We start from the raw sequence: 62368 nt of genomic DNA on the forward strand, positions 1-62368 counted from the left end.
TCCTCCTGCTGGTGACAAGGGGTTATTGTACTACCGCAGCTGGTGACAAGGGGTTATTCCTCTCCTCCTGCTGGTGGCAATGGTTTATTACACGACACCTGCTGGTGACTTGGGGTTATTACACTCCTTCTGCTAGTGACAAGGTATTACTGCACTCCTCCTGCTGGTGGCAAGGGGAAATTACACTCCTGCTGCTGGTGACACAGGATTATTGCACTCCTCCTGCTGGTGACTCAGAGTTGTTACACTCCTCATGCTGGTGACTTGTGGTTATTGCACTCCCCCTTCTGGTGACTTGGGGTTATTGTGATCGCCTTGCTGGCGATTCCGGATTATTACTCGCCTCCTGCTGGTGAATCAGTGTCATTACACGCCTGCTGCTGGTGACAAAGGGTTATTACTCTACTCCTGCTGGTGACAAAGGCTTATTACACTTGGGTTTATTGCACTCCTCCGGCTGATGACAATGGGTTATTACACTCCTGCTGCTGATGATAAGGGGGTTATTGCACTCCTCCTGCTGGTGACTTGGGGTTATTACACTCCTCCTGCTGGTGACTCGGGATTATTGCACTCCACCTGAAGGTCACTTGAGTTTATTACACTCCCCATGCTGGTGACTCATGGTTGTTACACATCTCCTGCTGGTGACTCGGGATTTTTGCACTCCACCTGCTGGTGACTCGGGTTTATTACACTCCTCCTGCTGGTGACTTGGGAAGATTGCATACTTCATGCTGGTGGCTCACGGTTATTGCACTCCTCCCGCTGGTGACAAGTGGTTATTACACTCCCCCGGTCATGACAATGTGTTATTACACTCCTCCTGCTGGTGAAAAGATGATATTGCATTACCCTGGCTGGTGACAAGGGGTTATTACTCTCCTCTTGCTGGTGGCAAGGGGTTACTACACTCCTCCTGCTGGTAACTCGCATTTATTACAATGTTCCTGCATGTGACAAAGGGATATTACACTCCTCCTGCTGGGGACAAGGGGCTATACCGCTCCCCCTGCTGGTGAAAGAGGTTATTACACTCCTCCTGCTAGTGATACAGGGTTGTTACACTCCTCCTGCTGGTGACAAGGTGTTATTGCAATTGGGTTTATGGCACTCCTCCAGCTGGTGACAAGGTGTTATTACACACCTCGTGCTGTTGACAAGGGGGTTATTACACTCCTGCTGGTGACAAGGTGTTATTACACTCCTCCTGCTGGTGACAATGGGTTATTACACGCCTTCTGCTGGTGACAAGGGGGTTATTACACTCCTCCTGCCGGTGACTTGGGTTTATGACAATCCTTCTGCTGGTGACTCAGTGTTATTGCACACCTCCTGCTGGTGGCTCGCGGTTATTGCTCTCTTCCTGCTGTTGATAAGCGGTTACTAGCCTCCCCCTGCACATGACAAGGCGTTATTACCCTCCTCCTGCTGGTGACAAGGAGTTATTGCACTACCGTGGCTGGTTATAATGGGTTATTACTCTCCTCCTGCTGGTGGTAAGGGGTTACTACACTCCTCTTGCTGGTGACAAGGGGTTATTGCACTACTCCTGTTGGTGACTCGCATTTATTACAATGTTCCTGCACTTGACAAGGGGTTATTACACTCCTCATGCTGTCGACAAGGGGTTATTCCGCTACCCCTGCTTGTGAAAAGGGGTTATTACACTCCTCCTGCTGGTGACAATGAGTTATTACACTCCTCCTGCTGGTGACAATGGGTTATTACACGCCTCCTGCTGGTGACTCAGTGTCATTACACTCCTACTGCTGTTGACAATGGGTTATTACACTCCTCCTGCTGGTAACAAGGTGTTGTTGCACTCCTCCTGCTGGCTACAAGGGGTAATTACACTCCTGCTGCTGGTGTCCAGGGATTATTACAATCTTCATGCTGGTCACTTGTGGTTATTGCACTCCCCCTGCTGGTGAATTGGGGTTATTGCAAACCCGCTGCTGGTGACTCAGAACCATGAGTCATTACCCTCCTCCTGGTGATGACAAGGGGTCATTAATCCTGGGTTACTGCACTCCCTCTGCTGGTGACAAGGGGTTATTGCAATCCCCCTGGTGACTCGGGGTTATTACATGCCTCCTGCTGGCGACTCAGTGTCATTACACTCCAACTGCTGTTGACAAGGGGTTATTGCTCTACTCCTGCCGGTGGCACGGTGTTACTACACTCCTGCTGCTACTGACACAGGGTTGTTACACTCCTCCACCTGGTGACAAGGGGTTATTACACTCGTCATGCTGTTGACAAGGGGGTTATTACACTCCTGCTGGTGGCAAGGTGTTATTACACTCCTCCTGCTGATGACAATGGGTTATTACACGCCTCCTGATGATGACTCAGGGTTATTACACTCCTCCTGCTGGTGACAAGGTGTTATTGCACTCCTCCTGCTGGTGACAATGGGTAATTACACTCTTGCTGCTGGTAACCAGAGTTTATTGCTCTCCTCCTGCTGGTGACTCAGGGTTATTACACTCCTCATGCTGGTGACTTGTGGTTATTGCACTCCCCCTGCTGGTGAATTGGTTTTATTGTGATCCCCCTGCTGGTGACTCATGGTTATTACCCTCCTCCTGGTGATAACAAGGGGTTATTAGACTAGGGTTATTGCACTCCCCCTGCTGGTGACTTGGGTTTATTGCAATCCCCCTGGTGACTCGGGGTTATCACACGCCTCCTGCTGGTGACTCGGTGTCATTACACTCCTACTGCTGGTGACAAGGGGTTTATTGCTCTACTCCTGCTAGTGACTCACGGTTATTACATTCCTCCTGCTGGTGACAAGTGGTTATGACACTCCTCCTGCAGGTGACAAGGTGTTATTGCGCTTGGGTTTATAGCACTCCTCCAGCTAGTGACAAGGGGTTATTACGCTCCTCGTGCTGTTGACAAGGGGGTTATTACACTCCTGCTGGTGACAAGGTGTTATTACACTCCTCCTGCTGGTGACAATGGGTTATTACACGCCTCCTGCTGGTGACTTGGGGTTATTACACTCCTCCTGCTGGTGACAAGGTGTTATTGCTCTCCTCCTGCTGGTGACAAGGGTTAATTACACTTCTGCTGCTGGTGACAAGGGATTATTGCACTCCTCCTGCTGGTGAGTTGGGATTATTACACTCCTCCTGCTGGCAACTCGGGGTTATTACCCGCCTCCTGCTGGTGACTCGCGGTTATTGCACTCCTCCTGAGGGTGACAAGGGGTCATTACACTCCCCCTGCTCATGACAAGGTCTTATTACCCACATCCTGCTGGTGACAAGGGATTATTGCACTACCGCTCCTGGTGACAAGTGGTTATTACTCTCCTCCTGCTGGTGACAAGGGGTTATTGCACTCCTCCTGCTGGTGACAAGGTGTTATTCTGCTCCCCCTGCTGGTGACAAGGGGTTATTCCACCCCTTCTGCTACTTACACAGGGTTGTTACACTCCTCCTGCTGGTGACAAGGTGTTATTGCACTTGGGTTTATAGCATTCCTCCAGCTGATGACAAGGGGTTATTACACTCCTCGTGCTGTTGACAAGGGGGTTATTACGCTCCTACTGGTGACAAGATGTTATTACACACCTCCTGCTGGTGACAATGGTTTATTACACGCCACCTCCTGGTGACTTGGGTTTATTACACTCCTCCTGCTGGTGACAAGGGGTTATTGCACTACTCTTGCTGGTGAATTGCATTTATTACAATGTTCCTGCACTTGACAAGGGGTTATTCCGCTCCCCCTGCTTGTGACGCCTTCTGCTACTTACACAGGGTTGTTACACTCCTCGTGCTGTTGACAAGGGGTTTATTTTACTGCTGCTGGTGACAAGGTGTTATTACACTCCTCCTGCTGGTGACAATGGCTTATTACACACCTCCTGCTGGTGACTTGGGGTTATTACACTCCTCCTGCTGGTAACAAGGTGTTGTTGCACTCTTCCTGCTGGTTACAAGGGGTAATTACACTCCTACTGCTGGTGACCAGGGATTATTACACTCCTCATGCCTTGTGGTTATTGCACTCCCCCTGCTGGTGAATTGGTGTTATTTCAAACCCGCTGCTGGTGACTCATGACCATGAGTCATTACCCTCCTCCTGGTAATGAAAAGGGGTTATTAAACTTGGGTTACTGCACTCCCCCTGCTGGTGACAAGGGGTTATTGCAATCCCCCTGGTGACTCGGGATTATTACACGCCTCCTGCTGGCGACTCTGTGCCATTGCACTCCTACTGCTGGTGACAAGGGGTTATTGTTCTACTCCTGCTGGTGGCACAGTGTTATTACACTCCTCCTGTAGGGGACAAGGGGTTATTCCACTCCTCCTGCTGGTGATTTGCATCTATTACAATGTTCCTGCACGTCACAAGGGGTTTTTACACTCCTCCTGCTGGCAACAAGGGGCTATTCCGCTCCCCCTGTTGGTGACAACGGGTTATTACACTCCTCCTGCTAGTGACACAGGGTTGTTACACTCCTCCTGCGGGTGACAAGGTGTTATTGCACTTGGTTTTATAGCACTCCTCCACCTGGTGACAAAGGGTTATTACACTCCTCGTGCTGTTGACAAGGGGGTTATTACACACCTGCTGGTGGCAAGGTGTTATTACACTCCTCCTGCTGGTGACAATTGGTTATTAGACGCCTCCTGCTGGTGACTTGGGGTTATTACACTCCTCCTGCTGGTGACAAGATGTTATTGCACTCCTTCTGCTGGTGACAAGTGGTAATTACACTCCTGCTGCTGGTGACTCAGGATTATTGCACTCCACCTGAAGGTGACTTGGGTTTATTATACTCTCCATGCTGGTGACTCATGGTTGTTGCACATCTGCTCGTGAATCGGGATAATTGCACGCCTCCTGCTGGTGACTCGGGAATATTGCACACCTCCTACTGGAGGCTCGTGGTTATTGCACTCCTCCTGCTGGTGACAAGTGGTTATTACACTCCCCCTGCTCATGACAAGGTGTTATTACCATCCTCCTGCTGGTGACAAGGTGTTATTGCACTACCCCGGCTGGTGACAAGGGGTTATTACTCTCCTCCTGCTGGTGGCAAGGGGCTATTCCGCTCCCCCTGCTGGTGACAAGGTTTGTTACACTCCTCCTGCTAGTGACACAGTGTTGTTACACTCCTCCTGCTGGTGACAAGGTATTATTGCACTTGGGTTTATGGCACTCCTCCAGCTGGTGACAAGGCGTTGTTATACCCCTCGTGCTGTTGACAAGGGGGTTATTACACTCCTGCTGGTGACAAGGTGTTATTACACTCCTCCTGCTGGTGACAATGGGTTATTACACGCCTTCTGCTGGTGACTTGGGATTATTACACTCCTCCTGCTGGTGACAAGGGATTGTTACACTCCGCCTGCTGGTGCCAAGGGTTTCATGTAATCCTCCTGCTGGTGACAAGGGTTTATTGCACTCCTCCTGCTAATGAATCAGGATTATTATGCTCCTCCTGCTGGTGACAGGGTTATTGCACCACCCCTGCAGGTGACAAGGGGTTATTATGCTCCTCCTGCTGGTGACTTGGGGTTATTGCACACCTCCTGCTGGTGGCTTGCGGTTATTGCACTCTTCCTGCTGTTGACAAGGGGTTATTACACTCCCCCTGCTCATGACAATGTGTTATTACCCTCCTCCTGCTGGTGACAAGGGGTAATTGCACTACCACAGCTGGTGACAAGGGGCTATTACTCTCCTCCTCTGGTGGCAAGGGATTACTACACTCCTCCTGCTGGTGACAAGGGGTATTGCACTCCTCCTGCTGGTGACTCGCATTTATTATAATGTTCCTGCAGATGACAAGGGGTTATTACACTCCTCCTGCTGGCGACAAGGGCTTATTCAACTCCCCTGCTGGTGACAATGGGTTATTACACTCCTTCTGCTGGTCACTTGTGGTTATTATGCTCCTCCTGCAGGTGACAAGTGGTTATCACCCTCCACCTGCTGGTGACTCGGGGTTACTGCACTCCCCCTCCTGGCGACTTGGGTTTATTACACTCCTTCTGCTATTGACTTGGGGTTATTGCACTCCTCCGGCTGGTGACAAGGCGTTATTACACTCCTCCTGCTGGTGGCAAGGGGTTTTTACACTCCACTTGCTGGTGACAAGGGATTATTGCACTCCACTTGCTGGTGACAAGGGATTATTGCACTCTTCCTGCTGATGACAAGGGATTATTACATAACTCCCGCTAGTGACTCGAGGTTATTACACTCCTGCTGGTGACAAGGGGTTATTACACCACTCCTGCTGGTGACTTGGGGTTATTACGCTCCTCCTGCTGGTGACAAGGGGGTTATTGCACTCCTCCTGCTGGTGAAAAGGGGTTGTTACACTGCTCCTGCTGGTGACTCAGGATTATTGCACTCCGCCTGCTCGTGGCTCGGGGTTATTGCACTCCCTTTGCTGGTGCCTTGGTGTTAGTGCACTCCCCCTGTTGGTAACTTGAGGTTATTACACTCCTGCTGGTGAGTTGCGGTCACAACGCTCCTCCTGCTGGTGACAAGGGGCTATTGCGCTCCTCCTGCTGGTGACAAGGGGTTATTGCACTCCTCCTGCTGGTGGCAAGGGGTTATTGCACTTGGGTTTATTGCACTCCTCCAGCTGGTGACAAGGGGTTTATTACACTCCTCCGGCTGGTGACAATGGGTTATTACACTCCTCCTGCTGGTGACAAGGGGTTAACACACTCCACCTGCAGGTGACTCGGCAATACTACACTCCCCCTGCTAGCGTCTTGGGGTTATTACACTCCTTCTGCTATTGACTTGGGGTTATTACACTCCTCTGGCCGGTGACTTGGGGTTACTGCACTCCTCCGGCTGGTGGTGACAAGGCATTATTGCACTCCTCCTGCTTGTGGCAAGGGGTTATCACACTCCTCCTGCTGGTGACAAGGGATTATTGCACTCCTCTTGCTGGTGACAATGAGTTATTACACTCCTCCCGCAGCTGGCATGGGGCTATTACACTCCTCCTGCTGGTGACGAGGGATTATTACATTCCTCCCGCTAGTGACTCGAGGTTATTCCACTCCTGCTGGTGATAAGGGGTTATTACACCGCTCCTGCTGGTGACTCAGGGTTATTACACTCCTGCTGCTGGTGACTCAGTGTTATTACGCTCCTCCTGTTGGTGACCCGGGGCTATTACACTCATTCTGCTAGTGACAAGGGGTTATTACACACCTCTTGCTGGTGACTCAGGGTTATTACACTCCTCCTGCTGGGGACTCGGGGTTATTACAGTCCTCCTGCTGGTGACTCAGAGTTATTACATTCCTCCTGCTGGTGACTCGGGGTTATTACACTCCTCCTGCTGGTGACTCGAGGTGATTACAGTCCTCCTGCTGGTGACAAGAGGTTATTACACTCCTCCTGCTGGTGACTCATGGTTATTACACTCCTCCTGCTAGTGACTCACGATTATTACACTCCTCCTGCTGGTGATAAGGCATTATTACATTCCTTATGCTGGTGACAAGGGGTTATTACACTCCTCATGCTGGTGATTCGGGGTTATAACAGTCCTCCTGCTGGTGACTCAGAGTTATTGCACTCCTCCTGCTGGTGATAAGGTGTTATTACACTCCTTATGCTGGTGACAAGGGGTTATTACACTCCTCATGCTGGTGACAAGGGGTTATTATAGTCCTCCTGCTGGTGACTCAGAGTTATTACATTCCTCCTGCTGGTGACTCGGGAATATTACACTCCTCCTGCTGGTGACAAGTGGTTATTACGTTCCTCCGCCTGGTGACTCGGGGTTATTACACTCCTCCTGCTGGTGACAAGTGGCTATTACACTCCTCCTGTTGGTGACTCGGGGTTATTACACTCCTCCTGCAGGTGACTCGGGGTTATTACACTCCTCCTGCTGGTATCAAGGGGTTATTACGCTCTTCCTGCTGGTGACTGGCGGTTATTACACTCTTCTTGCCGGTGACTGGCGGTTATTACACTCCTCCTGCAGGTGACTCGGGGTTATTACACTCCTCCTGCTGGTATCAAGGGGTTATTACACTCCTCCTGCTGGTGACTCGCGGTTATTACACTCGGTCAATGGGTTAGGGACCGGAAGTACTCTAGTGGTTTTGCAGTTCCGGTTCGGGTGTATTGGGAGTGCGGTGATATTGAGCATGCGTTGGACTCTGTTCAAAACAAGTGTAAGTTTTACATAAATCTGTCAATCAGTAAATGTTAGTGTGTGTTCTGGATTTAATGTCAGTCTGAATGCCGAAGGGGCAATAATGAAAATGGGCCAAGGCCGAGGGGAGGAAAAGGATTTTGTGGAGGGTGATTTGTCCCTAACAAATCCACAGGAGTCCTGAGTGGAAATTTGATGCAGTGAGAGCCCAGTCTGCAGCTATCCACACAATGCAGGAAATGGGAGTGGGGTTGGGATTGGGAGTGGGAGCAGGAATGGGATTTGGGAGTGGGAGCAGGAATGGGATTTGGGATTGGGAGCAGGAGTGGGATTGGGAATGGGAGCAGGATTGGGAATGGGAGCAGGAGCCTGCGAGTTGTTTGGTCAGGTGTTTGGAGTTGGTCAGTGACACCAAGCAGAAGGTGATGGCAGCTTTCTGGATTGGAAGGTGTTACTCCCCAAGAGTCAGCTTTCTGTTTCACTTTTCAAGTTAACAAACTCAACTCCAGTGCAGGGCACAGAATTATAAGTGTACAGGTGATATGGAACTTGACAAAGCCTTAGATACCAATTGGGATAGTTGTAATCTTCAGGATGTGACAGGAGGTTGAAAAGGAAGTATGGAATAGAGTTCATTCAGGAGACATATAATGCACTTTAGAAAGACTAATTTGGAAAGTTAGAATGCTGTAAATGTCACAATTTTGAAAATTGTTGAGCAGAGAGACATTGGTGTCTGTTACATTGCTATATTATTCATGGAGAGCTGGAAACTAATTGTTACGTGAATATATATCCCAGGGTGCCATATTCACCATTGCACTGCAGTCGCGTGCCACATACAACCCATCAGTAGACCAGCAACACATATATTTGTTATCTAGTTCATGGTTTATGTCAATACTTTAGAGGTAATGTTTAGTTCTGGGGACATTATTGTTATGAAGGTAAGACAACTAAAATGCTCAGCTTCAGAGATTGCCAAAACAACTCAAGAACTGGCAGTTCAGAAGTTTACCCATGTTTGTTTAATAGAGTCAGAATAGAAGAGATGGAGCTACAAAACAGCAGGTGGGCTTACTTAGCTGGAGAACTGGTGATATGATGTCTACACTGTTTGGAAAGAAGTGCAGTCCAGAAAGATGTTTTGTTTTTGGAGTGAGAACTAAATTAGTTCAAAGCATTCAGTGAACCCTGAAAGGTGATGTCATCATGGAGATGGGTGGAGCTTAAGGTTCTCTGGTTTTAATTTGAGTGTTCAGCAGAGGAAGAGGCTGGATATCGAAAGGGGGCAACTATTAGCAGATTCCAGGTAGAGAGGGCTGTCGGTTGCTGTTTGGACCTTAAGCAGTTTGCAGCTCACAGAGAAACCCTGGGAGATGTTAGCAGGCTGCAGGCAGTGAGGCCTCAGAGAAGTCCTGGGAGCTGAGAAGATGGCAGAAGGTCACTGGTTCTGCGCCAGTAGTTAGGGCTCAGAAGAAGCCCGGGGAGCCATCTCTAGCTTGGGGCAACCAGGAGATTGGAGGGACAGTTCCAGTTTAGTGAAGTTAGTGATCTGGGAAGGAGTTGGAAGTGTGCCAGTAATTAGAGGTGAATGTGCAGCTTTGTGAATCCTGTGGAAGGCAGTCTCAGGTGAAGAAATTGAACCATTGGGCTGTGAGCAGTTGTTGAGGCAATCCAAATTGGAGTGATTTTTGGGGAATTCAGAGGCTAAATCTTCAAAAATGAAGAGTTGAAATCCCTCCATGAGGGAGACAGAATTTTAATAAGATATTATGACTCACAGTAGTCACTGACATCTGGGTGGGTAGCCAAAAAATCCATGGGATCTGTTTTGATTGCACCTGCCATTTAATGTGCACTATAGTATGTTCAATTACGGTTTACATGGTAATTCATGTTTACCTCATGTTAATTCTGAATGTTCGAGTATAAGATAGATATTGTAGATTGTTTTGCTTTTCTGACTTTGTATAGTAAAGTTTATTTTGTTTGTTTGAAATCGTGGAATCTTGTGGCTTTATTCTCTTAGTGGGTAACTGGGATTTCAAACTTGGTCTACTTTGTCTACTTTATATAAAAAGTTACTGGATCCTAACTGGATCGTAACACACTTGATGAAGCTCCAGCATTTTGAGTCTAAAGCATGATTATTTCTAATATATTGGAACCAGAAGGTACAACATGGTGGCAGTGAGATGTCTGTGATAAAAATCCAAATATTTTAAACAAATATAATGCTGAATTAAATGGAAAAATCAACCTGAATTCATGCCAGATTGAGAGAGAGAGAAAAGCTGTATGAGTTGTGTGAAAGTGAAATGGCCATCACGGTAATAAACACACAGCTCCAGCCCATGATGAATGGGGAGGCTGATGATGTCATAGACACATTTGAGAAGTTTAAACAAAAGTGTGGACTGACATTCAGTAACTTTCTAAAAGGCACTTGTGAAGAGGAAAGGGTCAGCTACATCTTCTTGTGGGCAGGAGAGAAAGGGTTAAATTTGTTTAATAACTGCAAGCTGAGTGAAGACGACAGCAGAAGCCCAGACACAATCTTTTGAAAAATTCATCATACATCGCCAGTCCAAGTCAAATCATTGGATCTACTGATATGAATTTTAAGGTCTGAGGCCGCAACCAAGTGAGCCTGTTGACAATTTCACAATAAAACCGAAAAATGCAGCCAGAAAATGTAAATTTAAGGACACAGATGAAAGGCTGCTATACCAGCTCATTTGGGGCTCTGCACACACTGAAGTACAAGAAAATTTAATTGTGAGCTTGTCATTTCCAATATCGCAGGATATAGACATTGCTAGAGCACATGAAGCCACAAGTAGACAGATGAAGATGCTGACTACTGTTACGGTGTGCCATTATGATGTTACAAATTTTTAGAAAATCTGTTCTGAAGGTCACATTTTTAAAAAGAAAACCTTGGACTGAATTTAAATACTGTTTCAAAATGGCTCCAAGCTACCAGACAGAATTGTTGATTTCAGACTGCGTTTTCTCTTCCGAGAGAAAGAAAGACAATCCTTAATTTAATTATGGTTCAATGTTGTCGCTTCCAGGAGGTAACAAAGTTTTTATTGATGCCTCACTTTACGTATGTAAATGTTGCATTGGCCAGGACATAAGCTAAGAACCACAGGTGGGAGAAGGGCTGTTTGAATTGTCAATGCCTTATTTGGCAGTGACTGAGCATTGTTGTACACGTCACGTGGTAACAGTGGCCATCTTTGCCTTACCTGCAAAAAGCAGTGAAAAGGACAGGAAGCTGAGAGGTCCATAGAGAAGCACCTTAAAAAGGTTTCAACCCAGGGAGAGACAGAGAATGGCATTAAAAGCAGCTATTGGTCAACTGTAAAATAACTAGGCAGTTAGAAGTGTCACACCTGTAGAACAGGAGTAAGGATCCGTCTCCCCTACCTGTAAACCTGATTCCACCTACTAAATTCACCTTAAGGCAACCTCTGGCAATTCAACAGTGGAAGCCATCACAGCTGCAGAGGCAACTCTACAACTTTAAGACCTTCACTGCAGACAATGCAACACCTAAACTTCAAAACATATCAGGCCTGCAACAAATATGGACTAAACTTCATTTATATTTATAAGGATTGTTTTATCTTCATTTTTAACTAGTCCTTGTGTGTGTTTGTTTCCAGAGCAATAGAGTGAAATAAATTAACCTTTTCCTTTTTTTAAGTAAAAAGGCTTTGCTGCTGGGTTATTTTAAATTGAATTTCTCATTCCACGGATAAGGAAAGACATACACATGCATACAAACTTATTGTTCACTGGTGACTTTGGGAGAACACATTTAAAGTATCCATGAAACAACTTTAAAGGGCTAACATTCAGTTAAGAGAAAGGCTGGAAGGTTGATGCAGCGAAACAGCAACAAAAGAATTATGGTTTCACTCTGAAATAAAAGCCAGGAAGCAATATAGTGCTAGTAAATGCTGTATCTCAGTCGTCATCACAGGAGAAACATGAGATTAAAGATCTAGGTGTAAAGATCCATCACCTAGTAAACATAACACACTAAAACTGAATCAAATGAGAGTTGAGACCAGAAAAGATGAAGAGTTTCAGATGCTCTCTCCGCAAGTGGTCCAGGGATGGCCTGATGAGATACAGCAAGCACAGCTACAATACGACAGTACTGGTCTATCAGAGATGACATCTCACTGGAAGATGGTGTTCTGCTAGCTGGATCCCAAAATGATGCAGGAAGAACTTCTCCAGAAGATACATGAAGGCCACGTGGGAATGGAGAAGTGTAAACTCAGAGCCAAGTCAGCTGTGTATTGAATAGGCATCTACGGAGACATTGAAAATATAATATCTACATGCAATATATGTTAGAAGTACAGAATGACACAGCAGAAAGAGGAGATGATAGTTACTGAAGTAGCAATTGGACCATTGCATACTGTGCGAGCAGATTCATTCACAGACAATCAAGAATGCTATCTCATAGTCTTGGATTAATAGATAAAGTTCCCTTTTATCCAATTTATTTGAAAGGTGAACGATTTGAGAGCTATAACAGTTCTCTCAGCAGTATGAGTTCTGTTTGCTGAGCAAGGGATTCCTGAAAGAATAATATGTGACAATGGAGCCCAAATCAGCTCCAGAGAGTTTAAGGAATTTGCGGAACTGTATGGGTTCAGCATCATCACCTCATCAGCACATTATCCAAGGGACAGGGGACAAGAGCTTTTAGAAAAAACAGTCCAGATGGTCAAGAGAACACTCGTGAAATGCCAAGAGACAAAGGAAGAGCCAAACCTTGCCTTATTGTCATTCTGGTTGACACCTCTTGAGGTTGACATGAAATCACCTGCAGAGCTCTTAAATAGAAGAAGGTAGAAGATAACTCTGCTAGGTGAGATCCTCCCCACAAGTGACCAGGAGGAAGTAAGACAAGAACTCACTGATGCACAGGTAGAAGGAAGTCACCAATTCAACAAGCATGCTAAATCCCTGCATGAACTGTTGAAAGGACCAACTATACTTGCACAGGATCCAGTCCGGAAAACCTGGAATCCAGCAAAGGTTGTTGGCGAAGCCGTGATTCGAAGATCATACATCATTGAGATGGAAACTTGTAAGGAAATGAGGAGGAACGGAGTCTATATTTGACCTATACATGAACTGGAAAAGAAGAAAAGATCATCAACAATGCCAGCAACATCACTGGCCAGTGAGACAACATCAACAGCATCACCAATAAGTGTTGAAACATCAACATTGTCACCAGCAGGTGACACAACATTAGCAACATCGAGCACGACTCCTACAACATCAAGAGCAACATGCACAACATTGCCTGTGCAGGGTGCCAGCTCGTATCTGACAGCGATAAATGTCAAATCTACAGGATGGAGGCACAACATCCTACCACCTAAGCGATACCATGAATAATAATTTGAGAAAAGAAAACAAGCTACAAATGACCCTTAAGATGTTTAGTTTATTTATAAATGTCGATTGTTAATCTTCTTTAGAAAATAAAGTTAATGGTTGTAGCAGTTATATTTATACAGAGGCACTATTTTTTTTTAAAAAGAGAGATATATTGTTGTATTAGTCGTAAAGAGCTAGGAACTAATTGTTATTGTGAATATATATCCCAGGATGCCATATTCACTGCCGCAGTGCAGTCACGTGCCGAGTAACAATTTATTAGCCTATCAGTCCAGCAGCCACATGAAGGCAGCAAGAAATACATTCAATGAAGCACCAGCATTTTGAGTCTAAAGTGTGATTATTTCTAACATATGGGAGCTAGAAAACATAACAGCATCCATATACACAATCCTTAAAGGGTGGTAGGGCAAGTTGCTAGGGTGGTGTAAAAAACATGTTTTATTGGGTTTTTAAATGGAGAAATAGAATATAAAAGCAAAAGGACCATACTAGATGTAATGAGGAGATGCAGTAAAAGTCAGAACTGTGATCCACGAACAGAGAAGTGACAAATAGAAGTTTTCAAGTTGAAGAGCAGCTTGATAGAGAAAATCTATTCCCTCTGCCAAGAGCTCATGAATCAGGGGTCCTAGCCCTAAAATCATTGGCAAATGATCAAGAGGATAGGTGAGGACAAATATTTTCACTGAGTCCCCAGAATTGGGAATCTTCAATCTGAAAAAGCTCTTTCCATAAATCATCTGAAATGAGTTGGACAGGTTTTGAGGATGAGTAATTTAAAGGGTTATGGACAATAAGTGTGGGACCTAGCACAGGCATGATGAGCTGCATGGCCTCTTTGTGTGCTGTAAGTTTCTATAAGAAATAGTCTTTCTAGCAGCTGTCTGACTTAGTTACCATGCCAGTTCTGTTTACTGCTGAATCTAGGAGTTAATATAGGGCTGGCTGTTTTACTGTTACGTCAAAAATCTGATCAGATTAACTCGCAAATTGTGAGAACAAGAAGATCTGTTCATTACATTGATTAGACGGATTAGTGTTAAATATGCTCAGATTTAATAAATTTTTAAATGCGCCCCTCTAAAGTACAAGAGCTGACTCTGTAGTACAGTTATCAGACCAGGACTGGGTTGCTTCCTTCTATCATGTGAGTATGGGAGTGAGTGTGAATATGTGAGTATGAATGCTTCTGTTTAACTCACTGCTCATTTCACTGACTGAGCTGTGCTTTTTGTGTTTTCTTCTCAGGGGAATGGATGTGTCCTATATGATTGTTGTTGGCAGTTTCTTCGTTTTCCAGGTCCTATTTCATGTCGTCACTCCCCGTCTCTCCACTCTGCTCAGCTGGGGATACAAGAATTTATCTCAGGAACAAAAAACAGAATGGGACTCAAGGTACTTCATCACTTGACTCTGACCAGTAGTGCAGATATATTATTTGAGCTTCTGAGGTTGAATCTATTGCCTGGCTGATTGTGTTGGCTTTTGTATGTGCCAATCTCTGCCCATTGAAGAGACCTTTGCTACAGTCTGAGGCAGAGATTGCTGTCAGAGGCATCCAGCCTGCTTCCGATGGTGTACTGGCTGTGAAAATATAAATGTACATGGGTTGCATTCACCTTGTGCATTTGGCTGTGACGGTTGTTCACAGCACATTTACACCATATTGACTCTTATGTACAAACAGGGCCGAGTGGGTTCTATCTAACTAAAGTATAAATTGGACGTCAAAATAAACTGAGCCTTTCACTTCAGGACAGCAGTGTGTCATACAGTAAGGGCCTGGAGAGTACCCTCATCAGTGTCTTTTTACTCTAGACTTGACTCTTCCTTCCAGCCCCATGACCACTACCACCTAGAAGGGCAAGGGCAGCATATAGATGGGAACATCGCCACCTGGAAGTTCCCCTCCAAGTCACACACTATCCTGACTTGGAAATATATCACCGTCCCTTCACTGTCGCTGGGTCAAAATCCTGTAACTCCCTCCCTAACAGCACTGTGGGTGTACCTACACCACATGAACTGCAGCGGTTCAAGAAGGCAGCTCACCACCACCTGCTCAAGGGCAATTAGGGATGGGCAATAAATGCTGGGCTAGCCAGCGAAGCCCACATCTCATAAATGAATAAATTTTTAAAAGTCCCAACTCTACTGGCTGCCCTTCCATTTTCCACTGTCCACAAACTTGAGCTCATCCAAAACTCTGCTGTTTCCAAACCCTACTGAGTCCTATTCACCCATCATCCTCATGCTGACTTACATTGGGCTCTCACTCATTCTTGTTTACGAATCCTTCTTCATCCCTCCCTGTCTCTGTAACTTGGTACAACCTTTCAGGGCCCAGGAGAGGGCGAGGTGCAGACAGTGCTAATCACCAGGGCCTGTGCATCTTAGGAGGGCCCAGGGTAATTGGCCGGGTAACTTGTCAATGGGGTTGCTCAGTGTCCAAAGCAGCCAATCAGGCATGTAGACCTGATTGACAGGCTATTTGGCCAGTAATTGCTGTTGTCCTGAACAGCAGCAATCATTGGCTCAGTTGGATGCATCAGATTCCCCAGTCCTTCCTGTTTTTTCCTACCTTCTTGTGTTGTCGGACTCGTGTGCTGCTTTCTTACCCGGCTGGAGGCTGCTGGAGTGCAAGATAAGTGCTTCAACGTTTATTTTACCTCCACTTCTGAAGGCCCTTCCTCTCCCGACATCATCTCTGAGTTTTGAAGTCCTCCCCTAGTCTATTCCTTCAACATGGTCAGCGATGGTGTCTATGGTCCAGGGCCCTTCTCCTCCCGATTTCTTCTCAATGTCACAATCATCGAGGGAAGGGACAGGGGGAGGACTTCGGAACTTAGGGATGAGGTCAGGAGGGGAAGGGCCCTTTGCCACGGTTATCGGAACAGTAGGGAGGGGTTTTACTTTTGAGTTCTGAAACTAACTCCTTCAACATGAATTTTATCTTAATTCTTTCTTCAGGTTAGTTTTTCATTGGCCTGATTTAATGATAACACAAAACAACCATAGTGACTAGTGGGATCCTGATGTTCACATTTGTATCCCGGAATATGCACAAACCTCCCTTTCTGTTAGTGAGGCGGGCCGACTGAGATATATTTGGATCGGTGTTGCTCTGCTTAAATTTTTAAATGAAGTAATTTTTGCAAAGCATGCAAAATAAAATGCAAATTGCATCTGTCTGCTGAACTTAAAAATGAAGAAGTAAACGAGTGAGATGTTCAAACTGCAATAAAGCGGGATATTAATTTCCCTGAGCTATCACACATTTCAAGTCAAACATTTCAATTCTCAGCCCCTTTAGTAGGTTCTCATAGAGCTGTAGACCAAGTCTGGGGCAGGGGCAAATCTCCAGCTCCCATAGGCACACTGACTGTTGGCAAATTGTTTCTCGTGTGTCGGTGCAGACTCGATGGGCAGAAGGGCCTCTTCTGCACTGTGTGATTCTGTGAAATTGGGAAATCTCTACCAGTGGGCCGTGATATCTGTTGGTGAGTCAGGTACAACTCCCACTTTCTGCTCCTCCAGCCACAGTCTCACACTTCCTCTGTCTCTCTCCCATTTTCCCAGTTGGGTCTTGATTCTCCGCTCGAGTCTGTCCTTCAGCTGCCTTCATTCTCACTGTAGCAAAGAGTCACATGTTCCTTAGCTCTGGTTAAACACCCTTTTCAGTTAGATGTCTCTGCTGGTAAAAGGTGGAGTAGGGCAATGGAAAAGCACTAAAACAAAACCCAAATCCCATCGGAAAAACACGGGCTTCGACAGGGTGGAAGCTGGTGGCACCTGGTCACATGTTACTGTCAGAAGAGTTTACAGGAATCCAGATAACTGAATGTACCCAGTGGAACATCTGAATCCACCTGGACTTGTGACAAAATACCCAAGCCTAACGCCCCCGATATTTTAATTTGTGTGAAAAGTGTGAAGATGTGGAAGCAGTGAGGAACTCGAGTTTGGGCAGGAAGACAGTTCCTTGAATCAACAATTCATGAGGTTGCTTTCTGACTGGTCTGTGTAAGAGAATAAAAGGAAGTGCCCAGTGACAATGATATGTCAATAGTGATTTCAATCCTAACACTAAACCCAACCGTAACAATGTTGTCAACAATGTTTTTCTAAGACTGACCTTAATCTTGCACCAGTCTAATCCCAGCCCCAAGTATCACACTAAAACCACGACTTCCAATGGGCTTTATAAATAGGTACATAGAGTACATAAGGTTATCTAAAGCTATATGAAATAGTTTGACCCCAATGTAACTATTGTTTCAAAAATCTGGGCACCTAAAGGATGTGAGGGGGAGGGTTAAAGGGTTGTGGGGGGCAGGGGAGAATGCGAAGATGAGCAGCCCAGAAACAGGAGAAGCACCAGGGCCCATGATTTCTCTCCCTGGCCCTGATTCAAGATCTCTGTGCTCCAATTCTAGCCTTTTGCACATCCAGATTTTAATCGATCCACCACTGGCAGTCATGATTTCAGCTGTCTAGACCCTAAGTTCTAGAATTTCCACCCTAAACCCTTCCTCCTCTCAACCCCTCACTCCTCCTTTAAGATGCTCCTCAAAACCTAGCTCTTTGGTTAAGCTTCTGGTCACCTGTCCTAATATCTCCTGATGTGGTTTGTTGCCAAATTTTGTTTGATAACACCCCTGTGAAGCACCTTGGGAAGTTTTACTAAGTTAAAGGTGCTATATAAATACAGGTTGTTGTTGTTAGATATGTAGCAGAACAGGGTTAGAAACACAGAAGCCTTCCTGTAACTCTCCACATAACTGAATTCCCTTGTTCCTGGCATCATTCTAGTGAGCCTCTTCTATACCCTCACCAAGGCCTCAACATCCTTCCCAAAGTGTGGTGCTCAGAATTGAACACAATACTCCAGCTGAGACTGAACCAGTGTTTTATAAAGGTTTTCCATAACTTCCATGCTTTTTCAGCGACTCTTCCCGAAATTAATTTCAGGGAGCACCTGTGCAGTTGGAAGACTGGGGAGAAAGCGAGCACGTTGGTGTAAGTAGGATTTAAGCATGGATTCCTGCAATGCAGTCACTTCCGGTGCAAAGTATTGACACGTGTGGAATTTAAAGTAAGATTATTTAAAGTGCTGCCAGCAGCCCAGCAAGATAAGGATCTGTTTCCTCAAGCAATAAAAACAAGGTCCAGGCAGAATAAACACTGGCAAATGCACGAGTGCAGTTCCAAAGTCCATTTGAGGACTTTCATAACACTGACATTGTATACAGTAATCTGACAAGCTCAAAATTAAAATTAATTAAAATAAAAAGGCAAGAGCTTTATTTAATTTTTAACCTCGTAACAACAGGAAACAAACGAAAAGTTTTTTTTTCAATGGCAACTTTGCAAAAACTGCATTGTAATATACCATGCGTTATGTAACATTCATCACGTTCGTTTCGTTCAAGATGCAATGGAAAAATATGCAATTGTCCAGCCTTCAATCATATCCCATTATAATTATTTGAATACTCAAATTTGGCAGATGGAGTAAAATGTGGGTAATGTGAACTTGTCCACTTTGGCAGGAAGAATAGAAAAGCAGAATATTATTTAAATAGAGAGAGATTTCAGAACTCGGTGGTACAGAGGGACCTGGGTTTCCTGGTACATGACTCACAAAAGGTTAGTATACAGGTACAGCAAGTGATTAGGAAAAAAAATGGAGTGGTTCTGTTTATTGCAAGGAGAATGGAATACAAAAGTAAGAAAGAATTGTTACGGGGTGCTGGTGAGAGGACATCAGGAGATTTTTTTTTTATCCATTCACAAGATGTGAGCATCACTTGTTAGGCCAGCATTTATTGCCCACCCCTAATTTCCCTTGAGAAGGTGGTGGTGAGCTGTCTTCTTGAACCGCTGCAGTCCATGTGGCGTAGGTACACCCACAGTGCTGTTAGGAACAGAGTTTCAGGATTTTGACCCAGCAACAGTGAAGGAAAGGCGATATATTTCCAAGTCAGGATGGTGAGTGACTTGGAGGGGAACTTACAGATTGTGGTGTTCCCATGCATCTCCTGCCCTTGTCCTTCTACATGGTATTGGTTGTGGGTTTGGAAGGTGAAGAAGAAGCCTTGGTGAATTCCTGCAGCATCTTGTCGATGGTACACACTGCTGCTACTGTGCGTCGGTGATGGAGGGAGTGAATGTTTGTGGATGTGGTGCCCATCAAGCGGGCTGCTTTGTCCTGGATGGTGCCGAGCTTCTTGAGTGTTGTGGGAGCTGCACTCATCTAGGCAAGTGGGGAGTATTTCAGCACACTTTTGACTTGTGCCTTGTAGATGTTGGGGTGGACAGGCTTTGGGGAGTCAGGAGGCGAGTTACTCGTTGCAGGATTCCTAGCCTCTGACCTGCTGTTGTAGCTACAGTATTTATATGGCTAGTCCAATTCAGTTTCTGGACAATGGTAAACCCCCCAGGATGTTGATAGTGGGGGATTCAGTGGTGGTAATGCCATTGAATGTCAAGGAATGATGGTTGGATTCTCTCTTGCTGGAGATGGTCATTGCCTGACACTTGTGTGATACAAATGTTACTTGTATCTATGCCCCTCATAATTTTGATTACCTCTATTAGGTCCCCCCCTCAGCCTTCTCTGATCTAAGGAAAACAACCCTAGCTTATCCAGTCTTTCTTCATAGCTGAAACGCTCCAGCCCAGGCAACATTCTGGTGAAGCCCCTCTGCACCCTCTCCAGTGCAATGAGATCCTTCCTATAGTGTGGCGACCAGAACTGCACACAGTACTCCAGTTGTGGCCTAACTAGCATTTTATACAGCTCCAACATAACCTCCCTGCTTATATTCTATGCCTCAGCTAATAAAGGCAAGTATCCCATATGCCATCTTAACCAACTCATCTACCTGTGCTGCTGCCTTCAGGGATCTATGTACACCAAGATCCCTCTGATCCTCTGTACTTCCTAGGGTCCTACCGTTCATTGTGTACTCCCTTGCCGTGTTAGTCCTCCCAAAATCCATCACCTCACACTTCTCGGGATTAAATTCCATTTGCCAGCCCATCTATATTGTCCTGTAATTTAAGGCTGCCCCCCCTCACGATTTACGACACCACCAATTTTCGTGTCATCTGCGAACTTACTGATCATACCTCCTATATTCACATCTAAATCGTTAATGTACACTACAAACAGCAAGGGTCCCAGCACCAATCCCTGCAGTACACCACTCGTCACAGGCTTCCAATCACTAAACTAACCTTTGACCATCACCCTCTGTCTCCTGCCACTAAGCCAATTTTGGATCCAATTTGCCAAATTGCCCTGGATTCCATGGGCTCTTACATTCTTGATCATTCTCCCATGCGGGACCTTGTCAAAAGCCTTACTGAAGTCCATGTAGACTACATCAACTGCATTACCTCATCTACACAACTGGTCACCTCCTTGAAAAATTCAGTCAAATTTGCTAGACATGATGTCCTCCTGACAAAACCATGCTGACTATCCCTGATTAATCCCTGCCTTTCCAAGTGGAGCTTAATCCTGTCCCTCAGAATTTTTCCAATAGTTTCCCTACCACTGATGTTAGACTCACTGGCCTGTAATTACTTGGTTGATCCCTACTACCCTTCCTGAATAATGGTACCACATTCGCTGTCTTCCAGTCCTCTGGCACCTCCCCTGTGGCCAGAGAGGATTTGAAAATTAGTGCCAGAGCCCCTGCAATCTCCTCCCATTTAGCATGGTGTTAGTGCCACATGACACGATGGAGGGCATCCTCAATGTGAAGCCAGGGCTTCGTCTCCATACAGACTGTGCGGTGGTCACTCCTACCAATACTGTCATGGACTGATGCATCTGCAGCAGGCAGGTTGGTGAGGATGAGGTCAAATATGTTTTTCCCTCTTGTTGGTTCCCTCACCACCTGCCTCAGACCTAGTCTCAGCCAGCTCAGTCAGTAGTGGTGCCACCAAGCCACCCAGAGTACATTCTGTCCCCTCAGTGCTTCCCCCAAGTGGTGTTCAACATGGAGGAGCACTGATTCATCAGCTGAGGGAGGGGTGTGGTACATTAGAATCAGCAGGAGGTTTCCTTGCCCATGTTTGACCTGATGCCATGAGACTTCATGGGGTCCGGAGTCGATGTTGAAGGCTCCCAGGGCAACTCCCTCCCGACTGTCTACCACTGTACCACCACTTTAGCTGGGTCTGTCTTGCCAGTGGGACAGGACATACACAGGGATGGTGATGGTGGTGTCTGGGACATTATCTGTGATTCTGGAGGATGACTACGTCAGGCTGTTGTTTGACTAGTCTGTGAGACAGCTCCCCAGATTTAGGCACAAGCCCCCAGATGTTAGTAAGGAGGACTTGGCAGGGCTGATAGGGCTGAGATTGTTGTTGTCGTTTCCGGTGCCTAGGTCGATGCTGGGTGGTCCGTCCGGTTTTATAGCGGTTTCATACAACTGTGTGGCTTGCTAGGCTATTTAAATTGTCAGCCACATTTCTGTGGACCTGGAGTCACTTGTAGGCCATACCAGGTAAGAATGGCATTAGTGAAGTGTCTGATCATCGTTTTGGTAGCATTTCCATTCATATGAACATACGAATTAGGAACAGGAGTAGGCCATTTGACCCCTCGAGCCTGCCCTGCCATTTGATAAGATCATGGCTGACCTGATTGTGGTCTCAACTATATCCCCTGTCTACTCCCTACACCCTTTGACTCCCTTGTCTATCAAGAATCTATCTAACTCAATGAGAGGAGGAGCAGGAGTTGGCCATTTGGCCCTTTGAACCTGCTCCTAATTCATATGTTCATATGAATGGAAATGCTATCAAAATGATGACCAGGTATTTTACTTCAGAAGAAAATTAGACAGAATTCACTTTCACTTCTAGCTGACCCTCATAATGGCCATTATGCACTAGGACACCAGCTGCAATGACTGTTACCCTGGTTTTGCTAGTCTTGTATATTTCCATATCTTTTTGGTTAATGGCTACACTGTGATCATGTTGTCTTCCTACCAGATTGTTTGCTCCAACTCCTTCTCATAACTTATCTTAATTGCATTTTATTACAATCCCCACAGAGACCTTTGGCTTTTAAAAAGAGATATGAATTTCCCAAAAACTATCATAAAAATCCCACAGCAAGATTTCAAGTTTTAAGACTTTTACCATAACAATCTAATATTGCTTCAAAACATACAATGTTATCTCAGTTGTATCTATCACATGTATTCGATCAAATGACAGAACAATTCTAATGCCCTTTGCTCTGAAGATCATATCAGGTCAATTTAAATCTAAAATCTCTCCAGTATTGAAAAAATACGAATTATGGAAAAATTAATTGTGGTTCTTGTCAAACCCTTAATAATAGAGGTGTTAACATAGAGGTGTTGCCACCTTAGTCAGAGTAAATCATTTCTCTCTTACAAAGGCAGGATTAAGGGTTATGAAGCAGTGGTACCTTCAGTGCACACAGTTATTCTGCTTGGGCGTCACTGTTTAATTGTGGTCCCCTGGGATCAGTCAAAACAAGCTTTACTTTGACATAATATGCAGATTTGATTTACACGAGATCACTCTCTTTACTTACATCTTACTGTGTCTCCTTAGATGTGTCTCCACGATTCATGCTCTTGTGGTTGGGGGATTAGCTTTATACATCCTTTGGTTCGATGACCCTGTCAACAGAGACCATGTCTGGTAAGAATATGGAAGTCCTTCTTACAATACTGATCCTTTCACTGAAAGTAACTAGGGCCAAAGGAGTGAGAAGGGAACTCCGCTATTCAAAAAATCCTCCACTGCTGCAGCAAGCACCAACCTTTGGGAGCTGGTATAGAGTCAAGGGAAAGTAAACCCTTAACTTGGGGTTTAGGCCATAGGCTCCTGTCAACTTTAATTAATTAAATCCAACTCTGAACAAAGTAGCTCACTGAACCATTCAGCAATTTCACAAATCTCTCTACAAATGGAACAGAGTGAACCTATCTAATTTTGTCATACCGCCCCTCAACTTCACTTACCCACCTCCTCACCTGTCCTTTAGTCCCACATACCCTTGTAGATTCATGCAAATTATATAGGTTTGATGTCATGTTTTTTTTGATATATTGGCAGAAAGTACAGATTATTCATCTTGTATACCTACAAGTAAGAAAACCATCGGGACCCAGAACGATAACTATTTTGTTGAGTTCCCAGTGCAGAATATCAGAGAATTACTAACAGTGAGCTTATTTGTATACCTAGATGAACTGTATACCTAGATGAACAATGCCAGATACTACTAAAGCAGTAACTGCCAATATTCTCACAGAAAAATTTATTTTATTTATGGTAGATTCACATTTTTATAAATAGCATACCTTAACAGCTGGATGAACATGTCTTCAAACTGGCTATAATTCTTTCACAGACGCTACTTCTTAAATTGAATTATCCTAACAACTCCTGCATTCCCCTGAAAGTGCCTAACGACATAATCAAAACCATGTATTCGCCTCTATCACACAGAATACTTTTACAGAATACAACATTATTGATACTCCAGTGCAGTATTGAGGGAGCATTGCGCTATCAGAAGTGCTGTCTTTCAGATGAAACATTAAACCAAGGCCCTATCTGCCTGTGTGGATAGAAGTAACAGGGCAATTAGGGATGGGCAATAAATGCTGGCCTAGCCAGGATACCCACATCCCATGAATTAATATAAAAAAAAATCAATGGCACTATTTCGAAGAAACAGAGCGGAGTTTTCCCCAATGTCCTAGGCAATATTTATCCCTCAGTCAATATCATGTTATGAACAGAATTTGTGTGGTCCCTTCCAGTCTGTAATCAGGATGTTTGTACATATGTACATCCGTGCGTACATAGGAATTAGGAGCAGGAATAAGCCACTCAGCCCCTCGAGCCTGCTGTGCCATTAAATAAGATCGTGGCTGATCTGATTGTAACCTCAACCCCACATTCCTGCCTACCCCCAATAATCTTTCACCCCCTTGTTAATCAAGAATCTATCTAGCTCTGCTTTAAAATATCCAATGACTCTGTGTGTATTTCTTAACCCTCAGGGTGATTTTTTGCTACTCAAAATAAATTCCAGCAGCAGTCTTTTTAGTGATTTTAAAAATAAAGAAGGTTATTTATTAACACACACTTGCCCTGGATTGTTTGAAATGCAATGTCCCAAATCACTCGTCTCACTCAACGTCACACACACAAAGGTTAAATACAGATGAAGTTAGTCATAATTATAAAAATGGTATTTATAACTCAGTCTCTTAAGTCGGTGCAGGCCTGATGTCATCTTGGTTGAGGTTAACAGAGCATTTAGATTTTCTAAAATTTTGTTGTTTGCCAGTCTAACAGTCAGGGATTTGACCTGGGAGCCCCCTAATCCCTCCTCCTCATCTGACTCTTCCTGCTGCCCTGTGCTATCTCTACTCCGTGGCAGACAGATTGAATAGGCTCTGACTGCAATACTTCTTTAATATATTAAGGTGGCATAATCAGTGTTCCTTTCTCCGGTCAGGAGTATGGATCAGACAATTTGCCTCACTGATCCTTTCAACCACCCGATGCGGACCACTAAATTTGGCCCTGAAAAAGTTATTTGGGGCAGCAGTACTAAGACCTGTTCTCCCAGCCAGAGAGTTCGAATTTTAGCATGCCCATCAGCCCTCCCTTTCCATGGGAGGCTTTTAAATGTTCCCTGGCCACAGCACGAGCATTGAAGAGTTGTTCCCGGAATCTGGACAGACACTCCAGCAATGAGCTGTACTCTTTAGGTTCCAGAAACCTTTCTTTTATTTGTTTCAGATGGTCCCGTACTTCATGTCCATAAATTAATTCAAACGGACTGAAGCCTGTGGACTCATTAGGGGAGTCCCTTGTGGCAAACAGCAGGCAGCCTAAACCTTTATCCCAGTCATGAGGGTATTCTGAGCAGTAGGTCCGAATCAGTTTTTAGGGTTTGGAGATAACTCTCTAATGCTCCTTGAGTTTGGTGGAAGGCTGACAATTTCAGCCATGTTATTCCCAGGCTGAAAAACTGCCTAGAGCAGAGAGACATGAAATTTGTCCTCTGATCGGATTGGATCCCTCTTGCCGCGCCAAACTGAGTAAAGAACTGAAAACAAAAAACTACTGCGGATGCTGGAAATCCAAAACAAAAACAGAATTACCTGGAAAAACTCAGCAGGTCTGGCAGCATCGGTGGAGAAGAAAAGAGTTGACGTTTCGAGTCCAATGACCTTCAACAGAACTCAGAGTTCTGTTGAAGGGTCATTGGACTCGAAACGTCAACTCTTTTCTTCTCCACCGATGCTGCCAGACCTGCTGAGTTTTTCCAGGTAATTCTGTTTTTGTTTCGAGTAAAGAATTGGCTCAGTCTCTGAGTCACAGCTTTGGCTTTGACCTTTCTGAGGGGAATGGCCTTAGGGAATCAGGTGGTCAGGACCATTATGGTAAGGAGGTACTGATAGCCTATCCAGGTTTTGGGGAGCAGCCCTACACAATCTTATCAGGATTTGGGTAAAAGGTTCACCAAATGCTTGTATGGGTTTGGGAGGGGCTGGTTTTATGGTGGTCTCAGGTTTCCCTGCAACCTGACAAGGTTATGCAGTACACTGCCAGGTCGGACCGGAGCTGAGGCCAGAGAAACTGCTAATGCGGGCTAAGGTTTTGCAGGTACCTGCGGGGAGGCAATGGCATAGTGGTATTGTCGCTAGACTAGTAATCCAGAGACCCAGTGTAAATGTTCTGGGGACCCAGCAGAGGTGGAATTTGAATTTGATAAAAATCTGGAATTAAAAGTCTGATGATGACCCTGAAACCATTGTCGATTGTTGTAAAAATCCATCTGGTTCACTAATGTCCTTTAGGGAAAAAAATCTGTCGTCCTTACCTGGTCTGGCCTACATGTGACTCCAGACCCATAGCAATGTGGTTGACTCTTAAATGCCCTCTAAAATGGCTTAGCAAGCCGTTCAGTTGTAACAAACCGCTACAAAGACTCAAGAAAGGAATGAAACCGAACGAACCAACCGGCATCGACCTAGGCACCGGAAACGACAACAGCAAGCGCAGCACTGTCAACCCTTCAAAATCCTCCTTACTAACATCTGGGGGCTAGTGCCAAAATTGGGAGAGCTGTCTCACAGACTAGTCAAGCAACAGCCTGACACATTCATACTCATTGAATCATACCTTACAGATAATGTCCCAGACACCACCAGCACCATCTCTGGGTATGTCCTGTCCCACCGGCAGGATAGGCCCAGCAGAGGTGGCAACACAGTGGTATACAGTCGGGAGGCAGTTGCTCTGGGCGTCCTCAACATCGACTCCAGACCTCATGAAGTCTCATGGCATCAGGCCAAACATGGGCAAGGAAACCTCCTGCTGATTACCACATACTACCCTCCCTTGGCTGATGAATCAATGCTCCTCCATGTTGAACACCACTTGGAGGAAGCACTGAGGGTGGCAAGGGCGCAGAATGTACTCTGGGTGCAAGACTTCAATGTCCATCACCAAGAGTGGCTCAGTAGTACCACTACTGACCAAGCTGACCGAGTCCTAAATGACATAGCTGCTAGACTGCGTCTGCGGCAGGTAACCAACAAGAGGGAAAAACATACTTGACCTCATCCTCACCAACCTGCTTGCCGCGGATGCATCTGTCCATCACACTATCGGTAGGATTGACCATCGCACAATTGTTGTGGAGATGAAGTCCCGCCTTCACATTGAGGATACCCTCCATCGTGTTGTGTGGCACTATCACAGTGCTAAATGGGATAGATTTCGAACAGATCTAGCAACTCAAGACTGGGCATCCACAAGGTGCTGTGGGCCATCAGCAGCAGCAGAATTGTACTCGAACACAATCTGTAACCTCATGGCCCAGCATATCCCCCATTCTACCATTACCATCAAGCCAGGGAATCAACCCTGGTTCAATGAAGAGTGCAGGAGGGCATGACGGGAGCAGCACCAGGCATACCTAAAAATGAGGTGTCAACCTGGTGAAGCTATAACACAGGACTACTTGCATGCCAAACAGCAAAAGCAGCAAGTGACAGACAAAGCTAAGCAATCCAACAACCAATGGATCAGATCTAAGCTCTGCAGTACTGCCACATCCAGTCATGAATGGTGGTGGACAATTGAACAACTCACTGGAGGAGGAGGCTCCACAAATATCCCCAACCTCAATGATGGAGGAGCCCAGCACATTAGTGCAAAAGATAAGGCTGAACCATTTGCTACTATCTTCAGCCAGAAGTGCCGAGTGGATGATCCATCTCGGCTTCCTCAGGAGGTCCCCAGCATCACAGATGCCGTCTTCAGCCAATTCAATTCATTCCACGTGATATCAAGAAACGGCTGAAGGCACTGAATACTGCAAAGGCTATAGGCCCTGCTACCATGTTTCATGGAGGCACTGGATAAGACCATAAGGCGTAGGAGCAGAAGTAGGCCATTTGGCCCATCGAGTCTGCTCCATCATTCAGTGAGATCATGGCTGATCTGATAATCCTCAGCTCCCTTACTGATTAAAAATCTATCTTAGCCTTGAATATACTTAATGAACCAGCTTCTGCAGCCCTCTGCGGTAAAGAATTCCACGGATTAACTACCCTCCAAGAGAAGAAATTCCTCCTTATCTATGTTTTAAATAGGCAACCCCTTACTCTGAGATTATGCCCTCTGGTCCAAGACTCTCCCACAATGGGAAACAACCCCTCAGCATCTACCCTACAAGCCCCCCAAGAATCTTATATGTTTCAATAAGGTCACCTCTCATTCTTCTGAACTTCAATGAGTACAGGCCCAACCTACTCAACCTCACCTCATAAGAAAATCCCTCCATACCCAGAATCAACCTAGTGAACCTTCTCTGGACTGCTTCCAATGCCAGTATATCTTTCCTTAGATAAAGGACCAAAATTGTTCACAGTATTCTAGGTGTGGTCTAACTAGTGCCTTGTATAGTTTTATACTCCATTCCCTTCGAAATAAAGGGCAACATTCCATTTGCCTTCCCTATTACCTGCTGAACTTGCATGTTAGATTTTTGGGATTCATGCACAAGGACTCCCAAATCCCTCTGTGCTGCAACTTTCTGCAGTCTTTCTCCATTTAAATAATATTCAGCTGCTGTATTCTTCCTGCCAAAGTGCATAACCTCACATTTTCTCACATTATATTCCATCTGCCATTTTTTTTGCACATTTTCTTGACCTGTCTGTATCCCCCTGTAGACTACTTGTGTCATCCTCACCACTTGCCTTCCCACCTATTTTTGTGTCATCCACAAACTTGGCTATAGTACAATCACTTCCCTCATCTAAGTTATTAATACATATTGTAAATAATTGTGGCCCCAGCACTGATATCTGTGGCACTCCACTAGTTACAGGTTGCCATCCTGAAAATGCCCCACTTATCCCAACTCTCTGTCCTCTATTAGTTAGTCCTCTATCCATGCTAATATACTACCCCCAACATCATGGGCTCTTATTAAGTAGCCTTGCGTGCAGTACCTAATCAAACGCCTTTTGGAAATCCAAATATATTACATTTACTGATTCCCCTTTATCTATCCTGCTTGTTACCTCCTCAAAGAATCCTAATAAATTTGTCAGGACTGATTTCCCCTTCATGAAGCCATGCTGACTGTGCCTGATTAGATTATGTAATTCCAAATGCTCTGCTATCCTGTTTAATAGACTCTAACATTTTCCCAATGACAGATGTTAAGCTAAATGGCCTATAGTTACCTGTTTTTTGTCTCCCTTTTTGAATAAGGGTGTTACATTGGCAATTTTCCAATCCTCTGGGACTTTTCCAGAATCTAAGGATTCTTGGAAGATTACTACCAGTGCATCCACTATCTCTGTAGCTACTTCCTTTAATATCCTAGGATGCAACCCTTCAGATGACTTATCGGCCTTTAGCCCCATTAGTTTACTGCAAAGGCTATGGGCCCTGACAATATTCCGGCAATAGTACTGAAGATTTGTGCTTCAGAACTTGTTGCATCCCTAGCCAAGCTGTTCCAGTACAGCTACAACTCTGGCATCTACCCAGCTATGTGGAAAATTGCCCAGGTATGCCCTGTACACAAAAAGCAGGACAAGTCCAACCTGGCCAATTACCGCCCCATCAGTCTACCCTCGATCATCAGTAAAATGATGGAAGGCATCATCAACAGTGCTATCAAGCGGCACTTGCTTAGCAATAACCTGCTCATTGATGTTTAGTTTGGGTTTCGCCAGGGTAACTCAGCTCCTGACCTCATTGCAGCCTTGGTTCAAACATGGACAAAAGAACTGAACTCCTGAGGTGAGGTGAGAGTGACTGTTCTTGACATCAAGGCTGCATTTGACTGAGTGTGGCATCAAGGAACCCTCGCAAAACTGAATCAATGGGAATTATGGGGAAAACTCTCCGCTGGTTGGAGTCATACCTAGCACAAAGGAAGATGGTTGTGGTTGTTAGAGATCAGTCATCTCAGCTCTAGGACATCACTGCAGAAGTTCCTCAGGATAGTGCCCTGGTCCAACCATCTTCAGCTGCTTCATCAATGATCTTCCTCCATCATAAGGTCAGAAGTGGGGAGGTTCACTGATGATTGCACAATGTTCACCATTCATGACTCCTCAGATACTGAAGCAGTCCATGTCCAAAGGCTTGGGCTGACAAGTGGCAAGTAACATTCGCGCCACACAAGTGTCAGGCAATGACCATCTCTAACAAGAGAGAATCTAACCATTGCCCCTTGACTTTCAATGGTATTACCATTGCTGAATCCCCCACTATCAACATCCTGGGGGTTATCATTGACCAGAAACTGATCTGGACTACCCATATAAATATTGTGGCTACAAGAGCTGGTCAGAGGCTAGGAATCAGTAGCAGCAGTGTGTACCACCTACAAGATGCACTGCAGATATTCACCAAGACTCCTTCAACAGTACCTGCCAAACCCATGACCACTACCACCTAGAAGGACTAGGGCAACAGATAGATGGGAACACCACCACCTGGAAGTTCCCCTCCAAGTCACTCACCATCCTGACTTAGAAATGTATCACCGTTCCTTCACTGTCACTGAGTCAAAATCCTGGAACTCCCTTCCTAACAGCACCGTGGGTGTACTGACACCACAGGGACTGCAGCGATTCAAGAAGGCAGCTCACCACCACCTTCTTAAGGGCAATTAGGGATGGGCAATAAATGCTGGCTGAGCCAGCAAAGCCCACATCCCATGAATGAATGAAAAAAAATGTTCAGCTGCTGGAATAGCATGGTCACTTCGTAATATTTCATTACAATATCCTAGGGTACGACGGTTTGGTCATTCCATTCATCTGCCAGCCTCCCAAGGTGTCCCCACTGCTATATTACTACCACATATCATGAGTAATAGCACTTGGGGTCCTGGGTGACTTCCCCCTCAGAGCAGGCAGTCTGTGCTATGCACTTTAAGTCAGGATCTGCCTGTTGTGCTGTAATTAGGAAGGTTCAACTGAGCACCTCCCCTCCTTCATACAGGTTTCCAAAGAAGGTTTCAGCTAAGCAAAAGTCTGGCTCATCCAGCTGGGGTGCTGACTCCTTTGTGTTTAAATTTGCCTGTCTGGCTTGGGACCGAGTCATTACAGAATCAGGAAAAATCCCTACAACTTCCTCCTGTCTTGGTTTTCCTTCTCTTGCTTGGTTGGTCTAGTGCTATAGGAGACGCTAGCACCTTACTGCCAGCCAAATCATTCCCATGCATGAAATCTGTCCCTGTCACCAGCAGCTCAAGGACAATTCCTACAGTGACTAGACCCAAGACTAAATCATTCTGTAAGTGGATCCGATGGATCCTCCTCCAACTCCACCTTGGCATTCAAGGAAGTACCCCAGCATTAAGGATTGAATGCCCTGGTATCTCTGAGTAGTACAATACACTTGCTCATTTCTTTAGGTGTATAGGGACACCATTCCTTGAAAGACAAAATACTGGCAGATTCTGGAAATTTTGTAAGGTTCCACCATGCTTTGGGCGGTGCTGCTGGAGGGGCTAATTTCTGTAGCTAATTTCTGCCTGATCTACCACATGACTTACAGAGTCATATTCCTCAGGACTAAGCTTCTGGATTCCTATAAGACCCACGGGCTTCCCCTTGAGCTTCCAGCATTGGGGTCCAGCATGACCTATTTCATGGCACTGAGAACACTGGCTCCCTGTGCCTTTTCTGCAGGCTTGGGGAGGACCTCATTCTTATTTTCATTTTCGTGGCTACCCCATTTTCTATTTTATTCCCCTTTCTTATCTTTCCCACATTTCTGGATGTTATTAAGCCAGGGTCTGCCCAAATGCCCAGACCTGTGGGTTAAATCTTGATCATCAGCAAAGGCTGCAACCTCCCTGGCCATTAAAACCCTCTGTTCCTCCACATGAGTCTTGAGGCTGGAAGAGAGGCAGTTTTTAATCTCCTCCAACAACATTATTTCCCTTAATCCGACATAGGTATGGTCAATTTTAAGGCTCAGATACACCGGAAAAATGCTAATTGTTTATTCTTTCAAATTCAAGGAAAGTTTGAGTGGGCTTTTTATGAGAATTTCAGTATTGTTGGTGGTAGGTTTCCGGCAGGAGTTAATAGGCACTTACGATAGTGGCTTTTACCTGTTCATAATTTTCAGAACTAACAGTGGGTAACAGAGAAAAAAAAGCCTCATGTGCTTTTCCTTATAAATGACCTTGTAGCAGAAGAGCCCAGATTTATCCCAGCCACTTTAATCTGGCGGAAAGCTTTTCAATTGAGATGTAAATGCCTCTATGTCATCACAGAATCACAAAGTGCAGAAGAGGCCCTTTGGCCCATCGAGTCTGCACCGACACGAGAAACACCTGACCTACCTACCTAATCCCATTTACCAGCACTAGGCCCATAGCCTTGAATGTTATGATGTGCCAAGTACTCATCCAGGTACTTTTTAAATGATGTGAGACAACCCGCCTCCACCACCCTCTCAGGCAGCACATTCCAGACTGTCACCACCCTCTGGGTAAAAAAGTTTTTCCTTACATCCCCCCTAAACCTCCTGCCCCTCACCTTGAGCTTATGTCATCCTGATCAAACATACACACTAACCTCGAGTACTTTAAAAAATCAAAGCTTGACTCCGAAATACGTCCGTCAAATCACCAGTGGTTTCCCTACTACATAAAGTCGACCTCTCCATAGCTAATTCTTTTTTAAAATTTTATTATTTTCACAGGATGTGGACATTGCTGACTAGGCCAGCATTTATTACCCATCCCTAATTGCCCTTGGGAAGGTGGTGGTGAGCCACCTTCTTGAACCGCTGCAGTCCATGTGGTGTAGGTACACCAACAGTGCTGTTAGGGAGGGAGTTCCAGGATTTTGACCCAGCGAAAGTGAAGGAACGGCAATATATTTCCAAGTCAGGATGGTGTGTGGCTTGGAAGGGAATTTGCAGGTGGCGGTGTTCCCATGCAATGGTAACCCCACCCAGGATATTGATAGTGGGGGATTCAGTGATGGTAATCCTGTAGAGTGCCAAGGTGAGATGGTTAAGTTGTCTTTTATTGGAGATGATCATTTGTGTGGCGCGAATGTTACTTACCGCATATCAGCATAAGCCTCAATGGCATGCCAGGCCTTGTTGCATTTGGACATGGACTGCTTCAGTATCTGAGGAGTCGCGAATGGTGCTGAACATTGTGCAATCATCAGTGAACATCCCCACTTCTGACCTTATGATGGAAGGAAGGACATTGATGAAGCAGCTGAAGGTGCTTGGCCCTTCAGACACTACCCTGAGAAATTCCTGCAGTGATGCCCTGGAACTAAGGTGATTCACCTCCAACAACCATAACCATCTTCCTTTGTGCTAGGCGTGACTCGAACCAGCAGAGAGTTTTCCCCCTGATACCCATTGACTCCAGTTTTGCTAGGGCTGCTTGATGTCAAACCCAGTCAAATGTAGTCTTGATGTCAAGAGCTGTCACTCTCACCTCACCTCACCTCAGGAGTTCAGCTCCTTTGTCCATGTTTGAACCAAGGCTGTAATGAGGTCAGGAGCTGAGTGGTCCTGGCAGAACCCAAACTGGGCATCAGTGAGCAGGTTATTGCTAAGCAAGTGCCGCTTGATAGCATTGTTGATGGCCCTTTCCATTACTTTACTGATGATTGAAAGTAGACTAATGAATGGTAATTGGCCGGGTTAGATTTGTCCAGCTTTTTATACAGAACATACCCAGGCAATTTTCCACATTGCCGGATAGATGCCAGCGTTGTAGCTGTACTGGAACAGCTTGGCTAGGGGCATGGCAATTTCGGGAGCACAAGTCTTCAGTACTATTGCTGGAATATTGTCAGGGCCCATAGCCTTTGCAGTATCAGTGCCTCCATGAAACATCGTAACAGCGGTGGTGACACAAATCTAACAAGGTGTTAGTGCCATTGATGGCGCAAAACTGGAAGAAAACCTGATCGAAACGAGAATCTGCAAATGTTCCTAAGAAAGAGGCAAACTGGAAAGCGGTACCGATGTCCACACGCGGTAAGCAGCCACTGCCCCTACCCTGCCCGTTTCACAACCTCGAGGCAGGGAGGACAAAAGTGGGAGTTATGGAAGAAACACTTGCTCTGACATCGCGCAGCATCGAGCCTTAATGCTAAAGAGCAGAAGCGCCAGGTTAGTTCATTCCTTTATGCCGTGGGACCAGTAGCTAACAATGCCCTCTTGAAACAGGGGTGGAAGAGACCTCCGCAGACTTCAACACCATTTTCAAAGCCTTCGACACATATTTTAACCCAAAACAAAACCTCATGATAGCGTGAACCTGTTTTATTCGTAGGTCCCAAAGACCAGGGGAATCGGTCAAATTATTTCTCACCGACTTGTATCGCCTAGCGGGCTCTTGCAGATACAGGGCATTAAAAGATGAACATATTCATGACCACATCATCATCATGGTCCTGATGAAAAACTCTCGGATTTTCTACAGCCCGAGGATAACCTCACTCTAGATTAAGCAGTTCAATACATGAGGCAGGCTGAACTCAGCAAGTTAAACCAGGCTATAATCCGTCACGACACCAAGGCTCTAGTTGACTCCGCGAACTGGGTAGGTGCATGGATGGCGGTCCCACTCACTCAAAAGCCTGCCAAAAAGGCAAGAAACCCTACAGCAGCCATTTTGAGATGCTTGCGTTGTGGTGCAAAGAAACATCACAGATGCCAAGATTGCACAGCATGGGGCGCAGAATGCTTCCAATGCGAGAGGACGGAACATTTCAAGCGTCTTTGTAAATCCAACAACTTTACTGGAGGAAGAAGACGAGAGAATATTTCTGAAATGCACACCATCCTAGAAATTGGAAACCATGACAGGGATAAAATTACAGAGTTTCTTGGGGAGGGGAAGTAAATAGTCTTAGTCAGAGCTATTGGTTCAGCTCCAGTCGCAGTGAAAGTTAAAGGCTTTAACACTGACTTTAAAATTGACACTAGAGTTAACATACTAGCTGATCATCTGGACAGGCTTCAGTCAATACCTCTCCATCCATCAGATATTAAATTACAAGGTCCAGATGGCACAAACTTTGCAATAAAAGGCAGGCTGATTGCCCCTTTTCATTATAGATCGTTTATCCTCTCTATGTCTACCAACATCCTTATTGAGTGGAGATGGAAAAACTGGATGAAGACCTTCATTGAGACAACTGATGCCTTTCATGGAAATATTTCTGAAGTTTTCTGTAGAACCAGTAGGTTTTCAGCTACAGCAACTGGTGTATTCATTCGACAGTGATTTCCAGTGAGACACCATTCACGAGATTCTGGGCAGTTATTGAGGCTCGGTCCTTTACAAAGCTAGGCCAGAGGTGCTGGTTAAAGAAGGCACATCCGCAAGAAGACCCTTTGGACCAGGGTTGACTCTTTCCAGATGAAGGTAATGAGGAAGAGGCCATTGTAGCACCAAATGATCGGTTGGAGAATGAGGTCCTAACAATTCGTTCCCTACTCCAATCTACTGCTGAACCACATGAAATCTCTGTTGTTTCTTTTTTGAGGAGTCAGCTGTGTATACTGTGGCCAAGCAGCATTCAGATCTTAGTCCCACTGAAACTACCAGTGCAACGCCTTGTGTATCGCTAGTTAACCATGAAAAGCTGTCCAGGGAAAGCAAAATGCCTGATTCTATGTTTGACTCCACAGAGGATCACACTGCTAGAGAGTTGGAAGAGCCTGTCTCCATGGGTGAAAGTAAATTGGCATCCACACTTCAGCCTCAGCTGAAAATCATCTTCCCACTAGAGCTGTCTTTCATAGCAGAAGCCGAGGCAGAATGATCAGAGCTTCTACAACACCAGAGTCCTGTACAGGAAATTCATCTTCTTATTGTCTTAGACATTCTTCTCATAGTAGAAAATGATGCTGGCTTATCTTCGTATCCACAAACATTCTTCTCATTGCCCATGGTGGAACAGCCTCGCATAGAGGGAAGTGCGGCATTGTTACCACTGCCTACTAAAAGTGAACGCCCTTTCTAAAATGTCATTGGGAAACCATCTGTTCTTAGTTTCCTGCAATGCCTACAGGAATTTTGTCACTCTTCTCGTCATCAGATTCCGGGTATTGAAGTGATGCAGAGCACTGTACTCTCCAATGACTCCGGGTATTGAAGTGATGCAGAGCGCTGTACTCTCCAATGACTCCGGGTATTGAAGTGATGCAGAGCGCTGTACTCCCCAATGACTCCGGGTTTCAATGTGATGAAGTGCGCTGTTCTCCCTAATGACTCCGGGTGTTAATGTGATGCAGCGTGCTGTACTCCCCAATGACTCTGGGTATTGAAGTGATGCGGAGTGCTGTACTCCCCAATGCTTCCAACAATAACTTCACCTGTCTTCCATTTACTCTTTAAATTTACCTACCACAATGGAGTAGATTTAACATCTCTGAACCCCACTTATCATATGCTCATGCGATACTGCCTCTGAACAACAAATGTCATTATCCCAATTTCCAAAACACTGACTTCGTGTCCCCCACTTTATTACAATGAAGATAACTCAATTTTCAAATATCGTTTCTACCCTCAGCACCTTCCTTTTTACTCTGAGAAAAAAACTTCCTGGGAAATTCCAGCTACTACTCTTCCCTGACTACACACCTTCCTTTTACCTTCCCACTTTTTATCCTTTTCTGATATAAAAGGGTGACGCAGAAAAGGTTTAGCCCAATGCACAAACTCATAATCATCCGCTGCTTGCCTCTACAGAATCGATCCTCTGTTCCTCCACATGAGTTCTCACTACCGAACGGATTGAGTCTTTAAATTCTTCCAGAAGAATTACTTCTCTAAGAGCTACATATGCTGTCTCTATTTTTAATGCCCGTATCCACTGGTCAAAATTACTTTGTTTTACTCTCTCAAAATCAATATAAGTTTGCCCAGACTGTTTTCTCACGTTTCTAAATTTCTACCTGAGGAACCAACTCATATGCACTCAAAATAGCCTTTTTTACCACATCATAATTCATATATCTCATGCGCTCTACCTACCAACTTAAACTGTAACATTAATGTCCAGTTTTCCTGTGGCCGTTTCATCTGTTTAGCTATCTTCTCAAATGAAATAAAGAATGCTTCAATATCTTTTTCCTCAAACTTTGGAAGTGCTTGTACAAATTTAAACATATCCCCACTGGGTTCTATTCCGGAAATAAGTCCTCTCTCATCTCCGCGTTTTTTTTAACTGCAAACATTTTCAGTTGGAATAATCAATTTGCAAAAATGCAAGTTGCCCCCTTGACACCTATGTTTCTAAACTTCCCCACGTTTATCTACTTATCACTTCAAATCTACTTCTTTCTATACATCAAAGCACCCAGACCAACTGGCTTTAATCCAATTAAGACACACAAACATAGACAGACACCACTAAACTCTATTTTAAAAATAATTTCCACAATATTATAGACATTAATTGCTTCATGACTGCGCTGTACTCCCCAATGACTCTGGGTGTCAGTGTGATGCAGAACGCTGTACTCCCCAATGACTCCGGGTGTTGGTGTGGTGCAGAGTGCTGTACTCCCCAGTGACTCCGGGTGCTGATGTGATGCAGAGAGCAATACTCCCCAGTGACTCCTGGTGTCAAAGTGATGCAGAGCGCTGTACTCCCCAATGACCCCAGGTGCCAGTGTGATGCGGAGGCTGTACTCCCCAGTGACTCTGGGTGTCAATGTGGTGCAGAGCGCTGCACTCCCCAATGACTCCGGGTGTGAATATGATGCAGAGTGCTGCACTCCCCAATGACTCCGGGTGTGATTGTGATGCAGAGTGCTGTACTCCCTAGTGACTCCGGATATTGATGTGATGCAGAGTGCTGTACTCCCCAGTGCCTCCTGGTGTCAATGTGATGCAGTGCGCTGTACTTCCCAATGACTCCGGGTATCAATGTGATGCAGAGTTCTGTACTCCCCAATGACTCCGTGTGTCAATGTGATGCAGAGTGCTGTACTCCCCAGTGAATCCGAGTGCTGATGTGACACAGAGTGCTTGACTCTCCAGTGACACTGGGTGTCAATGTGATGCAGAACGCTGTACTTCCCAATTACTCCGGGTATTGATGTGATGCAGAGTGCTGTACTCCCCAGTGCCTCCTGGTGTCATTGTGATACAGAGCGCAGTACTCCCCAATGACCCCGGGTGTCAGTGTGATGCAGAGTGTTGTACTCCCCAATGACTCCGGATGTCAAAGTGATGCAGAGGCTGTACTCCCCAGTGAATCCGGGTGCTGATGTGACACAGAGTGCTCTACTCCCCAGTGACTCCGGGTGTCAATGTGATGCAGAGCGCTGTACTCCCAAGCGACTCCGGGTGTCATTGTGATACAGAGTGCTGTACTCCCCAATGACTCCGTGTGTCAATGTGATGCAGAGTGCTGTACTCCCCAGTGAATCCGAGTGCTGATGTGACACAGAGTGCTTGACTCTCCAGTGACACTGGGTGTCAATGTGATGCAGAACGCTGTACTTCCCAATTACTCCGGGTATTGATGTGATGCAGAGTGCTGTACTCCCCAGTGCCTCCTGCTGTCATTGTGATACAGAGCGCAGTACTCCCCAATGACCCCGGGTGTCAGTGTGATGCAGAGTGTTGTACTCCCAATGACTCCGGATGTCAAAGTGATGCAGAGGCTGTACTCCCCAGTGAATCCGGGTGCTGATGTGACACAGAGTGCTCTACTCCCCAGTGACTCCGGGTGTCAATGTGATGCAGAGCGCTGTACTCCCCAGTGACCCCGGGTGTCAGTGTGATGCATAGCGCTGTACTCCCAAGCGACTCCGGGTGTCATTGTGATACAGAGCGCAGTACTCCCCAATGACCCCGGGTGTCAGTGTGATGCAGAGCGCTGTACTCCCCAATGACTCCGTGTGTCAATGTGATGCAGAGTGCTGTACTCCCTAGTGAATCCGGGTGCTGATGTGACACAGAGTGCTCTACTCCCCAGTGACTCCGGGTGTCAATGTGATGCAAAGCGCTGTGCTTCCCATTGACTCCAGTTGTTGATGTGATGCAGAGCGCAGTACTCCCCAATGACTCCGGGTGTCAATGAGATGCAGAATGCTGTACTCCCCAGTGAATCCAAGTGCTGATGTGACACAGAGTGCTTGACTCTCCAGTGACTCTGGGTGTCAATGTGATGCAGAACACTGTACTTCCCAATAACTCCAGATATTGAAGTGATGCAAAGTGCTGTACTCCTCAATTACTCCGGGTATTGAAGTGATGCAGAGCGCTGTACTCCCAAGCGACTCCAGGTGTCATTGTGATACAGAGCGCAGTACTTCCCAATGACCCCGGGTGTCAGTGTGATGCAGAGTGCTGTACTCCCAAGCGACTCCAGGTGTCATTGTGATACAGAGCGCAGTACTTCCCAATGACCCCGGGTGTCAGTGTGATGCAAAGTGCTGTACTCCCAAGCGACTCCAGGTATCATTGTGATAGAGAGCGCAGTACTTCCCAATGACCCCGGGTGTCAGTGTGATGCAGAGTGCTGTACTCCCCAGTGACTCCGTGTGTCAATGTGATGCAGAGTGCTGTACTCCCCAGTGAATCCGGGTGCTGATGTGACACAGAGTGCTCTACTCCCCAGTGACTCCGGGTGCTGATGTGACACAGAGTGCTCTACTCCCCAGTGACTCCGGGTGTCAATGTGATGCAGAGCGCTGTGCTTCCCATTGACTCCAGTTGTTGATGTGATGCAGAGTGCTGTACTCCCCAGTGAATCCGGGTGCTGATGTGACACAGAGTGCTTGACTCTCCAGTGACTCTGGGGTCAATGCGATGCAGAACGCAGTACTCCCCAGTGACGCCGGGTGTTGATGTGATGCAGAGCGCTGCACTCCCCAGTGACTCCGGGTGTGTGTGATGCAGAGCACAGTACTCCCCAATGCCTCAGGGTGTCAAAGTTATTCAGAGCACTGTACTCCCCATATGAATCCGGGTGCTGATGTGACACAGAGTGCTCTACTCCCCAGTGACTCCAGGTGTCTAAGTGATGCAGTGCACTGTATTCCCCAGTGAATCCGTGTATTGAAGTGATGCAGGGCGCTGAATTTTGTAGTGACTCCGGAATCAGCAGGCTTCCTGATTCAATCCTCGACCTCTGCTGAGTTGATGAAATCGGTTTCCATGGACACCCCAGTCAGTCTCCAAGGACACCCCAGTCGGTCTCCACGGACACCCCAATTGGTCTCCATGCCACTGACAATGTTCCTTATCTAGAGATTATTTATTAATCAGCTTTGGGTCACATGAGATTTCAGCTATCGGCAAACAGAATCAGTCTCGTATATGTTTCAGATTATCTCTGAAAATTTTACACATGCTGGGTGCAGGGAAAAGAACACAATCTATTCCTATCTTTATAATTCATACAATTTCTTCAGGTGTAATATTAAATCTCTGCTCTCTCAGGTGGATGTTAAAGATTTGGGTTGTTTTCGTTGGAGCAGAGAAGACTGAGGGGCGACCTGATCGAGGTGTACAAGATTATGAGGGGCATGGACAGGGTGGATGGGGAGCAGCTGTTCCCCTTAGTTGAAGGGTCAGTCACAAGGGGGCATAAGTTCAAGGTGAGGGGCAGGAGGTTTAGGGGGGATGTGAGGAAAAACTTATTTACCCAGAGGGTGGTGACAGTCTGGAATGCGCTGCCTGGGAGGGTGGTGGAGGCGGGTTGCCTCACATCCTTTAAAAAGTAACTGGATGAGCACTTGGCACATCATAACATTCAAGGCTATGGGCCAAGTGCTGGTAAATGGGATTAGGTAGGTAGGTCAGGTGTTTCTCATGTGTCGGTGCAGACTCGATGGGCCGAAGGGCCTCTTCGGCACTGTGATTCTGTGATTTGCAGAGGAAGGAATTCCTTGAAGTCCTGATCATTTAATTCACTGCCACTTCTCTTCCAGGAATGCTTATTCCTTTCAAGTTCTGTTCTCTTTGATGGAATTGGTGTTTGCCTCCTTTACCCTGCTCAACTTCATTGCTCTCTGTTTTCCTTTTTGTGCTTAATCATCTGTTTGCTAAAACTCATTTTTCACAGCTGGATCTTTCCTAGCAACTGTCCCTGTCTCCAATTTATTCAGGTTGGATTCCAATTAAAGTTACACTCAGCGTGTTTTGAATTCAGCTATGGTCACAGATATCCCCATGCTATTTCTGCATCCTTTGATCCAGCACTCTCAACCCAGGGCCATTCCGAATGCCCAACACTCCTCCCACCCACAAGGAGCCCTGTCTCCAAATGCGAGATATACAGAATTTGTAACCAACATCATGAATGCTTTCTGACCTCTGACTAACCCTGTTACCTCATTCTGTGATCTCTGAATTGGAGAGCTGCTGACATGTGAATCTTGCTGATTCAGTTGTTGAGCAGCAATGGAGACTGTTTATACTGAAGCCTTTTCCTCTTGTGTTTTACAGGGGAGATCCCACATTAGTGAAGGTTAATATAGCAATCGCTTCAGGCTACTTGATGAATGGTGAGTATTCCAGAACACAGTCCCAGCCAGGGTTTGAAAAATTGACTTTCACTCTGCCTCTTCAGCAAATCTTTCTCAGCTTTCACTGCTCTTGGTCATTTCTTCCACTGCCATTTTCACCACAGGACAGGTACAGCATGGGCTTAAATACAGAGTAAAACTCCCTCTACACTATCCCCATCAAACACTCTCAGGACAGGTACAGCACGGGTTTGGATACAGAGTAGAGCTCCCTCTACACTGTCCCCATCAAACACTCCCAGGGCAGGTACAGAACGGGGTTAGATAAAGAGTAAAGCTCCCTCTACACTGTCCCCATCAAACACTCCCAGGACAGGTACAGCACGGGGTTACATACAGAGTAAAGTTCCCTCTACACTGTTCTTGTCAAACACTCCCAGGACAGGTACAGCACGGGGTTAGATACAGAGTAAAGATCCTTCAACACTGTCCCCATCAAACACTCCTAGGGGAGATACAGCACGAGGTTAGATACAGGGTAAAGCTCCCTCTACACTGTCCCATTGAATGTTCCCTGGCTCGTTGGACATCATTAACTTGTATGTTGGCCAATCACAGATTGTTTGGTACGCTTGCATCTTACAAGTCATTAGCTTTGCCCAGCTCGTGTACTCACTCTCATTGGTTACTGGATTTCCCCAGCTCACTCTCTCGATCTCATTGCAGATTTACTGCTTCTCCTCCGGCACTGGAAGACTTTAGGGGACTGGTTCTTCGTCAGCCATCACTTGGCCGCGCTCTATGCATACCAGTACGTGCTGGTAAGTTGCAGTTTGAGCAGCTTTCATCATCAATTTTTGTCAGGTTCAGGAATGAACCCAACATTTTCTACAATGTCCTAACACCATGCTTGCCTTCGATTATTTAAATCACATTGGTTTCTCCTTCGCAGGCACGAGGCCTCCTTCCTTATTTTGCTAATTTTCGCCTAATTGCAGAGCTCTCTACACCTTTTGTAAACCAGCGGTAAGTAGGGCTTTTAGTTCTAGAGCACATTTTGTTCCTGAGTTTACCGCCTTGGTACCAGAGGCATGGCCCCGGGTACAGAAACTAGAGGGGCACGACCCCGGGTACAGGAACTAGAGGGGCACGATCCCGGGCACAGGAACTAGAGGGGCACGACCCCGGGCACAGGAACTAGAGGGGCGTGACCCCCCCCCCCCCCCCCCCGGTACAGGAACTAGAGGGGCACGACCCCGGGTACAGGAACTAGAGGGGAATAATCCCGGGCACAGGAACTAGAGGGGCACGATCCCGGGCACAGGAACTAAAGGGGCACGACCCCAGGTGCAGTACCTAGAGGGCACGACCCCAGGTACAGGAACTAGAGGGGCATGACCCTGGGCACAGGAACTAGAGGGGCACGATCCCGGGCACAGGAACTAGAGGGGCACGATCCCGGGCACAGGAACTAAAGGGGCACGACCCCAGGTACAAGAACTAGAGGGGCACGATCCCGGGCACAGGAACTAAAGGGGCACGACCCCAGGTACAGGAACTAGAGGGGCACAACCCCAGGTACAGGAATATAGGGGCACGATCCCGGGCACAGGAACTAAAGGGGTACGACCCCAGGTACAGTACCTAGAGGGGCACGACCCCAGGTACAGGAACTAGAGGGGCACGACCCCGGGCACAGGAACTAGAGGGGCGTGACCCCCCCCCCCCCCCCCCCCCCCGGGTACAGGAACTAGAGGGGCACAACTCCCGGGTACAGGAACCAGAGAGGCAGAGCTCTCTACACCCTTTGTAAACCAGCAGTAAGTAGGGCTTTTAGTTTTAGAGCACATTTTGTTCCTGAGTTTACCACCTTGGTACCAGAGGCACGACCCCGGGTACAGGAACTAGAGGGGCACGATCCTGGGCACAGGAACTAAAGGGGCACGACCCCAGGTACAGGAACTAGAGGGACACGACCCCGGGTACAGGAACTAAAGGGGCACAAATCCCAGGTACAGGAACTAAAGGGGCACGACTCCTGGGTGCAGGAACTAAAGGAGCATGACCCCAGGTACAGAAACTAGAGGGCACAACCCAGGGTACAGGAACTAGAGGGGCATGATCCCGGGTACAGGAACTAGAGGGACATCACTCCAGGGTACAGGAAGTAGAGGGGCATGACCCCAGGCACCGGAACTATAGGGGCATGACCACAGGGCACAGGAAGTAGAGGGGCACGACCCTGTGTACAGGAACTAGAGAGGCATGACCTCGGGTACAGGAAGTAGAGTGGCACGACCCCAGGATACAGGAAGTAGAGGGGCACGACCCCGGGTACAGGAACTAGAGGGGCATGACCCCGGGTACAGGAAGTAGATGGGCATGACCCCCGGGTGCAGGAACTAGAGGGGCACGACCCCAAGTACAGGAACTAAAGGGGCACGACCCCCAGGCACAGGAACTAGAGGGGCACGACCCCAAGTACAGGAACTAGAGAGGCACGACCCCTGGTATAGGAACTAGAGGGGTACGACCCCAGGATACAGGAAGTGGAGGGGCACAACCCTGGTTACAGGAACCGGAGGGTCTTGACCCCTGGTACAGGAAGTAGAGGGGCACGACCCCGGGGACAGGTAGTGGGGCACAACCCCCAGGCATAGGAACTAGAGGCGCATGACCCCCAGGTACAGGAACTAAAGGGGCACGAGCCCCAGATACAGGAATTAGCAGGGCACGACCTCAGGATACAGGAACTAGAGGGGTATGACCCCCGGGTACAGGAACCAGAGGGGCACAAGCCCCTGATACACGAATTAGTGGGACACGACCTCAGGATACAGGAACTAGAGGGGCACGACCCCCGGGCACAGGAACCGGAGGGGCACGACCCCCGGATACAGGAACTGGAGGGGCACGACCCCCAGGCACAGGAACCGGAGGGGCATGACCACTGGATACAGGAATTAGAGTGGCATTACCCCGGGTACAGGAACTAGAGGGGCACAACGCAAGGGTCTGCTGCAGGTGGTGAGGGAACCAACAAGAGGGAAAAACATACTTGACCTCATCCTCACCAACCTGCCTTCTGCAGATGCATCTGTCTGTAATCGGTAGGAATGACTATCGCACAGTCGTTATGGAGACGAAGTCCCGCCTTCACATTGAGGACACTCTCCATCAGCCGGGATTTTCCAGCCTCACCAGGGGCAAGGCAAAGCCCCAGACAGAAGTCCATTGACTTGCGGCAGGTCCGGAAGATCCCGGCAGCGGGCAGGTGCAGAAAATCCTGCCCATCATGTTGTGTGGCACAATCACCCTGCTAAATTGGACAGATTTGGAACAGGTCTAGAAATTCAAGACTGGGCATCCATGAGGCGCTTTGGGCCATCAGCAGCAGCAGAATTGTACTCAAACACAATCTGTAACCTCATGGCCTGGAATATCCCCACTCTACCATTACCATCAAGCCAGGGGATCAACCGTGGTTCAATGAAGAGTGCAGGAGGGCATGCCAGGAATAGCACCAGGCATACTTTAAAATAAGGTATCAACCTGATGAAGCTACAACACAGGATTACTTGCATGCCAAACAGCAAAAGCAGCAAGTGACAGACAGAGCTAAGCAATCCGACAACCAACGGATCAGATCTAAGCTCTGCAGTCCTGCCACATCCAGTCATGAATGGTGGTGGACAATTAAACAACTCACTGGAGGAGGAGGCTCCACGAATATCCCCATCCTCAATGATGGGGGAGCCCAGCACATCAGTGCAAAAGATAAGGATGAAACATTTGCTACAATCATCAGCCAGAAGTGCCGAGTGGATGATCCATCTCGGCCTCCTCTGAAGGTCCCAAGCATCACTGATGCCAGTCTTCAGCCAATTCGATTCACTCCACATGATATCAAGAAACGGCTGAAAGCACTGGATACTGCAAAGGCTATGGGCCCTGACAATATTCCAGCAATAGTACTGAAGACTTGTGCTCCAGAACTTACCACGCCCCTAGCCAAGTTATTCCAGTACAGTTACAACACTGGCATCTACCTGGCTATGTGGAAAATTGCCCAGGTATGTCCTGTGCACAAAAAGCAGGACAAATCTAGTCCGGCCAATTACCGCCTCATCAGTCTACTCTTGCTCATCAGTAAAATGATGGAAGGGTCATCAACAGTGCTATCAAGTGGCACATGCTTAGCAATAACCTGCTCGTTGATGCCCAGTTTGGGTTCCGCCAGGGCCACTCAGCTCCTGACTGCATTACAGCCTTGGTTCAAACATGGACAAAAGAACTGAACTCCCGAGGTGAGGTGACAGTGACTGCTTTTGACATCAAGGCAGCATTTGACCGAGTGTGGCATCAAGGAGCCCTGTCAAAACTGGAGTCAATGGGAATCAGGGGGGAAACTCTGTGCTGATTGGAGTCATACCTAGCACAAAGGAAGATGGTTGTGGTTGTTGGAGGTCAATCATCTCAGCTCCAGGACATCACTGCAGGAATTCCATAGGGTAGTGTCCTAGGCCCAACCATCTTCAGCTGCTTCATCAATGACCTTCCATCATAAGGTCAGAAGTGGGGATGTTCGCTGATGATTGCACAATGTTCAGCACCATTCATGACTCATCAGATACTGAAGCAGTCCATGTCCAAATGCAGCAGGACCTGGACAATATCCAGGCTTGTGCTGACAAGTGGCAAGTAACATTCGCGCCACACAAGTGCCAGGCAATGACCGTTTCCAACAAGAGATAATCCAACCATCACCCCTTGATGTTCAATGGCATTAAAATCACTGATTCCCCACTGTCAACATCAACATTGACCAGAAACTGAACTGGACTAACCATAAAAATACCGTGGCTACAAGAGCAGGTCAGAGGCAAGGAATCGTGCGATGAGTAACTCACCTCCTGACTCCCCAAAGCCTGTCCACCATCTACAAGGCACAAGTCAGGAGTGTGATGGATACTCCCCACTTGCCTGGATGAGTGCAGTTCCCACAATACTCACAAAGCTTGAAACCATCCAGGACAAAGCAGCCCGCTTGATTGGCACCACATCCACAAACATTCACTCCCTCCACCACCGACACACAGTGGCAGCAGTGTGTACCATCTACAAGATGCACTGCAGGAATTCATCAAGGCTCCTCAAACAACACCTTCCAAATCCATGATCACTACCATCTAGAAGGACAAGGGCAGAGGATAGGTGGGAACGCCACCACCTGGAAGTTCCCCTCCAAGTCACTCACCATCCTGGCTTGGAAATATATCGCTGTTCCTTCACTGTCACTGGGTCAAAATCCTGGAACTCCCTTCCTAACAGCACTGTGGGTGTACCTACACCACATGGACTGCAGCGGTTCAAGGCAGCAGCTCACCACCACCTTCTCAAGGGCATCTAGGGATGGGCAATAAATGCTGGCCCAGCCAGCGAAACCCATATCCATTGAATGAATAAAAAAAACTAAAGGGGCACAAGCCCCAGGTACAGGAATTAGAGGAGCACGACACTCAGGTACAGGAACCAGAGGGGCACGACCGATGGGTACAGGAACCAGACGGGCAAGACCCCCGGATATAGGAACTAGAGGGCGTGACCCCGGGTACAGGAACTAGAGGGGCTCAACCCTTGGTACAGGATGTAGAGGGGCACGACCCCATGTACAGGAACTAGAGGGGCATGACCGCGGGTAGAGGAACTAGAGGGGCATGACCCCCACCCCGGGTACAGGAACTAGAGGGGCACGACCCCAGGTACAGTAACTAGAGGGGCACAGTTCCCGGGTACAGGAACCAGAGAGGCACGACCCCCAGTTTCATGAACTAGAGGGGCATGACACTCGGGTGCAGGCACTAGAGGGGCATGACCCCCCTCCCCTGGTACAGGAACTAGAGGGGCATGACCGCAGGTAGAGGAACTAGAGGGGCACAACTCCAGGGTACAGAAACCAGAGAGGCACGACCCCCGGGTACAGAAACTAGAGGGGCATGACCCCAGGTACTGGAACCAGAGGGGCACAACCCCCAAGTACAGGAACTAGAGGGTCATGACCCCAGGTACAGGAACGAGAGGGTCACGACCCCGGGTACAGGCACGAGAGGGTCACGACCCTTGGTACAGGAGGTAGAGGGGCATGACCCCCGGGTACAGGAAGTAGAGGGGCACAACCCCGTGTGCAGCAACCAGAGGGTCACGACCCCTGGTACAGGAACCAGAGGGTCACGACCCCTGGTACAGGAATCAGAGGGCATGACCCCAGTACTGGAACTTCGATGAGCCTCATGTGCCCATCTTGCTCTCACTTTGACCTAATTTTATTTGATATTGAAGAAAAATTCTTACCATTTACTCTGACCAGTGTTTTCCTCTTTAAATCAATTCACATCATTAATGTAAAGAATCACAACCTACACAAAACATCTAAACACAGAAAATAGGAGCAGGAGTAGGCTATTCGGCCCATTGAGCCTGCTCCGCCATTCAAACAGATCATGGCTTATCATCCACCTCTTACTTTTTATTACTCTTACCTCTTATGTTTCCCACTATTGCCATATCCCTGATGTCATTCAAATCCAGAAATCTATCGACTTCTGTCTTGAACATGCTCAATGATTGAGCTTCCACAGATCCCTGGGAGAGAGAATTCCAAAAATTCACTGCCCTCTGAGTGAAGAAATTCCTCCTCATCTCAGTCCTAGATGGCCTGCCCTTTATTCTTCGACAGTGCCCTGTGGTTTTAGACTCACCAGCAAGGGGCCACATCCTATCTACATCTACCCTGTCATGCCATGTAGGAATTTTGTGTGAGATCTTCGAAACTCTGGGGAATACAGTCCCAGTCTCCTCAATCGCTCCTCATAAAACAATCCTATCGTCCCAGGGATTAATCTGGTTAACCCCCGTTGCACTCCCTCTATGGCAAGTATATTCCTCCTTAGATAAGGAGACTAAAATGTGCACAATACTCCAGATGTGGTCTCACCAAGGCTCTATACAACAGCAAGACATCTTTACTCCTGTACTCAAATCCTCTTGCAATGAAGGCCAACATGCCATTCGCCTTCCTAGTTGCTTGCTGCACCTGCATGCTAGTTTTTAGTGACTCATGAACAAGGACACCCAGGTTGCTTTGGACACCCGCACTTCCCAACCTCTCACCATTTAAGGAATACTCTGCCTTTCTGTTTTTTCTACCAAAGTGGATAGCTGTACACATATTCACATTATATTCCATCTGCCATGTTCTTGCCCATTCACTTAGCCTATCCAAATCCCCTTGAAGCCTCCTAGCATCCTCCTCACAATTCACATTTCCACCTAGTAACAGCCTGCCATCCTGAGAATAACCCATTTATTCCTACTCTCTGTTTTCTGTCTGTTAACCAATTCTCAATCCACAGAAGTATGTTACCCCCAATCCCATGTCTCTAATTTGTTTACTAACATCCTGTATGGGAAATTATCAAAAGCTGTCTGAAAATCCAAATGCACCTCATCCACTGGTTTTCCTTTATGCTACAAGTAACAACCTCAAAAAAACTCCAACAGGTTTGTCAAACATGATTTCCCTTTAATAAGTCCATGTTGACCCAATCATATCATTATTTTCTAAGTATCCAGTTATCACAACCTTTATAATAGATTCTAACATTTTCCCTACTACTGACACCAAACTAACAGGTCAGTTGTTCTCAGTTTTCTCCCTCCCTTCTTAAATAGCGGAGTTACATTTGCTACTTTCCAGTCCACAGGAACCTTTCCAGAATCTATAGAATTTTGAAAGATAACCACCAATGCATCTACTATCTCTACAGCCACCTCTTTCAAAACTCTGGGATGTAGATCCTCAGGTCCAGGAGATTTATCAACCTTTTATCCAATTAATTTTTGAGTACTACATCTTTATTAATATTAATTCCTTTCAGTTCCTCATTTTCACAAGTCTCTTGGTTCCCTTGTATCTCTGGGAGATTTTCTATATCTTCCTCCGTGAAGACAGACACAAATAATTGTTTAGTTTCTCTGCCATTTTCCTATTCTCCATTATAAATTCTCCTGTGCCCACCTGTAATGAGCTCGCATTTGTCCTAGATAGTCATTTCCTTTCCATATATCTAAAGAAGCTTTTACAGTCCACCTTTATGTTCCTCGCTAGTTTGCATTCAAATTCTCTTTTCCTTTTCTTTATCAGTTTCTTGGTCCTCCTTTTCTGGGTTCTAAATTGCTCCCAATCCTCAGGCTTACCACGTTCTTTGGCAACCTTAAAAATCATTTCCTTTAATCTAATGCAATCTTTAACTTCTTTCGTTAACCCCAATTGATCCACATTGTCCATTGGTTTTTTGTGTCTTAGAGGAATGTATATTCATTGTAGACTGTGTAGTATTTCTTTAAATACTAGCCATTGCCTATTTACCATCAAATTTTTTAGCATATTTTCCCAATCCATCATAGCCAACTTTCCCCTCATACCTTCACAGCTTCCCTTGTTCAGATTTAGGACTCTAGTTTCAGAATGAACTATATCACTTTCAAACTTAATGTAAAACTCTATCATATTATGGTCACTATTACCCAAAGGTTCCTTTACAGCAAGGTTATGGATTAGCCTTTCTCATTAGATAATACTAAATCTAAAATAGCCCGATCCCTAGTTGGTTCCTCAACATACTGTTCCAGAATCCCATCTTCTCCATACTCCAGGAATTAGCATTAGTGCTAATTAGGTTTACCTAACCTATAGGTAAATTGAAGTCGTCCATTATTACTGTATTACCCAAGTTAAATACAGTTTTAATTTCCTAATTAATACCGTGCTCAACATTACCGCTACAGTTTGATGGCCTATAAAAATCTCCCACCAATGATTGTTGCTGTTTCTTATTTCCATCCAAACTGATTCTACATCTTGACCCTTTGATCTATGATCCTCTCTCACTAATGTACTGATCTCGCCCCTTATTAACAGTGCTACCCCACCTTCTTTTCCCCTCCATCTATCTTTCCTAAATGATGAATATCCCTGAATATTCAGTTCCCAATCCTGGTCACTCTGTAACCATGTCTCTGTAATAGCAATTTTGTCATAACCATTTACCTCTATTCGTGCCAGTGGTAATCTCACTAGCAATCTCAGAACATGGGTTCAAATCCCACCATGGCAGCTGGTGGAATTTAAAATTTAATTAATAAAACCTGGAAATGAAAGCTATCTTCAGTAACGGTGACCATGAAACCATCATTGATTGCTGTAAAAACCTATCTGGTTCACTAATGTCCTTTAGGGAAGGAAATCTGCCGTCCTGGCCTACATGTGACTCCAAATCCATAGTAACATGGTTGCCTCTCAACTGCTCCCTGAAATGGCTTTGCAAGCCGTTCAAGGGCAAATTAGGGATGGGCAACAAATGCTGGCCTTGCCAGCGACACCCGCATCATGTAAATATAAATTACAAAAAGGCATAACTTAGATGTGCACACACAAACTGAACAACTTCCATTTACATTGCGCCTTTAATATGGTAAAACATCCTAAGATGCCTCACAGAAGCAAAATCAGCCAACGATTGACACTGAGCTAAAGAAGGAGATATTAGGCCAGGTGTCCAAAAGCTTGCTCAAAGAGGTAGTTTTTAAGGAGTTAAAGAAGGAAATAAATAGGGAGACGGAGATTTGGGGAGTGAATTCCAGAGCTTGAGCTGAAGGCATAGCCTCCAAAAGTTGGGCCAATGATTTGGTGAATAAGAACATAAGGAATAGGAGCAGGAGTAGACCATTCGGCTTCTCAAGTCTGACCTGCTATTCAATAAGATGATGGCTTATCTACCCCAGGCCTCAATCTTCTTTCGTGCCAGCTCCTCATAGCCCTCAACTCCCCGATATTTCAAAAATCTATCTCCCTCCTCTTTAAATACTTTCAGTGATACACAAGAGACCAAAATTAGCAGAGCGTGGAGATCTCAGAGGATGTAAGAGCTACAGTGATAGGGAGGTGTGAGCTCGTGGAGGGTTTGGAGCACAAGGATGAGAATTTTAAAGTTGAAATGTTACTAGAAGAGGAACTAATATAGGTTAGCAAGCACAGAGGTGATGGCTGAACAGGATTTGTAACAATTAGGAAAAAGTTAAGTTTATGAAAGTTGAACGGTGGGAGGCCAGACATGGGAGTATTGGAATAGTCAACTCTGGCGGTAACAAAGGCAAGGTTGAGGGTTTCAGCAGCAAATTGGTAAAGTGGAGTAGAGAGGGGTGATGTTACAGAGGTGGAAGAAGGCAGTCTTGGTGATGAAGTGGATATATAGTTAGAAGCTTAGCTCAGGGTCAGATAAGACACAAAAGTTGTGAACAGTTGGATCAGAGAATGAGATGTGATCTCATTCAAAGGTAGATGCTGAGAGGCTGTTTCCCTTAGCTGGAGAGTCTGGATCTAAGGCTCATAGTTTCAGGATAACAGGTCACTCATTTCGGATTGAGGTGAGGAGAGATTTCTTCACTCGGGAACACTCTACCCCAGAGATTGTGGATGGTCAGTCATTGAGTATATTTCAGACAGAAATCGATTGACTTTTGCCATTAAAGAAATCAGGACGTATGGGGATAGGGCAGAAAAGTGAAGCTGAAATTGAAGACTAGCCATGATCTTATTGAATGGTGGAGCAGGCTCAATGGAACTGTTAGGTCTATTCCTGCTCCTAGTTCTTATATTCAGCCTCAGATAGTGGCCAGGAAAGGGGATGTGGCTAGGGAATGGAGTTTGCAGTGGGGGCTAAAGACAATGATTTCAGTCTTCCTAATGTTTAATTGGAGGAAATTCTGGCCCATGCAGGATGTGATGTTGGTTAAGGAGTCTGACAACAGAGAGGCAGTAGAGAGGTTGAGAGGGGTGAGGTAGAGCTGGGTGCCCTCAGTGTACATGGGGGTCCTGAGGTATTGTTGAATGACATTGCAGAGAGGCAGTATACAAATGAGATGATAGATCTTGGAGCAGGGTAGGTGGAAAAACTTGGAATTGTGCTAGGGTGGGAGAGAATCTTTTATAGAAAATTCTGTAGTTAACGTATCTAGGGAGGTGACAGTGTAACCAGGTGAGGGAAGTCCCACTCTGTTAGTCATTGGAGGAGGAGGTCAACCATATCAAAAGCTGCTGACAGATTAAATGGTGAGGAGAGTTAGTGCACTATGGTCACAGAGGGCACTCACTTACACGAATTTTTCAAGGGTATCTGCAGCTCCTGTGGTGGTGGGAGGTGTGTCTCTGGTGCTGCCCCTGGTGTTGGGAGGTATGTATCACTGAACGATAATGCACTCTTTGTTTAAGTGCAGGTGGTTCTTTGAGGTTCTGCAGTTTCCCAGAAGTACCAGGTTGGTTGTGTTGAATGGTGTCGCCATGTCTGTGAGCTTCTTCCTTGTGCGCATTGCTGTGATTCCGTCCTACTACCTGCAAATGGCTTTTACCTTTGGGACAGCAGCCTTCCACCGCCTGGGCCTCGGGCCACAGTGTGCATGGATCATTTCCAGTGTTGCTCTGGATATTCTCAACACAATCTGGATGTACAAAATCGCCAGAGGGTGCTGGAAAATTCTGTTTACATCCCAGAAGCACCGGAAAGCTGAGCTCAGTAAGAGTTTATAGAAAAGCAGTGGTTCTGCAGGATGAGTCTTATCTGTTCAAATTTTAATCGTTCAACCAATCCACATCAAATCAGCACTATTTAGAGCTTACAATTATGTTTGAGATTTTTGAAGTAAATCTGTAAATGTTTTCATTATGTAACACTGCAACTGAGACTTTGAACAAATTGGAAATGACATGACTTTGTGACTATTCTTAGATTTGTATAAACTGAGCTATGTCCTCCATTCAATAATTCTGAGAAACTAATCACCAATCACCTATCCATAAGCATAAGGACAATGCCTCAAGATTGAAAGTGCCTTAGAGCCAGTCTGGGCCAAGCTCCCCAGTGCCGGTGTAGACAGATTTCTGGATCAAAAGGTTTGTGGCCGAGCAGGCACTGCTTTGTAGAATTGCCTCATCCACATCCTTGCAGATTTTGCTAGTTGAGCACTGTTTGAGTAGATTGTTATTTGGGCTAAAGAGGACACACGTCTTTGGGGCTAAAATTACTGTTCTTGCAAAGATTAGCAAAGAAAAGTTGCCATTATTCAGTGTGTATCGCCCGTGCCTGTTTCTTCCTCCTTTTTATTTGTATTTCCCTCCCAGTTACTCTACTTTTTGTTTTATTTTCAGTTTCTCTCAAGTGCCACTGGTGCCTTTCTCTGTTATTCCAGATTACAAGAACCCCAAAGACTTTTTTCCTCCTTGGATCCCTGACATGTGTCAGCAGCTCCTGGTTTTCCACCCTCAAATTGAGGAATTCAAATGATTTCCTCTTTCACTCTTTCCATGTCTATGCATGTATCTGTGTGTGGGAGAGTGGGGTGTGTGCATTCTAGACAGTTGTGCGTTAGTGAGGTGTGTGTATTTGTGTGCTTCTGAGAGACAGCAATGTGATATCGACCAGATAATCTGCTTTAGTAGTTGGTTGAAAGTTGAATATTGACAGACACCAGAATAACTTGCTTGCTCTTCTTCAAATAATGCAGTGGGATCTTTTACATCTACCCGAGAGGGCAGGAAGGGTCTTGGTTTAACATCTGATCTGAAGGAGGCAGCACTTGACAGGTCAGCTCCCTCCATACTGCACCAGAGAATTTGCCTAGATGACAGGCTGAAGTTCCTGAAGGTGGGACCTGAACACACAACCTGATCACAGAATTGTTACTGTGTAGAAGGAGGCCATTTGGCCTATTGTGTCTGCACTGGCTCTCTGAGCATTTGAACTTAGTGCCAATCTCCTGCCCTTTCCCTGTAACCCTGCACATTGTTTCTATTTAAACAATAATCCAATGCCCTCTTGAATGCCTCAATCAAACCTGCCTCCACCACACTTCCAGGCAGTGCATTCCAAACCCTAACTACTCGCTGTGTGAAAAAGATTTTTCTCACCTCGCACTTGCTGTGCCCTCTGGTTCTCGATCCCAAGCGGGAACAGTTTCTTCCTATCTACTCTGTCCACACCCCTCATGATTTTGAAAACTTTTATCAAGTCCTCTCTTAGCCTTCTCCTCTCCAAGGAAAACAGTCCCAACTTCTCTAATTTTTCCTCATAACTCAAGTGTCTCATCCCTGGAACCATTCTCGTAAACCTCTTCTGCACTCTCTGCAATGCGTTCACATCTTTCTTATAGTGTGGCGCCCAGAACTGTACACAATACTCCAGCTGAGGTCTAACCAGTGTCTTATATAAGTTCATCATAACCTCCCTGCTCTTGTACTCTATGCCCCTATTAATGAAGTATAGAATACTGTATGCTTTAGAAAAAGCCCTCTCTACTTGTCCTGCCACCTTTAATGACTTATGTACATATACACCCAGGTCTCTCTGTATGCTTTATTTTATACTTTCTCTCCATGTTCTTTGTACCAAAGTGTATCACCTCACACTTCTCCACATTGAACTTCATCCGCCACCTATCTGCCCGGTCCACCAATGTGTCAATGTCCTTTTGAAGTTCTATACTGTCCTCCTCAGTTTACAATTCTCCCAAGTTTTGTGTCATCCGCAAACTTTGAAATTGTTCCTTGCACACCAAAATCTAGATTATTTATATATATCAGGAAAAGCAAGGGTCCCAATACCGACCCCTGGGGAACTCCTCTACGAACCTTCTTCCAGCCCGAAAAATACCCATTAACTATTACTCTCTGTTTCCTATACCTCAGCCAATTTTGTATCCACGTTGCTACTGTCCCTTTTATTCCATGACCTATAACTTTCCTCACAAGTCAGCTGTGTGGCACTGTATCGAATGCCTTTTGGAAGTCCATATACATCACATCAACGTCCTTGCCCTCATCAACCATCTCTGTTACCTCTTCAAAAAACTGCAGCAAGTTAGTTAGACACAATTTTCCTTTAACAAATCCATGCTGACTCTTCCGAATCAACCCAAATTTTTCCATGTGACTATTAATTCTATCCCAAATAATTGTTTCTAGAAGTTTCCCCACCACTGAAGTTAAACTGACTGCAATTCTCCAGTCTTCCTGCACTTCCCCCAAATCCAGGGAATATTGAAAGATTATTGCCAGTGCCTCTGCAATTTCCACTCTCACTTCTTTCAATATTCTTGGATGCATCTCAACCCTTATCAACTTTAAGTACCGACAGCTTATCCAATACTTCCTCATCAATTTTAAACCCTTCTAATGACTGAGTTTCCTCCTCTGTCACCCATGGCCTGGGCAGCATCTGCCTCGATGGTGATGGCTCAGAGGTGGGAGCGCTACCTCTGAACCATGGAACCTGGAACAGAATCTAGAGTCAGACTTTATTTGAATGAATTATATAGTGTCACAATTTCAATGCCATTTGTTAGTAGTTTGTGTTGTGAAATAATACTAATTACTCTTTCAAGATACCTTAAGTCTGTCTCTCTCTCTCTCTCATACACACAGACACATACACACAATAATAAAATAAATAAAAAAAGAGGTATTCTGCTAAAGGTTAAAAGTCAAAGGGAAAAGGATAAATGGTAGAGTCCTTGAAATGGCTTCCGGGTTGGTGTCTCAGTGCTGCTCCACGAAACATTCGAAGACTCTTGCACTGCTTTTCAGGTGGGCTCAAGGAATACTTGAGGGTACTCAATCCCAGCATGCAGAGCAACTTAGGAGCAGCTTATATTCACTTCCAGCTGTGGACTGGCCCTGGACTGCAAAAAGGATGCTGTCTTCCTTCTCAAGCAATTAGTCCTTCTCTACTCAAAAGCAAAACTCAAAAAACCCACTTGAAACACAGTTTTTCCAGACATGGCTTTTTCAAAGCCATGAAATACCATGTAACCATCACCCACCCCCCCGCCCTTTGTACGCAGTTCGTCAGGGTTAAGAGGTTTCCAGCTTCTTTACAGCGGTTAAATAACTTTCCTTGTAAATGGATGTCTCTGCCAAGAAAAGCAATCAGAGTCTTGCATTAACCCTTCAAGAAACAATTTCTTTTAAAATACAAATTCTTCCAGAACATTTAATACTTGAAGATGAACTATTTTCTATGATTGAAGTGTTCATGACGGATTTTTAAAACAATTGTTAGGAGCAGAAAATGGCCGTTTGGTCCAACCGATCCCATCCCCTTTTCATGGATCAACTCCTCCTATTCACTTTCTCACCATATCCCTCAATCCCTTTGGTCTCCAGAAACACATCTAATTGTCCCTGGTAATTGTAGAAACTGGCTGTTCAACACATCAAATTTATGCCAACGTTTTTCTACAAATCGGCTATCTAGTGTTATCCTACTCCCCACATGACCTAACTTTTAATATTCTTTTTCAAGTACTGTCTAATGTTCTTATAGACTCCCCATTGTAACTGATTTGGAGCCAACTTTTGTGCTTCCAATTGTGAATGCTGTCAGGAGACTCTGTTCCCATAACCTCCACTCACTGAACATTTAAGGTTGCAGCTAAAGTGTGGCATGTATATGATTCTGTCACTCCATCAATTCCACTTTTAAAGAGTTTCTGATTTCAGTTGAGCAGATAAACGTGCAAGATGTGAAACGCATGGTATTTAATGATTAAATGGCACCATTCTGGGTCAGAAGACCAGATATTGGTTAACTGTTGTCCATTTCACTGTCTTCTGGTTAGTGTTACGACCAGGTTAGGAAGGGTGACCTGACTCCTCTCTTTGTCCCATTCTTGGGTTGGTTATAACACAGTTATGAGTTTAAAAAGGTGATATTGCCAATTCAATGTATACTTAACCATGTGTAGCTCGGTGTAAGAAATAAGCCAGCAAAAATCCTAAATTAACAAGTTAGTTTTATTGCTAAAACCACTCAGGTAAAGGTGCAGAAATTTTAACAAAAGATTTAAACAGTACAAATATGTCCAACTCTGAAGAAGGGGCATACGGACTCGAAACAGTAACTCTATTTCTCTCTCCACAGATGCTGTCAGACCTGCTGAGTTTTTCCAGCATTTTCAGTTTTTATTTCAGATTTCCAGCACCCACAGTATTTTGCTTTTATATAAACGTGTGCAACTATTCACCAATGCAAAAACAACACACACAATCCACACACACACCCCCCGCCTCCCCAAGCGTGCAAAAAAGAAATAAAACTCTGCAGAGCATTGGATTTTAAAATTTGGCCAAGTAAAAAGTAAAGTCAAAAAAAAATTCATGGGTTATCAGGATGATTGTTTACAGCTGAAGGGTCACCTTCCACAGAAGCTGCTGGTACTTGGGTTTCTCACTGGAGCAGTCATTCTGCAGTTGTGCCTGGTTAATTTTCTTTTCTCTTGATTACAGTGGTGTTGATTCCGAATCTTCCTTTAAGAACTCTTGGTTTGCAGCAATGAAATCTTCTGGTAGATTTTCAAATCACAACCAGCTTAGCTTTGATGACAGAGGTTTAAGAGAGAGAGAGAGATGGGTTAAGGCTGTTGCTCCTTTGGCAGTCTGACTGTTAGTTCAATAACAACCAAGAGCTGGGCCATGTGACCTCTCGCTGGTTTTGACCTGGGCTTATCTTAGCCACTGTCTTTTGAGAGCTCTGTACACTGTGTCTTCATATAACAGCTTGTGTCCTTCACAAATGCAACATGTTAGCTGCTGTAGGCCAGTGTACTTTACTTAGCAAAAGTGTTCTTTTCAAAAAGTTCAATATATGTATACGTTCAGCTGATGACATTATAAAGTAATATTCTATCTAACAGATCTTCATAATATTAGTATAAACTGGTATAACTTTGATCAGAGAGAGCTAGTATAGATTTGTAAAGGGTAAATTCATGTCTAATGAATATAGCTGAATTTTTTTGAGGAAGTAACTAATGTGGTAGTTAGGCAGTGTCTACTAGTATTATTTATATGGAATTCGAGAAGGCATTCGACAAGACTCCAGGAAAGAGAAAAGTGCATGGAATTGGAGGCAATTTATTGGCTTGGATAGAAAATTGGATAAGAGGTAAGAGACAGAAAGTAAGGGTAATAGTACATACTCAAATTGGCAGAGGAGTGTTCCCCACGAATCCATTCTGGGGGACTCAGCTTTTTACGGTATGTAAAGCTGACTTGGATGAAGAAATAGACAGCTGATGACACTAAGTTAGGTTGCACTATAAAGAAAATAAACAGAAGCAAAACGTTGCAAAAGGACAGTAATAGATGGTCAGCCATGATCTTATTGAATGGCAGAGCAGGCTTGAGGGGCTGAATGGTCTACTCCTGTTCCTATTTCTTGTGTTCTTATGAGAGTGGGCAAAACTTTGGCAGATTGAGTTCAAGGTACAAAAAGTAATTTAAAAGGCTAATGGAATGTTAGCCTTTATCTAAAGGGGCTGAAGTACAAAGGAGTGGAAGTTATGTTTCAGCTGTATAGGCTACATCGGAGTACTGTATCCAGTTTTGAGTACGACAGCTCAGGAAGAATATATTCCCTCTCTTCATGCATCTCCCCTTCAAAGAACCCTCACAACTTCCTCTTCAAAAAATCCACCCTCAACATATTCATCTTAACTAACTACTACTCCCCTTCCCTCTCCAGTGTGCTAGAATGTTATCACCTCTCAGTTCTATATCCATCTTAGCTGTAGCTCCCAGTCACAGTTCCCCCCAATTTGGTTTCTGCCCATTTTATTGGCCCCAACCTGCTCCTATCAGTCGCAAACGGCCTCCTCTGCGGCAGTTATATAAGGGAAACTAGAGTAGGTTTATAACCAGCAGATGTATACTTGGATTTCCAAAAGGCATTCGATAAGATGCCACACAATAGGTTAATATGCAAAATAAGGGCTCATGGAGTTGGAGTAATTTTTAGCATGGATAGAGGATTGGTTAACGAACAGGAAGCAGAGTAGGGTAAATGGGGCATTTTCAAGTTGGCAGGCTGTGACCAATGAAGTGCTGAAAGGATCATTGCTGGGCAACAGCTATTTACAATCTATTATTAATGACTTGGACAAAGAGAGAGAGCCTAATATATCTGAATTTGCTGATGATACAAAGCTATTTTGGAATGGAAGTTGTGAGAACACAAAAAGGCTGCAAAGAGATATAGACAGGTTAAGTGAACAGCAACAAGATGGCAGATGGAGAAGTGTGAGGTTATTCACTTTAGTTGTAAGGATGGAAAGGCAGAATTTTTTTTAAAAGGTGTGAAACTCGTAAAAATTGATGTTCAGCAGGCCTTGGATGTACTTCACGTTGAGGATACCCTCCATCGTGTTGTGTAGCACTACCACCAGGTTAAATGGGATAGATTTCGAACAGATCTAGGAACTCAAGACTGGGCATCCAGGAGGCGCTGTGGGCCATCAGCAGCAGCAGAACTGTACTCAACCACAATCTAACCTCATGGCTTGACATATCCTCCAGTCTACCATTAGCACCAAGCCAGAGGATCAACCCTGGTTCAAAGGAGAGTGCAGGAGGGCATGCCAGGAGTAGCACCAGGCATACCTAAAAATGAGGTGTCAACCTGGTGAAGCGGCAACTCAGGACTACTTGCGTGCCAAGCAGCATTAGCAACATGTGATTGACAAAGCTAAGCGATCCCACAACCAACGGATCAGATCTAAGCTCTACATACCTGCCACATCCAGTCGTGAATGGTGGTGGACAACTGAACAACTCACTAGAGGAGAAAACTGCACAACCTCACTGATGAGGGAGCCCAGCACATCAGTGCAAAAGATAAGGCTGAATCATTTGCAACAATCTTCAGCCAGAAGTGCCGAGTGGATGATCAATCTTGGCCTCCTCCGGAGGTCCCCAGCATCACAAACGCCAGTCTTCTGCAGTTTGATTCACTCCACGTGATATCAAAAAACAGCTGGAGGCACTGGATACTGCAAAGGCTATGGGCCCTGACAAATTCTGGCAATAGTACTGAAGACTTGTGCTCCAGAACTTGCCGCACCCCTAGCCAAGCTGCTCTAGAACAGCTACAACACTGGCATCTACCCAACAATGTGGAAAATTGCCCAGGTATGTCCTATACACAAAAAGCAGGACAAAACTAACCTGGCCAATTATCGCCCATTAGTCTACTTTCAATCATCAGTAAAGTGATGGAAGGGGTCATGAACAGTGCTATCAAGCGGTATTTGCTTAAGAATAACCTGCTCACTGACACTCAGTTTGAGTTCTGCCAGGATCACTCAGCTCCTGATCTCATTACAGCCTTGGTTCAAACAGAGAGATAAGAGCTGAACTCCCGAGGTGAGGTGAGAGTGACTGCCCTTGACATCAAGGAGCCGTAGCAAAACTGGAGTCAGTGGGAATCAGGGGGAAAACTCTCTGCTCATTGGAGTCAGAGCTAACGCAAAGGAAGATGGTTGTGGTTGTTGGAGGTCAATCATCTCAGTTCCAGGACATCACTGCAGGAGTTCCTCAGGGTAGTGTCCTAGGCCAACCATCTTCAGCTGCTTCATCAATGACCTTCATTCCATCTTAAGGTCAGAAGTGGGGATGTTCACTGATGATTGCACAATGTTCAGCATCATTCACGACGACTCAGATACTACAGCAGTCCATGTCCAAATGCAGCAAGACCTGGACAATATCCAAGCTTGGGCTGACAAGTGGCAAGTAACATTTGCGTCACACAAGTGCCAGGCAAAGACCATCTCCAACAAGAGGGAATCTAACTCTAGCCCCTTGACATTCAATGGCATTACCATTGCTGAATCCCCCACTATCAACATCCTGGGGGTTACCATTGACCAGAAACTGAACTGGACTAGCCATATAATACTGAGACTACAAGAGCAGGTCAGAGGCTAGGAATCCTGCAGCAAGTAACTCACCTCTTGACTTCCCAAAGCCTGTCCACCATCTACAAGGCACAAGTCAAGAGTGTGATGAAATACTTCCCGCTTACCCGCATGAGTACAGCTCCAACAACACTCAAGAAGCTTGACACCATCCAAGACAAAGCAGCTTGCTTGATTCACACCCCGTCCAGAAACATTCACTCTCTCCACCACTGCCGCACAGTGGCAGCAGTGTGTACCGTCTACAAGATGCACTGCAGAGCCTCACCAAGGCTCCTTAGACAGCACCTTCCAAATCCACGACTGCTACCACCAAGAAGGACAAAGGCAGCAGATGCATGGGAATGCCACCACCTAGAAGTTCCCCTCCAAGTCATTCACTATCCTGACTTGGAAATATATCACTATTCCTTCACTGTCACTAGGTCAAAATCCTGGAACTCCCTCCCTAAAAGCAGTGTGTGTGTACCTATACCAGAAGAGTGCAGTGATTCAAAAGGGCATTCAGGATGGGTAATAAATGCTGGCCTAGCCAACGATGCCCACATCCATGAATGAATAAAAAACATTGTAGTATAAGGGTCTGGCACATATAAGGGACTGAGTACAGTACTACCCACACAATGATGTAAGAGAACACATGACCAGCATCGAGGAGTCAGTCTAGTATTGGACAGAGCTGTGCGCACAAGCAAGCATAGAGACAGCCTAGCTTGAATTCTTTACTGTATTTATGTACATTAGTTCCTGTAGTTAATAAATGCATACATTTAAGACTACCGGCTCCTCATTAAGAGCTACCAAACAATATCCAACACCCTACAACTGTACTCATAT

The 62368-nt window shown here is 45.7% G+C and overlaps 1 protein-coding gene across 2 annotated transcripts; it reads left to right on the plus strand.

The window, feature by feature from the left end:
• Window positions 1-8113: 8113 nt before the first annotated feature.
• On the plus strand, window positions 8114-59437 carry LOC144668821 (TLC domain-containing protein 4-B-like). 2 transcript variants are annotated; one of them, XM_078531199.1, is made up of 7 exons: window positions 8114-8183; window positions 14861-15007; window positions 23225-23314; window positions 41649-41707; window positions 42395-42489; window positions 42621-42694; window positions 53003-59437. In XM_078531199.1, exons 2-7 carry the CDS (start codon window positions 14865-14867, stop codon window positions 53310-53312), a joined length of 771 nt encoding a protein of 256 aa, XP_078387325.1. In that variant the 5' UTR covers window positions 8114-8183; window positions 14861-14864; the 3' UTR covers window positions 53313-59437. The 2 variants fall into 2 exon arrangements, with proteins under 2 accessions (XP_078387325.1, XP_078387326.1); XM_078531200.1 differs by lacking the exon at window positions 23225-23314.
• The last annotated feature ends 2931 nt before the right edge of the window (window positions 59438-62368 follow it).

The sequence above is a fragment of the Cetorhinus maximus genome, chromosome 28, assembly GCF_964194155.1.
Source record: "Cetorhinus maximus chromosome 28, sCetMax3.hap1.1, whole genome shotgun sequence".
In the NCBI taxonomy this organism is placed as follows: domain Eukaryota; kingdom Metazoa; phylum Chordata; class Chondrichthyes; order Lamniformes; family Cetorhinidae; genus Cetorhinus; species Cetorhinus maximus.

Excerpts from the sequence above, each read along its gene's own strand:
- LOC144668821 (XM_078531199.1), top strand. The coding sequence starts at position 14,865 with ATGGATGTGTCCTATATGATTGTTGTTGGCAGTTTCTTCGTTTTCCAG. Across the intron at positions 41,708-42,394 it reads TTCAGGCTACTTGATGAATG|ATTTACTGCTTCTCCTCCGG; the intron begins GTGAGTATTCCA and ends ATCTCATTGCAG. Across the intron at positions 42,490-42,620 it reads ATGCATACCAGTACGTGCTG|GCACGAGGCCTCCTTCCTTA; the intron begins GTAAGTTGCAGT and ends TCTCCTTCGCAG.